Source organism: Quercus lobata, chromosome 10 (genome assembly GCF_001633185.2).
Source record: "Quercus lobata isolate SW786 chromosome 10, ValleyOak3.0 Primary Assembly, whole genome shotgun sequence".
Lineage (NCBI taxonomy): Eukaryota > Viridiplantae > Streptophyta > Magnoliopsida > Fagales > Fagaceae > Quercus > Quercus lobata.
In genome coordinates this window covers 11,146,500-11,218,588 of record NC_044913.1, presented here as the reverse complement: position 1 = coordinate 11,218,588, position 72,089 = coordinate 11,146,500, and the positions used below count along the sequence as shown (strand labels likewise).

Sequence of the window (72,089 nt, the reverse complement as noted above, 5' to 3'; positions counted from 1 at the left end):
GATTTTGGTCATTTTAGTGGTTTTTGAGCATATTTGGTGATTTTAAAGATATCGAGGGTATTTTGGTCATTTTAGAGCTTTCACGGATATTTTGTTCATTTTAGAGATTTTTGCAATATTTTGGTCATTTTATAGATTCTGGGGATAATTTTGGATTTTCAAGGGTATATTGGTAATTTTGGAAGTGTAGGAGTATTTGAGTCATTTTAGGTATTTAAAGGTATTCTGGTAATTTTGAAGGTCAGGAGGATACTCAAGTAGTTTTAGAGGTATTTAGGTCGTATTGGGTTAAACAGGTGGATTACCAATCATAAATGTAAAAACTAAAAAATAAAAAATAAAAGTTCTATTTTACACCCTTAAAATTTACTTTATCTATTTTACCATCCCATTTTACAACTCACCCAACATCCCAACTTTTATATTTACCTATAACTTATTAAAATAATACTAGCCCTTGAGCACATGTTTATGTGCGTACTTAGAGGCTCTTCTATTTTTTAGGTAAAGGTTAATAATTTGAAATTTTTTTTATATAGTAATAAATGTTTTATTGATTGGAAGATGATGCTATAATTAAGTATTAACCTTTAGAGGGAGGAAAAAAAAAAGATCCTCTGAATAAATCCTATAAATATGCATATATTGAAAATGGATAATAAAATTGTAACTATAATACTACTTAAAAATTAATCTTGTTAGTAATATGTGCAATTCTAATAAATTTTAGTAAAAGTGGAAGCATGTGCTATGTTAAAATTTATGGATATGACAAAATTGTACAACAATTTGTTATGAAAAAGTTTCATAGAATAATATTTTAACCTTATTTTTGAGTTGTGATGGCCTGACACTAAAAATACGTAAACACAATATTTTAGTCATAATATAATTTTTTTTTTTTAAGTAATAGCACAATTAGTTGAAATTTCCCTCCCCCAATTATTGAAGGGTATTAATTTTATTTTTTTATATAGAAAAGGCTTTCATGTTATTAATTTTTTTTCTTAATAATTTTTTTATGGGAGTTATATATATGAAGTTATTTATAATCTTAAAAGATAGTCACTTAGTAAAAAAAATTCAAAAAAATAACTAAAAAAATAATTAATAAATTTTGTATTAAATTATTTAAAACACCTTGAATATGGAAATGTTGGTAGCTTTTGAATACATTTGTGTAGTACCTTGGTTTTGGATATATACATTTGTGTATTTTTCATTGTGCATATGGTTTTTTGTTTGATTTCATTTGTATAGCAATTTATTTAATTATTACGTTGGATTAAAATTGATTGGTAGCTAATTTTGAGTGTAATATATAATTTTCAATGTCTTTCACACCCTCAAATTTAATTTTCACAAAGCTAGAAATAGGATTAAGGCTTAGTGGAAGTAAAAGAAAATTTAAAACACCAAGAATACCATTTGCTATGTCCACCTATTCTCTAAGTTTAATATCAAGCAATGTAAGTTTTTTTGGTGCATCTATTATTCTTTTGAACCTAAGCCCAAAAGTTTAATGAATGAAAATTATTCCTTTTGGATTGTGAACATTGTAATGACATAAAAATATATACTAGTCATAGAGTGTTAAAATTATCATTATTTTTATTAAAAAAAAAAAAATCCTAAAAGGCAGTCACAAAGTCCTGAAAGGTAGTTCATTATTGCACATCCATATCATGATACCTCTATGCTAGAGACTCTCACGTTGTAAAATCTGAAATTTTTTTAATTCAATTTTTTAAAATGGAAGTTATTTAATCCTAAAAGATAGGCACTTAGTACATATCCAAAACTAAAGTTTAAAATGCTCAATAATTTTCATCCATTATAATTTGAGAATACTACATTTTCCAATCACAAAAATACCTAGGGGTGTGATGAAACGATAAAAAATTATTTCATCCAAAATGCATTATTATATTACAGTTACTAAAATAGTAATATCGTCCTTTTAAAAATTGTTCTTATTAATAAAATTAAAATGTAAGGGTGTAAAAGGGATTCTTAAAAATAAATAAATAAAACAGATGTTAAGAGATGGAAGAGGAGGAATCTTTTCTTTCTTTATTTTTGAGAATCAAAAGAGGAGGAATCAGTTTAATTAATTTGTACTAATATTACAGTTACTAAATTCTAAACTAACTAAAAATTTTCTCGTCTATCTCCAACTCTTTCATCTATGTACTCCTTAATCCTTATCATTTCCCTTAAAATTAGGCACTTAACCAAACAATTTGGAATTTGGATAACTGCCTCCATATTCACCTCTTTATCTATCAGTACGTCATAGACCAAGATATAACAAAATTGCTACTTGTAGAGTTATCGAATTACATATTTACATTGATTTGGTTTAGTTTTGTTTGCAGGCTGACTTGGCTGCTTAGTGGATTGCTAACAATTTGTAAGGTTGAATTTATTCAACCATCTAATTGGCTTTATTCCATGCCAAATTTGCTTGAATTTCAGCATTTAGTAACCCTGTATTTAGGTGGGCTTGTTGTAAGGGTAGTGAGTGAGATAGAGTGAAGTTTGCTCAAGAGTGTGCAAGAAAACAGAGACTCGCGGCTTGGCCTCGTGGGTGACTCGCGGCTGCAAGCTGCCAGACGCAGCACACGTGCCAAGCATGCCGAAAGGTGAACAGTCATGCTAGCTGGAGCACTACAGGACAACTAGCCATACGGTTCTCTCGCGACTGGATCTCGCGACTTGGTCAAGTCGCGAGGTCAAGCCGCGAGCCACCCCTGTTTTGTAAATCCTGACGTTTCACATTCCTTTCCCACTCCAGTATAAATACCCCTTTTACCCACAAATGTAAGAGAGCTTCCAGAGTGATTTTTGACAGAGAAACCCTAAAGAAAAACAAGATTGATTCACCAACAATCTATACATTAGAGTCTATTCAAATTCCTCAACTCTCTTCCTCTCCATTGTCAAATCCTTGAGAGGCATTTTACCAAACCTTGTTCTCACCATTTTCATCACTGTGAGAGAGCTGTTTGGATTTCTGGGAAGCAGTTAGGAAGGAACCAATCTTCATTGGTTGATGCTACGATCTAGTAGCGGAATCCGGGAAGCTAGAAAAGAAAAAGGTTCGGCGCAACCTCGTTGGAGCAAGAAGCTTGGAGGGCTTAGGTGCACTGGGTAGATTAGGCTTGGAGGGTCTATTGCTGTCCATGTATCCCAACTATATTTTCTCGTGGATTGTTTACCGCTTGGAGGGCGGCGGAGAGGTTTTTCGCCGAGGGCTTCGGTTTCCTCTTCGATAACACATCGCGTGTTGTCTTTGTGTTTGCATCTTCCTTCCCTTTTATCTTTGCCTTTTATTAACTGTTGTGGGTTGTGTTTTTAATTTGGCTTAGATAGTTTTTCCAATTCCATATTATAGCTTATGTATAGTTTCCGCACACTAGTTGTTTGACATAATGCTTAAATTGGTTAAGTTGTAATTTGGGGGTCTAAACGTTCAAGGGTGTTTATACACATATTTGAACTTTCAATTGGTATCAGAGCGGGTACACTATTATTAGTTTCATTACCATTGTGTGATCCTTGACTCCCTTTTGAGATGGATCGGTCTCAATCCCTGAATGCACCTCCATATTTTGATGGTAATAATTATGCTTTTTAGAAGGTTCGCATAAGAGCTTTTCTGTATTCTATTGATGAATCTGTTTGGGATGCTGTCTAGATTGGTTGGACCAGACCTGAGGCAGCCAAATCCACATGGGATAAGGCAGCACTCGCTGTATCTAATGCTAACAGTAAAGCACTCAATGCTATTTTCTGTGGTGTGTCTCCAGATGAATTTCACAGGATCTCTCACATTACCGTTGCCAAAGAAGCATGGGAAATATTGGAAACCACCTACGAAGGCACGAAGAAAGTTAAAGACACCAAGTTGCAAATGCTGACCACTCGGTTTGAGGAGCTCAAAATGAGTGAGGATGAGTCCTTTGACTCTTTCTATGGGAAGCTAAATGAGGTGGTTGTCAGTAAGTTCAATTTGGGGGAGAAAACGGAGGATTCTAAAATTGTAAGGAAGATCCTTAGATCTTAGCCAGAAAGTTTTCGTGCTAAAGTGACAGCGATTGAAGAGAGTAAGGACCTTGATGACATCAAAGTCCAGGAGCTGGTTGGTTCTCTTCAGACCTATGAGATGTCGCTGCCCAATCAACGGAAGAGTAAATCTCTTGCTCTTAAGACCATTAATGAGAAGGTGGAAGATCAAGACTCATCGGGAGAAGATGTGGTTGACAAAGATGTTGCATACCTTGTTAAAAATTTCAGAAAATTCTTGAAATTCAAAAATAGTGGCAAATTTGTTGATAAAGGAAAATTCCAAAGTTCAGGAAGGGAGAAAAGGGAATTCAAAAAGAAAGATGGAAAAGAATCCCAACCTACACAAGGTGTCACTTGTTTCGAATGTAACGGGCATGGACACTTTAAGAAGAATGTCTGAATTACTTGAAATCGAAAGGCAAAGTGTATGCCACAACATTGAGTGACTCGGATTAATCTGACTCAGAATCTGAAGAAAGCTATAATGGAGAGGGGAACTACTTAACTTTTATGACTATTGCTCATGTTGAGTCTTCAGACGAGTTGAATCTGCTTGTACGAGACCTTGGAGAACATAGTGATGAAGAATCACTGGGAATTGTTGAAGAATCAGATGCTGAAGAAGATGAAAGCACAGCCAATCTTCAAGAGAATTATAACTCACTCCTAGAGAAGTCGGGTGAGTACACAAGGGTGGCCAAAACTGCTGTGAGAAAAATGAAGAAGGCAGAGGAGGATTACAAAAGTCTCCTAATCCGATATAGGGAGGCCAAATGTGAGATAGAAACACTGAATGGTGAGCTGTCCGAAACTTACACAAAAGTGAGATTTCTTGAGCAAGAGGTTGTGCAAGCAAATGCTAAAATAGAGAGGGTCACAACCAAGAAGCTAGATGATGTTATTTCATCTCAAAAGAGTTTTTCAGACAAATCCAGATTGGGATATACCGGAGGAAGTAGCTCATCTGGAACTGTCACTAAAGAAGTGAAGTTTGTAAAGACTAAAGATCCAGTTGTAGTTGACCTTACTGCTGAGAAGCTCAAGATGGAGGAGAAGAAGAATGTGGAGAACCAACGGTTGTTGAATCCCCGTAATCAATCTGGGGGCAGGTCTGAATCTCGTGCCAAGTCACGTCCACGATCACAAAGAGGTCCTAGAGCAACTTATGTGTGTCATCATTGCGGACTTCAAGGGCATACTCGACCAAATTGCCAAAAGTTGAGAGCAAAGAATAGTGCAACTCCTCAAAGGTCACGAGGACCTAGAAATGATAGAAGAAATTGGGCAGGTGAACAATCTAGAGATCAAAATGGTGATCCCGGAAAGATGAACGTGATGAAGATGATTGGTGCATTCACCAACTGCTTAGAAAGCTTCTCAAGAAGGTTTGAAAGCCCTAACTCCCGTACCCAATCCTATAAGGAAATCACCCCAAACGCAAGTGACGTGTGGGTGAAAAAGAGTACTCACGCATAAGCATTACAACATGTCCATGCATTAATACTTCCTATGCTTTGCGACGATGTTTGTTTGTTTGTTTGCTTGTTGTTTTTGCTGTTGGTTGTTTGTTTGTCTACGTGTGCATACTTTTAATTTTTTTTATTTTTGATCAATCTTTTTCTTCTAGTGTCAAAAATCCAAAAATCACATAAAAATTAGAAAATCAAAAAGTTTGATTGACATTGTTGAGCTTTTGTCTCAAAACCTGTTTTGCCTTGTACCTTTGTGCTAATGGCTTTGTGCATTATCGAGTATTGCTTGTTTCTTTGCACTCATATCACTGTGGGAAAAATCTTGAAATCTATGTGATTGTTGTAAATAGATCTTCAAACTTGTCATGAATGATCAGTGAATGGTTATGTTGATCTTGAGACATGCATAGACTTGTGTCTATATATCTTCCCACTATTTATTTTTGTTTTTGCTAAAAAAAAAAAAGAGCTCACCAAATGTAAATCTTCAAATGAAAAGAGATATTGAGCTGTAAAAGCCTGTCGCACATTCTAGTATTCGACTAGAAAAAAGGGTAAGCGACCTTATATTAAAGAGAATGTTTATTCAAAAAGCCAAAGGCTTGTTCATTAAAGTGAAATATCAAATATCACTCTCACAATGAGAGGTGATTGCCTCAAAAGATCAAAAGGATCAAATGGTATGATTGAAAGTGGAGTCAAATGTAAAGTTCCAAAATATGTTATCAAGTTTTGTGGGAGGTCATATATACATATTTCTATAATTGAGATGGATCACATGATCTAGTGCTAATTGTGTATGCCTTAGTTGAATTGATCATTGAAACTTCACATTAGACTAAGGACTATCTCATTGTTGATATCCACACACAACACACAAGTTTATGTTCAATAAATGCCATATTCATTTGTGTGATTGTACTTGATGAAATATGTTTTCACATGCTCAATCTTTGTTAATTCAAATACAAAAAGATTTTTGAGTGTTTTAGGTGTTTTTGGAAAGTATTTTGTTTAAAAAATCTGAAAATTTCAAAAATCCAGTTTTGCCCTGTTTTGGCGGCTCAGTCACGAGTAAGCCAAGTCGCGAGCCTCAGTCGCGTCTTCGCGAGTCATTTTTGGCAACTTGTTCGCGAGTGGAAGGTCCAGTCGCGAGGGTTACTCAGAGATTTTCGCGGCTCAGCTTGCGACTCACTCGCGGGTAGACCTTCCAATCACGAAAAACACTTAGAAAAATTTTTCTAACTTTTGTCTTTGAGTGTTTTGGTGGCTTGAACTGGCGACTTGTTGGCGACTCTCTTCAGTCACGAAAAACGCGTGTTTGGCGAAAATAGGGGCAGTTTTTAAATCTTTTTCAATTTTTCCCTCGAACTTTTGTGACTATTCATCTTCTCTCTCAACTATCTCCTTCCCAAACACTCCGTGCTCCCATTTCCAAACTCCATTGTTGCGTATTTTCTGCTCAAAATCTTCAAGTAACAGGTATGGGTTTTCATTCTTGAACTCCTTTCTACTTGATTTTGTGTTTTTCCCCCTTGATTTTTCGCATTTGTGTATGTTTTTGAGATGGGTTTGTGTTTTGGCTATTGCTCTATGTTCATGCTTAGCTTGTGGTTGCTGTTGCTTGAGTTTGAAATTATTTTAGTTGTTTCCTTTATGGTCTTCATCATGTGCTTAGCTAAGTGTTTCTTTTTTATTTTATCTGAACTTGTGCTGATGAGTTGATTCGAAATGTTCCTATTGTGGATGTGTAGTTTACTGTGCTGAATGTGCATGTTTTACTGTGTGAATCTATTGAGAGCATCTGTGTGTTTTACTATGCTATTTATGAGTCATGTCTTTCTCATCACATTGTCTTTAGGATATTTTCTATCTCTACTGCTTTAATTCCCCCTTGCATTCTCCCTGTTGTTCTTGTGTGTCCACTTTTTAAGCCTGTTCATCTGTGTGGTTGATTTCAGTAGCATGAGGTTTAATTGTTTTAGTTCATCTGAGTGGAGGCATTTTTGTCCTTGTCACTAACAAAGTTCTGTTTTGTTCTACACATGTTTTTGTACTATGTTGTTGTGGCCTCTTCTGATTGTTCACAGATGGCTCCCTCACCTCCAAAGAAGAAAACTCCTGCAAAGAAGGCTGACAAACAATTGAAAATGGATTCTAATCTGTTTAGGTCAGTTCAACACTTTGAGAGATACAAGGATTTCTTCTTGAAAGCAGGAATTATTCAAGAAAGATTTGTAGATTTGGAGGATTTAAGAAAATCCTTTATCCCCAGCTGTTTTGAAGGGAGAGGATGGGAAAAGCTTCTGAGTGATCTCCCTGTAGTGAGTGAACCCCTGATTAGGGAGTTTTACTCAAATGCTGTGATAAGGGAGAATGATTTAAGTTGCTGGGTTAGAGGTAAAGAATTCATTTTGGATGCACATGTCATTGATGATGTGCTAGGGCTTGAAGGATTAGAAGATCAGGAGTTTGTCAATTACAAAGATAGGATTATATCTATTGAAACTGTTCAACAAAGGATAGGTGGACAGAGAGAAGGGAAATGTCTGAATACCAAAGCTTTTCCAGTGGACATGAGGTGTCTAACAATAATCATGATGTTTAACCTCTATCCCATAAAGAAGTTGACTACAATCAACTATGCAAGAGCAATCTTTCTGATGGATCTCAAAGAAAAGACATTCATTGACATCAGTTCTCACATATATGACACTATTGTGGATGAGACTAGAACAACTTCTAGGCCAAAATTGATCTTTTCTAGTTTGCTAATGAGGATCTTTAGAAAGAAGGGTGTTCCAATCCCACAAGACATCAGTCCCATGTCCACACCCTCTGCAATTAACAAGCTTACCTGCAAAAGGATAAGTGTTAGGCTTCCAGGAGAAGAAGATGAAGGTGATGAAGGAGAGGGTGTCCCAATGGAGACTGAGGCAGAAGCAGCAGGGCGTGCATCAACCTCAACACCCAGGAGGAGTGGCAAAAGGACTAGAGCATCAACTTCTTCAGATACACCTCCAGATGCCTTCCAAATCATTCTGGAATGACTTGATGGGATCAGAGGAGTCCAGACTGAGCACTCTGAGAGGATGAGAGCCATGCAGGACCAGATTGATATTTTGTCTACAAAACTTGACAGCTTCACCACCCAGCATGGATAGTGACCCTTTGGCCATTCCGGTCAAAAAGGGGGAGATGTTTTTTTTCTGTTGTTGATGACATTGTTGATGAGAAGCAGAAAAGCAGCTCTTAAGGGGGAGTAATGTGTTGAGGGGGAGTTGTCAAAATCAGAGACTTTGTTTATACATGCTTATGTTTTGGGTATTTGATGTTTATATGGGTTTGATACACTGTGGTTTTGGTGTATATTTGTTTCCAACTCATAACTTATACTCTTGATTTAATCTTTTATATATTTTGTTGATGTTATTCAGGATATATTGTCTTTGTACCCATGTGCTTATGTAAGCTTTTAGGGTTAATGTTTTTATGCATATTCTGTAGGCTTTATGGTTTGTACCTTGCTTAATGCAGCCTTTTATGCTATGTTGAAATCAGTACTTCAATCTAAATGTCTTGCATTTTGATTTATGTACTGTCACTCTTGTGGCCTTGTAGGATTGTTCCTAGATGCATATACTTTGTGTATTATGCATTGGTTGAGTGTTGAGCATACAAGTATCTTGTCTTGTGTTTGTTAGCTTGTATGTCCTTGTGTTCATTCCAAGTGTGAATGAGCATTGTGGTCACTACCTTGTAGTGATTACTTGGTTGATCAAGCCATGGTTTGTTTCTTAACTCTATCTTTGCTTGATCACATATTGCCTGTTTCATATGCATTTCACGATTTTCTGCTTACAATGATCATGGTGTATTGTTGTGTTTCAGGAGTCTTATATTCATATGATTCAAGTGCTTCACAGCTTCTAGAGTTAGGTGTGAGTGAGTTTTGTTCAACTGTTCCCAACTCACATGTTAAGTCTAGAGTCTGTTTTAGGGTTTTGTCACAGAATAGCCAAAGGGGGAGATTGTAAGGTTGAATTTATTCAACCATCTAATTGGCTTTATTCCGTGCCAAATTTGCTTGTATTTCAGCATTTAGTAACCCTGTATTTAGGTGGGCTTGTTGTAAGGGTAGTGAGTGAGATAGAGTGAAGTTTGCTCAAGAGTGTGCAAGAAAACAGAGACTCACGGCTTGGCCTCGCGGGTGACTCGCGGCTGCAAGCCGCCAGACGCAGCACACGTGCTAAGCATGCCGGAAGGTGAACAGTCATGCTAGCTGGAGCACTACAGGACAACTGGCTATACGATTATCTCGCGACTGGATCTCGCGACTTGGTCAAGTCGCGAGGTCAAGCCGCGAGCCACCCCTGTTTTGTAAATCCTAACATTCCTCTCCCACTCCAGTATAAATACCCCTTTTACCCACAAATGTAAGAGAGCTTCCAGAGAGATTTTTGAGAGAGAAACCCTAAAGAAAAACAAGATTGATTCACTAACAATCTATACATTAGAGTCTCTTCAAATTCCTCAACTCTCTGCCTCTCCATTGTCAAATCCTTGAGAGGCATTTTACCAAACCTTGTTCTCACCATTTTCATCACTGTGAGAGAGCTGTTTGGATTTCTGGGAAGCAATTAGGAAGGAACCAATCTTCATTGGTTGATGCTACGATTTAGTAGCGGAATCCGTGAAGCTAGAAAAGAAAAAGGTTCGGCGCAACCTCGTTGGAGCAAGAAGCTTGGAGGGCTTAGGTGCACTGGGTAGATTAGGCTTGGAGGGTCTATTGCTGTCCATGTATCCCAACTATATTTTCTGGTGGATTGTTTACCGCTTGGAGGGCGGCGGAGAGGTTTTACGCCGAGGGCTTCGGTTTCCTCTTCGATAACACATCGCGTGTTGTCTTTGTGTTTGCATCTTCCTTCCCTTTTATCTTTGCCTTTTATTAACTGCTGTGGGTTGTGTTTTTAATTTGGCTTAGATAGTTTTTCCAATTCCATATTATAGCTTATGTTAAGTTTCCGCACACTAGTTGTTTGACATAATGCTTGAATTGGTTAAGTTGTAATTTGGGGGTCTAAACGTTCAAGGGTGTTTATACACATATTTGAACTTTCATAATTGTTTTCAGGATTGTTGCGTTTGTTTTATCTCGACATGGTATGTGTCTAAGTTTTTGTGACAATCTTGGTCCTTAGAGATAGTTGAATATATTTGCATATTCACATAATAATCACATGTTTAATATTCTTTTGGTTTCCTCAGATACTAATGCTGAAAAGGTAGTGCTATTTAGCAAAAAAAAAAAGACGTAGTGCTAGAGGGAAAAAAGGTTAATAATTTGCATGCATAATAATTTGAAATTACTAAATTTTCCAATTGTAAAATAAAAAAATTATTAAAAAAAAAAAAAAAAACCTAGTGATGAAAAGTTATTTCATGATCCTACATTCCTAATACTCACCACCTATAACCTGCACACATAATACTCACCACCTATGGGAAACCATTGACACAGGCAAGTTGAACCCATCAACCAAACTCACATCATAGTAATGTAAGTTTGATTTAGAGGTTCCAAATGTCATTTCAACAATTGTGACCGGAGGGACTCCACCAATGCGTTGGCAATGGAAAAGGCCAACACAATTACCAGTTTTGCATGAACCTTTGCCAATTTCTTCATCAAAGCAACAACCTTGTCTGCCCCATACTTTTCCAGACCATCTTTCCGGAACTTCAAACACTACTTCTTCACCACTATAGAGATGAAAGCCACCATCTTTTGGGGGCCTACAGTGGCAAGAAGTCCAAGCCTTGTCCCATCTACAAAACAAAGTTAACAAGAAGCAACGATGTATGTTTTTCAACTATACTATACATATTTGAAGGGTTTTAAAGACTGCCATGTTGTGAGAGAAAAGAGTGTATCTGTGAAGGAAAGGGAGTAGAGAATGTAGAAGAAGAAATTAACTAAGGAAGTTGGCATTTTGTTCTTAATTTGTTTTAGATAAGAACTGATTGCTTGCACTTTTGTGTTTTTAGAAAGTAATAGGGAGAGTGAGTGGTGAAATGGGTTCCTTCTTTTTCGCCACAATGAAATGATACATCCGTAGAAAAATTAAACTGCATGATGTTTTAAAATTTCTCTCTTTTTTTTAATTCATTTTCATTTTCGTTATGCTAATGCAATGCAAGAGGTCTCGAAAATCAGGTTGTCTATGATGATAACGGCTTTTTTTTTTTTCATAAAAAGTAAAAACTAATTAAAGGTGTAAAAAAATGATTTTTTTTTCTGGGAAAACGTAAGTTTAGGTAGCTAGAGCATTTCAAATAGCCTAAAAGTATTCTTATTTTGTAAGGAGACATGTATTTAGTGTTGGGAGTATTTTGGAACAAAAAACAATTCAATCTATACAAGGAGAGCCACTTTTTTTTTTTTTTTTTGAGAAACAAACACACACACACACACACACAAGGGAGAGCCACTTAAATGATAGCATAGATACCATCTCATTTTACAACTCACTTAGCATCTCAGTTTCTATTTTTAGATAGAACTCATTAAAATAATCTAAATTTTATTCTTTCTCTCTCTTCCTTTCTATCTTTTTTTTTTTTTTTCCAATTTGCTACTGTCTACCAGACAATCTTCCTCTCCTCTCAGTGCTCCCAGCGACAACTCCATACCACAAGCCTAACAACCAAATCCATCGCTTCTAGAATCCAAAAAATCTATCTATACCAAAATCAACCAGAATTGAGACCTAAAACAAACATAGCAAAATCCCAACAAACCCATTCCAAAATCACCCAAAACCAACAAAAAAATTACAACAAATCACCCAAAACCACAAAACCCACCGTTGCCGCACCACCACAACAAACCCAGCGCTAGTAACAACCACCTACAACTGAAACTCAACCACCACCAAAACTCCAAAATCAACCAACAAAACCAATTGCCGATCCCCACCACCGAAACACAAAACCAACCAAAAACCACACCATCAAAACCCAAGCCAAAATATCCAATCTCCACACTGATTCAACCCAAGCCACCACATCGACGCCTGCAGCAACCCACAACCACTGAGAAAGCCACTTATTTAAACCCACTGAAATTGTTGCCAACCCATGCCACCTGATTCAAACCCACTGATTTCAACCCAAGCCACCATACCCATGCCGCCCACCAACGATTCAAGTCCCAACCCCGAAATCAAAGCCCAACGCTGCCAAAACCACTGAGAGAAACCCAAGCCCTAGCCACTGATTCAAAACCCAGACACCGATTCAAATTTTAGCCACCGAAATCTATGCCCAGTACCACCAAATCCACCGAGAGAGAGAAAAAGAAACAAAGAAGAGAGAGTGAGTCAAACATAAGAGAGAGAGGGAGTAGATGTTTTAAATAAAATAACATTTTTTTGCGATAGAGGTTTGAAATCTGTAGCGATGGGAGGTTTGAAATTGATAGGGAAAAAATGTATTGACCCCTTGGCAAATTAATAAATTACCCAAGTTAATTACTTAGTCAAATTACATGCAATAGCGTGGTAGCACAAACAAATCACCAAATAACTAAATGCAACGGAAATTAAATTTGACACAAGTGATTTGTTTACGAATAGGGAAAACCACCGAGGCAAAACCCCACTAGGTGATTTTAAGGTCACCACTCTTGAGAATCCACTATTATCAATCACAAGCGGTTACGAGCATAAAGAATCTTACCAAACCCTTTGGCCTATACCGAAATACCAACCTACAGTTAAACCCTTATCCCAATACCCAATTGAACTTGTATTGAAGCGGCAATCTCCCTATTCAATGCATGAATCCCAGTATGTGACTAACCAATGATACACGGATCTCAGTACGTGACTAATTCAACAACTTAAAGAAGGTGTTGGCTGCAAAGTTCTTCAGTTCATCAACAATGAAGATCAAGAAACTCGATCACAAAACCCTTGATGTAAAGACACAGTAACTTCTACAGAGAGAATATTGAACTAGGCCACTTTTTGCATCCAATCACACAATGCATGCGTGACGACCTTTAAAATAATCCTTATATATGTCTAGGTTTGTGAGAAAAGAAACCCTACACAAATACATAGGAATATACGTGTAATCAAATCTGAAAATTTGATTTCGTAATTCTCAACAGATACAGCTTGTGTTGCATGCGTGACGGCCTTTAAAATAATCCTTATATATGTCTAGGTTTGTGAGAAAAGAAACCCTACACAAATACATAGGAATATAAGTGTAATTAAATCTGAAAATCTGATTTCGTAATTCTCGACAGATACAGCTTCTATTGAGCTTCAACATTCATTCTCGATAGAAATAATTCTATCGAGTTTTAATGAATAGAACTTTCTTCACTTGTTTCTTGTTCAGATTTGCATGACTTCAATACTTAACTTGAACACTTATTTCTTGAAGTACTAAACCCATCCTAGATCTACCCAATTACAAATAAAGTGCATTTTGTCAAAAGATTAGCCAATTACAACAAATATGACCCTAACAGAAATCTAGAAATTTAAATTAATGAGAGCAAGTGGGCGGCAATGAAATCTATGACTATGAGAGAAATTAATTAGATTTGCAATCTGTGAGAGAGAATGAGAGAAATTATGGCCTGTTTGGAAGTTTAGAGAGGGAGGAGAGTAGAGGGGAGGAGAGTAGTGGAGAGGAGAGTAGAGGGGAATGGTTCCCCTTTACCTTGTTTGGATGTTTTTAAAATTAGTAAGAGGGAAGGGAGTAATTAGCCCTTCCTCTTGTTTGGATGTTTTAAAAATTAGGATGGAAATGAGAGGAAATGATTTAAATAGAAAAATTTACCCCTATTTGAAAATGGACTTGCAACATTGGTCTATGATTAATTTATCAGTTTTGTAAAGTCTTGAACCTGATTATCATTCGTCCAAATCTTAGAATATGTTAATGAATTTTTTTTTTTTTGGGAGAAGCATAAATAAAATTTAAAAAAAAATAAAACAAAATAAAGTATATACCTAAACTAAAAAAAAAAAAAAAAAAAAAAAAAAAAGAATAAAAATCCTCATCTAGACCCATAAATTTTAATTACCAAAAAAAAATTCAGAGAGAGTTTAAACTGACCAATGAGGATCGTCAAGCCTAGTGGCACACTAATGAAAGGCTATGACAGCACGGACCTTCAAACCGCACCATTTCGCTAAGGCAACAAGGTCCAAATACCCTTGCCAATTGTAAACCCTAGGTTTGTCTCTCTCCACTAGTCCCCACCAGACCTTGACGACGACGCCTTCGACACCGGCAATTGATAGAGCTTTAAATGATTATGCCATGGCCTTGCGACACTGGATTTGGCCACCGGTACTAACGAAATCAATGGGGAGAGTGATGAACATCGGCGATCCTAGGCTCCAGCATTGTGGCGAGGAGAATTTGTGGAAGAGCTCATACTGCATGTGTTCACTTTCGCCTCCGTTGTCTGGAGAGATAAAGCCACTGGCGCTGGAGGGTTTGGAGGAGTTGAAGCTGAGAAAGCTAAACAACAATGAGATTCAAAAAAAAAAAAAATTTTCATTCACCTTAAATTTTCTCAGGAAACAAACAATGATTATTTATATAATTGGTTTGTACTTTTGTTAATTTAGAAAGGATAAATTGGGGAATTCAATTGGTCAATAATTTATCTACTTTACTCTCTCTCCAAATCTCTCCAATTTGGGGGAATTAAAAATGAGGGGTTAGAACTAGTTGAAACCCCTCCAAATCCCTCCCCCTCCTTCCTTAAAAAAATTCCAAATAAGGTAATTTAATTACTCCCCCTCCCTTTACTCTACTCCCCCTCCTTTTTTAAATCATCCAAACAGGCCATTAGTAGATCTGGGAGTAAGTGGGCAGCTGGGTTGCAATTGTTGATGGCTATACTTTACAATTTATATGGGGCACTTTTTTTTTTTTTTTTTTGGCTTTTCCTTTTAAAGAGGATTATTTTTGTTAATTATGAAATAATTTAAAATTTACTAAACTTTTCTTTAAAATGAATTCATAAAAACAAACTACTATTTTCTTATATTAATAATTTTTTTTCTTATTTTAATAATTTCATAATATAATTAATGAGATCAACAACTAAAATTTTTTTGTTTTTTTTTTATTTTTATAATCAGCAATTACAATTTATGTCATAAAAGAAAATAAAGACTTTTTTTTTTTTTGAGAAACTAGAAAATAAAGACTTCTATACAACCTTTTAAGATGGATAGTTGAGTCCAACTTTATTATAATGATGGCCATCTATGCCACTGATTGTTTTGTTTTAAGGATGATATTGTAATGTTAATATGATTAGTTACATTTTGTTTTCTTAATATAAAAGATGAAAACTCACTTAAATTTTTTTAATAAAAATTTTGTTATATATTATAACAAGATATATTATTAGTCATAAACTTAATATATACTAGCATCTAAGCTCGCGCTCATATGCGTGCTCAGAACCTCTTTCTATTTTTAGGGTAAATGTTAATAATTTATATCTATTATAATTAATAAATATTTTTTTATTTTTCAAAAAAAAAATGATAAATTTTAGAAATAAGTAGTAACTATAATTTTTTTTTTTTTTTTTTGAAAGTGAAGGGAAAAAATCCTAAATTTTAAGAATTCTCTTTTTTGAATTTAAAAAGAAATTTTTTATTTGATATTTATGACCCTATTTCTAAATGAAGTTACCCTTCATTAATGTTAGGACATATGTAAATCATTATTAGGAACATACGTCAATATAGAATTGGCTAATCCTTTGACAAAACGCACTTTACTTGTAATTGGGTAGATCTAGGATGTGTTTAATGCTTCAAGAAATAAGGTTTCAAATTCAAGTGTTAAAGCCATGCAAGCCTGTCCAAGAATCAAGTGAAGAAGTGCTGGATTTTAAAACTCAACAGCTAATATCTATTGAGGTTTAAAATGCTATTTAAGCCCGATACTTGCAGCTACTCGATAGATAGGTTATCTGTCGAGATTTATGAAAATCAGTTTTATAGAGCTTATTTCACTCAAATCTGTGAATAGATGTTTGGGTTTTCTTTTCTCACAGCCTTAAACATATATAAGGATTGTTTTAAGGGCCATCATAGCTGATGCAACTCAATGCAAAAGTTTTTCACAAGCATATTGTGAACTGGAGACATATACCTTAATTCATCTTTATATTCAAGAAGTTGTTGTGTTTGTACACCGTAAGGTTTTATAACCAAGGAGCTTCATGATCTTCATCGTGTTGATGAACTGAAAAACTTTGCAGCCACCATCTTTCTCAAGTTGGTAAGTAAGCCACGTATTGGGATCTGCGCATCGAATTGGTTAGTCACGTACTGGAAGCCGTGCATTAAAAGGAGAAATTGTCATTACAAAACAAGTCCAATTAGGTATTGGTGTAAGGGTTCAACTGTAGGTTGGTATAAGGTACTAGGATTCCTTTACTTGTAACCGCTTGTTGTGATAATAGTGAATTCTCGGGAGTGGTGACTTTAAAATCACCTGGTGGGGTTTTTGTCGTGTAGGTTTTCCCCATTCGTAAACAAATCATCGTGTCAATTTGTTTTCCACTACATTTTAACTTAGTTGGTGATTTGTTTGTGCTACCATGCTTATTGCATGCTAATTAAATTAATTAATTAACTTGGCTAAGTAATTGGTTAATTCATCACAAGGAGTCAATACATTCTTGGCCTATCAAGTGGTATCAGAGCAAGCACACTCTAATTAGGTTATAATCTTTACTGTGCGATCCATTGACCCCTGTTTGTCATGGATACAGGACAGTCTCTCATTATACCTCCTTTATTTGATGGCACTAACTATGCATACTGAAAAGTACACATGAGAGCTTTCTTGCAGTCATTAGATGAAAAAGTGTGGCAAGCTGTAGAGATAGGCTGGACTAAGCCGAAGGAAGTGCCGGCCGATTGGGATGATGTTAAGATCAAGGTGGCTAACTTCAACAGTAGGGCAGCAATCATGAACGAGGAGTTCAAGAAGATATCCTCTACTGAAATTGCTAAGGAAGTATGGACTATCCTCTAGACAGCCTATGAAGGAGCCAAGGCTATCAAAGATTCAAAGTTTCAGAGGCTTACCACGAGCTTTGAAGAGATTAAGATGGAGAAGGATGAGTCATTTAATGAGTTCTATGCTAAGCCCAAGGACATAGTGAACTCGGCCTTTAATCTTAGGAAAACCATTCTCGAACTCGAGATTGCTAGAAAGGTGCTCAGATCTCTACCTGAGAGATTTCATGCCAAGATCACCGCGATTAAGGAATCGAAGAATATTGACAAAATTCCTTTGACAGAGTTGGTTATCAGCAGACCTATGAGTTGGGTTTGACAAGGATAGTGAAATCTAGTAAAGGAAAGAGCATGGCACTGAAGGCCAAGAGCAGTGACACAGATGACTATTCAGACAATGAAGATTTTAAGATGAAATCCTATATCATGAGGCAGTTCAAAAAGTTTATAAAGAATGTCAATGCTAAAGGATTTGATAAAGACTGCAAGCAGTCTAGTTCGTCTCAATTCAAGAACCAAGACAAAGGAAAGAATGATGTTAGGGATGGTGGTCAGTACAATGTTCCCTCAAGACCAAAGTGCTTTGGGTGTTAAGGCTTTAATCACATGAAACAAGAGTGCCCTACATATCTCAAGACCATCGGAAAAAGCAAGGCACTTACAACTACCTTAAGCGGCACCGAGCCTGAGGATGACTCCAATAATGAGAATGATGGAATCCTAAATGCCTTCACTACCACTATAAATCCTACTGAGGGGATTGTTGAAGATGTGGATGAAGAAGAGGACTTGGTGGAGTCTAAATTTGAGAAGATGGATGAATAAGATCAAATCCACACAGCCTATGCAAAATTATATAAGGTCTCGAAAAAACATGAGAAGTTGTATAGGTTGGCCACCAAGAAGCTCAATGAAGTGGAGCTTGAACAAGAAGAAATCTCCATGAAATTTGATGAAGCCAATTAGACCATTGAAGCATTGAGATTTGAGAATAATTTATTGGCTAAGAAGACCAAGAAGCTTGAGGTAGAATTGTTCCAAGTCAGAGCTCAACTGGAGAGGACTTCAAGTGCAAAGCTTGACGAGATGCTTAGTCTTCAAAAATCTGCTTCCGATCGAATCGGTTTAGGGTATGATTTCTCTTCTCCTAGTATTGCTTCTTCTAGTACTACTGTTTTTGTCTCTCCTACTAATAATGTTGAATCTAAGAACAATGATGTGAAAAATGTGTTGGCTAGTGAAAACGTAGATAAGGGTAAATCTATATTAGAAGCACCCCCTAAGCTTGATAAGAAAGAGATTAAGAACCCTAGGGATAAGAAGGGAAACACTCAAAAGCCTAAACAAAAGAAGCAGCATCTCTTTCATCACTATAGAGTAGCTAGACATACTCAACCTAATTGCTATAAGTTGTTAGCCACTCAACAAAGCAACAGCATGATCTTATTGGGAAACCAGAACCAGTTTCCATCCTCTTTTGCTCCTCTTGGAGATCTACTTAAAGCCCTCATGTTCCTTTTGAACTTGAACGGTTTCAATTCTTCCCCCTCACCGCGGGATCAAGGGTTTGCTAAACGGAAAGGTTCTTCCAAGGTGTGAAAAGAAAAAGACTCCAAATGATTTAGTCAATTTTTCTCTCTCTCCCCTTCTTGTTTTGTTTTTGCATTACCTGTGTGTTTTGCTTTCTTGTTTTGAGTCAGTCTAGTTTTATGCATTGCTTTGTTTAACATGTTTTTGTTTGTTTATTTTTAGTTTTGATTTATTTTGTTTTTCATAAAAATAAAAATAAAAATAAAAATTGAAAAATCAAAAAAATACAAAAAAAAGTGTGTGTTTGTGTATATTGGGTCCTAACCATCAAGTCAAAACATAAGAAAGAAAGAAAAAAGCGACAAAAGAGCTACAAGGTCTAGGCCTAAGCACATAAACATGGCGTGGAGCGCAAAAACACATGGAAGATAGTATAAAACATGTAGAGAACATAGATCCAAGCACGCAAACATGTGAAAACATAGATCTAGACATATAGGCATAGAAACATGCATGTAAACATATAGATCTAAGCAAAGCAAGGCCAAAAATGTGATATCAAGCATGTGAGCATGTAACCCTAACATCAACATAGAGCAAAAAGAGAAACAAAGCATAGGAAAACATGGCATAAAGCATAAAGCATGTAGGAAAGACAAATAGACATGTAAACAAGCATAGAAACATGTGGATCTAGCCAAACAACACATGGGAAAGATAGATCTAGGCAAAAACACATGGTATGAGACATGGGAGCGTGTGGATATAAACATCAAAATATAGGAAATAGAAGATTTGAGCATAGAAAGCATGACATAAAGCATAAAGTATGTAGATCTAAACATATAACCATGTAGGGATGTAGATCTAAGCATAAAACATGGCATAAGGCATAAAAAGCAAGGAGATTTAAGCTAGAAGCACAAATAAAGCAAGAAACATGCCAAAAAAAGTAATAAATCATGTTATTCAAGCAAAAAGAAAGAATAAAAAGCTTGATGAAGTTTTAAAGAAAAAGGGGCATGGATAGTAGCTAAAAAGCTACATCCATACTCCTTAAACCTCAAATCCAAGGTATGGAACCAAGGAGAGGAACATGGAGGGTATGAACACTACCTTATATTTTTGGGGAAGAGAGAAGAATCAAGAAACTTTGATGTGTTTTTTGGAGAGAAATATGGAGAGGAGAAAAATGCCCAAAAACGCCCAAAACAGCTCCTAAAAACCCCTCTTTTTTTTTTTACGTTCTAATCCAATCTGGGGTGCTAAGGGCTATTTATAGCCCTTGGCATGCTTCTCGAAGCACAATGGCTCATCAAGGGCCATCAGGTCGGGTCGGAGGCCATTCAAGGGCCGCCGCTAATGTCATCGTGACATTAGCAAATTCATCTTGTAGTGATTTTTCAGTTTTGACTTCGGATGCGCATTTGGAGGCCTTCTTGGACTCAAATTGAGATGATCTTGGTGTTCTTAGAAATATCTAGATGTCTAGTTTTCATAAAGCTAAAGAAATTAAAAATCCAACAGTTGGATCAAAAGTTATGACCTCGGGAAGCATGCTGACGCGCTTTTCACAGTTTTCTCAATATCTCAACCGTTTTAACTCCTATTTCGACCCTTAAATAGTCGTTGGAATGACAATTTGATTATATTCACAATTGCATTATTTTCAACTCATTCTAATGGCCAGATCAAAATTAGGGTTTCTAGGGCCTACAAGGAGTCAACTCTGGGTCAAACTTGGTCAAAGTTACTAAAAATCTCCAAGGAGCTCAGGTTTGATATAAAACCATGAAAAATGTTGTTTCGTGGGGATTTGGACCTTGTTTGGCCTTTAGTCAACCCAAGGCTGACCAGGGGCATTTTGGTTATTTTGGCTAAAAAAGGTACTTTGAGCGCTCCGATGTCTGAATGGGTTGCGCCACGCCATTATATATGTTCTCGTGACCCCATGGAAAGAAAATGATATTTTTGGGTTTTTCAGGGTCTGGCATGCAAATCAAGGGCGAACGAAATATGATATCAACAGGTACTGTCTCCTTACCGGTCGTAGTTGGCTCTTATCCACTGTAGATCAATAAGGAAGTGAATTTCCTTGTTGTGGATTGCTCATCCTCGTATAATACTATCATTGGACGACAAACTTTGAACAATTGGAGGGCTGCAACATCCACCTACCACTTTTCTGTCGAGTTTCTAATAGAATACGGCATTAAGGAAGTACAAAGAGATTAATTAGCTGCTACATAGTTTTCAGAACCGAACTGGACCGGGAGGTCGGACCGTGAAAACCAAGAACCGGGATGAAAACCGGTTTTTTAAGCATAAAGAATCGGATTTTCTGTTAATTCCGTGAACCGCTAAAACTGGGGTTGGACTGTACGAACCGGTGAGAACCGTACGGTCCGACCCCTTAGCAATTTTTTTTTTTTTTCAATTTTATTCTATTTAATTAAATTATCCATCTCTTACAAGGAATAAAAAAAAATTATAATTAAAATCCTTCAAAGATATTCAACTTTAATTCAAAAATTAATCATAAATTTTAATGTTTTCATGGTTATTATTTTATTTTATTAACTTTCTTATTTAATTATTAAATATATGCTTCAAAATCATTAAATTTCCCTCACATATATAGACATATTGTCAATTTTGCTAGTTTTATAAATTTAATATCTATATTTAGGCTTAATTAATTATGACGTCATCACAGTTCGACCCCAGTTCGACCTCGATTTGACCTCAAAAACCTTAAACCCCCCCTTTAACGGTTCAATGAACAATCCGGGTCTGAAAACCTTGAGCTGCTAGAGAATGCTACTTGGCGATGTTGGCCATGGGCAAACAGATGCAAACAATGAACATTGAAGAAGGAAAAACGTTGGCCGAACCGACTAAAGTATTGGAAAATTTACCCTTGGACAAGTCCAACCCCGATAAGTTTACCAGGATTGGGACAAGCATGGAAGAGAGCACGGATATTTTTGCTTGGAGCCATGAAGACATGCCTAGGATTGACCCAAGTGTGATTACTCATTGACTAAACATGTCTCCATCATACAAGCTCGTCCATCAAAAGAAGAAAGTATTTTCCCCAAAACAAGATAATGCCATTAAAAAAGAAGTTCAAAAGTTGGTAACTGTAGAGTTTGTTTGTGAAGTCTACAACCCTGATTGGCTAGCTAATGTGGTGATGATCAAAAAAACCAATGACAAATGGAGGATATGCGTGGACTTCACAGATTTAAACAAGGCATGCCCCAAGGATAGCTATCCCCTTCCACGCATTGACCAGCTAGTGGACTCAAAAGCTAAACATCAACTGCTGTGTTTCATGGATGCATTCTCAGGATACAACTAGATTAAGATGGACGAGGCAGATCAGGAGAAAACATCCTTCATTACAAGCCAAGGTTGGTTTTGTTACAAAGTAATGTCATTTGGTCTAAAAAATGTAGAACCTTCCTATAAGAGACTAGTTAATCACATGTTTCGTCCACAAATCAGGTGGAATGTTGAAGTGTACATGGACGATATGTTAGTCAAGAGTGCAAGGGAGACTTAACATATGGACAACGCTCAAGAAACTTTTGGCACACTTAGACAATATAAGATGAAGTTGAATCCAAGAAAATGTGCCTTTGGAGTTGCATCAAGGAAATTCCTCAGTTTTATGGTTTCACAGAGTGAAATTGAAGCAAACCCAGATAAAATCCAAGCGATTTTGAACATGAAGCCCCCGAAGAATATCAAGGATGTCCAGAGCCTCTCTGGACGAGTAGCTACCCTGAATAGGTTTGTTTCAAAAGCTACTGACAAGTGTTTACCATTTTTCAGAGTATTAAGGAAGGCATTTGAATGAACGGATGAATGCCAACAAGCATTTGAATTCTTGAAGGCTTATCTCGCTTCAACTCCGCTATTAAGCCCCTCCAAACCAGGAGAAGAGTTGTATCTCTACCTAGCGGCGTCCACTTATGTAATAAGTTCGGCTTTGATCAGAGAAGAAGGAAAGGTACAGAAGCTTGTCTATAACAATAGCAAAGCTTTAAGGGGAGCTGAAGGATGATATCCGCTAATGGAAAAGTTAGCATTTTCATTGGTGATAGCAACAAGAAAGCTCAAGCCTTATTTTCAAGCTCATGTAATCAACGTCCCAACAGATCATCTGCTAAAAAGGGCCATGATCGAGTTGGAGGCCGCTGGATGATTGATCTAGTAGGTAATGGAACTTAGTGATTTTGACGTGCAGTACAAGCCAAGCAAAGCAATAAAAGCTCAAGTCCTAGCTGACTTCATTGCTGAATTCACTCCTACCAGTAGTTAGCAAAATGAAGACTAGAGGGCAAAGCAGTTGGTTATCCATGTGGATGGTTTGTCCACATAGCATTTAGGAGGAATTAGGATAGTTTTACAGTCACTAGAAGGGGATCATCTAGAATATGTTGCCTGTCTACAATTCCAAGCAACCAATAATGAAGCAGAATATGAAGCCCTATTTCAGGGCTTGGAGTTAGCTAAATCACTTAGAGTAGATTCAGTCCTCGTCCAAGGAAACTCACAATTGGTGATAAGCCAAGTGAATGGAACGTGTGAAGCTAAGGAGGAACAAATGAAGACGTACTTAAACAAAGTTAGACAATGTATTAAAGGTTTCACAACGACCCAATTTCAATAGAGAGCAAAGGAGCAAAATGCAGAAGGTAACACTTTTGCCAAGACGACATCTGCAAACGAGATAGCAAGAGATCAAATTAAAGTCCAGTACATCCCAAGTATTGACTTTTCAGAGGTGAATCAAATAAATGGAATATCCAACTGGACCACTCCAATCGTGTCTTATCTCAAAGATGAGCTCCTCCCGGGGGATAAAGAAGCAAGGAAGCTAATGGGGAGGGCAGGGAAGTTTGTCCTTATGGACGAGGTGTTGCATAAAAGGGATTTCTCTTAGCCCTATTTGAGGTGTTTGACTCCAGATGAGTCCCATTACATCTTCAACGACGTCCATGAAGGAGCCTGTGAAAATCATTCAAGGGCTAGATCCCTCGTCCACAAGATAGTCCATGCAAGATACTACTGGTCATCCATGCAAGCAAATGTCAAGGCTTACGTCAAAGTATGTGACAAGTGTCAATGCTACAATAACATACCCAAATGACCATCAGAGTACTTCACCCCAATGATGGCCCTTTGCTCTGTAGGGGTTGGGCATCCTTGGTCCTTTTCCTATAGGGACGAGACAAATGAAGTTCTTGGTAGTAGGGATTGATTATTTTACCAAATTGGTAGAAGCAAAGCCATTGGCAAAAATAACCGAGTGGAATGTCAGAAGCTTTGTCTAGAAAAACATTATTTGCTGCTTCAGAATCCCTAGGGTCATCCCAAACAACGGATACCAGTTTGACAATACACCCTTTAGGGAGTTTTGCGAGCAGTTAAGGATCAGGAATCACTACTCCTCACCCTCCCACCCACAGACTAACAAACAAGCTGAAGTTGCAAACCAATCCTTACTAAAGATCATCAAGACTCGACTTGAGGGGGCAAAAGGGATATGGCTAGATGAATTACCTAGTGTTCTTTGGGCATATAGGACGACCATAAGGACTCCATCTAGAGACACTCCTTTAAAGTTAACACATAGAAGTGATGTAGTGATACCCGCGAGGGTTGGTCTAACTAGCTACAAGGTGGCCCACTATAACAATGACAAGAATGAGAAACAGTTTTGTCTAAATCTTGACCTTATTAACTAGGTAAGGATGGATGCAGAGCAAAGGGTGGCGCATTACAAGAACCTGATGACTAAGCACCACGATGCATTGGTGAAACCAAGGCAATTTAACGTTGGAGATCTCGTCCTAAAAAGGGTGTCCCTGGCTACTAAGGACCCTGTTCATGGAAAGTTGGGACCTAACTGGGAAGGACCATACAAAGTTATCAATTTTAAAAGGCGAGATTCGTACTACTTGGAAGCCTTGGATGGATGAAAGCTGGAGCACCCGTAGAATGTGGTGCACTTAAGAAAGTATTACCGGTGAAGAAGAATCATCAGGAAGGTCAGCATGGACGAGATTAGAGATTACTAGTAACCACTAATAGTTTATTTATGTTATCTTTCAGCACTCATGTTTTTCAGCAGTATTTTATGTTTTCTAGCATTTGAATTCCCTAAAAAGCACTAGTTACTAGCGTGTGCTATGGACGATGTTATGAACAAAGTCCTTTTGTATATAAAGTAATTTAAATTCCCTAAAAAGGACTAAGTACTAGCATGAATGATGTCTTTGGACGAGGCTATGTACTAAGTTCTATTGTGTTTATGAACGATGTTATGTACAGTTTCATCATATATAAAGAAGCTTGGATTCTCTAATTTAAGTGTTGATGATTTTGTGAAATTAATGTCCATATGAAATTAAAGATGACTAAAGCTCTGGACGCAGAGATGCATCGTCGTAAGCCATCCTTAAACAAGGAAAGGGCTAATCAAAAAACCTTAAGGTAACAATACAAGTACAAAGGGAAGGAACATACACCTCCCAGTACACTCATACAGAAACAATGGACAAAGAAAGGCATGCATGTAAAACACTACTAAGTAATCCAAACTATGGACGAAAGGAAAAACAACTAAAAATTCCAAAAAAGTCCAAGATAAGGACGAGGAAAATACTTAGCCATTCTAAGATAGTTCAAACCATGGACGAGAAAATACTTGGATATAAAAATTGGCGATAAAATCAAACGTTCAAACATGGACAAAAATATGTTCATAAATAAGAGGATAAACGACCATCGTCCAAAAACCCTTAAATGTGTCAGACCTAAAAAATGCAATTGTATAAATGCTCGTCCTTAAACTTGGACGAGCTAATGTACTTGCATAAATCTAAATGGTCCAAAACAACGGACCCCTTAAAAATAAATAAATAAATAAATAACAAGGAAAGTAAATAAAGATGATTACAAATTCTTCTTTTATAAACCACTAGGGGTAGTATCCCCAGACTTTGGGTCGTCCTTGGCAGGCTAGGTGGAGGCATCGTCTTCAACATTTATATCTTCAGAACTCATCTGGACAAGAGAACTCTCAACAGTGACTGAAAGTTTGATAAGGCTGAAATCCACTCTCAAAGTTTGATAAGGCTGAAATCCACTCCAGGGAAGTGTTCAATCGCATCCATATGGAAGTCCTCAAACCTAGCAGCATAGTTTCTATCCAAAAGGTTAGTGAACTCGTTGGACGCCTTGAACTCCCTGGTAACTGCTTCTCTAGTTTCTCCTAGAAGAGCGCAGAGCTCGTCACTTCTCTTTTGGAAATGGTCAAGACGAGTGTCCTTCTCGACGGCATCTGCTTTTAACTATTTGACGAGGTTCTTCAGCTCCTTTACCTCATCCTCCAACTTAGCCCTCACTTCAACTCGATAACTGGATTCTTTCTCCATCTTGCGAACCTTCGCCTCAAGCCTAGCCCTTTGCTTCTCCAATTTATAAGCTTGCTTGAACACTGCCATAAACTTAGTCATAGCCTGTATAAAAAGATATGGACATGAGATAAGTGGATGAATATTTTAATTATGAATGATTAAAGACAAGAAAAAGTACCTTGAAGAGGTCATGAACTGTATAACGCTCAAACTCCTTCATAGACATGTCATAGAAGATGGCAACGTCCTCCTCAAACACAGCTTGCTGAAACCTCTTCCAAGCAAGGCCCTCACTCCTAAGAAAGGTCATAGGGCTGCCACTTAGAGGTTTGGACGGGGTGGCTTCGAGAGGATTAGATGAATCCAAGTCAAGGATCTATACTATGGATGGCTGTTTGACAGGAGCAGGAGGGACGACAAAGCTAGTCTTGACAACCCCAGATTTGGACAACCCATGCCTTGCTTTCTTATAGCCTCAGCGACTAGGAAGACTCCCCATGTCTATAATCTAGGAAAGAGCCTTCCTTTTCTCCATGCCAGTTGGACGAGGTTGGGAATGGCCTTCTTGTTCCTAGGTAGCTTCTTCGTCTGCCAAACCCTTCCCTTTGTTCTACTTCACGGTTGCATTCCTACAAGAAGAAAGATGTGTTAGAGTTTAGATGAAGTAAATAATTAGGATTCAATGTAAGCAACTCACATCTACATGTGGTGAGCTCGTGAGCAAGTGCCTCCTCAATTGGTTCAGGTCCAAGCCTCCAAGTAGCTAGACAACATAGAGTTGCTAAAGAATGATAGGCCCTATCTGTGAACAAGCGTGCCTGTTGGACGCAATCAAGATAGAACTTAATCAAGGAAGGTTGTCTTACAATTGTGATGCAGATTGGTTAAGGAAGAATAAAATATTTTAATATTTTATGTTGTTTTCTTTTTTCCTAGTTAAATTAGGATTTTAATTTTTTTCTTCTCCTAGTTAAATTGCTTTTCCTTTCTCAAATAGAAGTAGGTTTATTATTTCTTTTCCTAAAAGGAGTAGGAGAAATTCTATTCCTATAAATACTCTTTATAAAGAGGAGTAGGAGAAATTATATTCCTATAAATACTCTTTATAAAGAGGTTGATTGATGTTATGCATTGATTAATAAAAGTTTGTTAGAGATGTTTTCTCTATTATTTTGCCTACTAGCCTAGTGTTCTTGTAGAACTTAGGTTTCATGGAAGAATTGTAGTAATTGTGTGTTACAGATTCTGCTTCTACACGCCTACGCTGCATCAGTTGGTATCAGAGCAAGGCTAGGTTCCTACCATGGCACAAAGAAGAGCATGTGGGGGAAGACTTGTTGCCATAGATGACGTGTATGAACGCAATGAGGTTGCACGTGATGCACAATTAGAGGCGTTCTTTCAACGAATAGAGGAGTGGTTTGATGCGCTTTCAAAGCAGCTCACTGCCTTAACCGTTGAAAATCGACCTCAAAACTGCCATCCAAATCCATGTTATGTGGAGGAGGAGGAGTATTTTGACGTCGAGGAGGACTACAATATCAAAAAGGAGAATGAATACATTGAAAGAGTCTGTATAGTAAATTGGGATTCTCCACCAATTTATGATGACTATCCTGAAGATTTTAGTCAAGGAGAAAAGATTAAGCTTGATAAAAATAAAGTCATATACATACGAGATGAGCCCATAACTCACATCGTTGATGAGACTTTCGATATTCAAAAACAAAAGGTTATTGATCCCTTCTGGGAGGATTTTATTGAACAAGAATTGATAGAGGTCAACAAGAGGCGTGAACGAGTGATTTTAAGTAATCTTTGTAGAGGAGGAAATATGAAGTTTTTGGATGTGTGCATGGATTCTTTTTTAGTACTTGCATCATATATCCCGCCGAGGCAAAAGAAGTCAAGAATAAAAATCCGTACATCAAGATTTATTATGAGTGAGAAAAGATTGATAAATAGCATACTGATTCGTCTTGTCTTGCATAGAAGAACAGGATGGAGAGGATTATTCGGGGTTCCAATTGATCGTGGAAGATTGCCACAAAACTCAAGGACGAGTTTTCCCCAACCCCGAGAGAATGATGCAGATTGGTTAAGGAAGAATAAAATATTTTAATATTTTATATTGTTTTCTTTTTTCCTAGTTAAATTAGGATTTTAATTTTTTTTCTTTTCCTAGTTAAATTGCTTTTCCTTTCTCAAATAGAAGTAGGTTTATTATTTCTTTTCCTAAAAGGAGTAGGAGAAATTCTATTCATATAAATACTCTTTATAAAGAGGTTGATTGATGTTATGCATTGATTAATAAAAGTTTGTTAGAGATGTTTTCTCTATTATTTTGCCTACTAGCCTAGTGTTCTTGTAGAACTTAGGTTTCGTGGAAGAATTGTAGTAATTGTGTGTTACAGATTCTGCTTCTACACGCCTACGCTGCATCAAATTGTAAAAAAGAAAGCAAATAGAGTTAGATAGATATAACAAAAGAAATAAAAACAAGTAGTGAAAAGTAACATACCCTCTAGACGAAGATTCCCCGTCTCACCTGTGTATGGAGGAAATGGGTCCCTGCCTACCTCAATAGGCTTTCCAGCCCAGAACCTTGAGACAAAGAAAAACTTGGTCTTCCATCTCCTATCAGACATAGGGAGGGACTTGACTAACCTACAGATTGAACCCCTAGCAGAAAACTGGTAAAAGCCTATGGATTGACTAATTTCTGAGGGTTTGTAACAATATAGGAACTCGTCCACAATAAGAGGACAGTTCCCATCAAAAACTTCCCTCCACAATGCCTATGCCTAAACTATGGAGTATTTCCCTAGCAAAGGCATTAAGAGGCAACCTAAACCCCTCTAGAAGATAAGCCTCATATTTTCCTACTCCAAAATGAGGATTACAGCACCATTCACCACGGACGGCTAAACGAGAGTTAAGGTCGCCAGGGATCTGGTTCCAACTTTTAAGGGAATTAAGTTTTTTCTCATCCGTTCTAGAAGAGATGCCTACAACACAATAATATAAAGTCTCCTCTTCACTTGAAGAGGCAGACAAGGGGGCATTGGTGGATGTACCGATAAATGACCCAAAGGCCATTCTTGTTCTCATCTCCTGTTGAAGGACTTCTAAGGGAACTCCAAGAACCCCAAACAAGTATTGCTCATTTGTGGTGTTCCCCCCACTACTACTGCTACTATCACTACTACTACTACCACTAGAGCTACTCTCGTGGTGATACTCATCTATCTTCCTCTCGTCACTATCACCAAACGAAGACATTATAATCTCAGACACTTTGAAAAAGCTCTAAAGAAAAACCTAAAGACGAGAAGAAGAGGATACCTAGCTCTAAATGAGGATGACTAAGGACGGAAGAAAACTACTAGACAAGGCGCTGGACAACGGAGGTCAAAGGAGAAAATATGAGAAATGTGAGAGGGTAGGAGAGGAATTCCTTTATTTATAGGCGACAGACCTAGGTACTAAAATGACATAAACCAATCAAAACATTCCACGTGGCATTTTTCTTGAAGAACGAAGCAACATGACAAACAAGCCCCGAGATCACACCACGTGTCAACATCAGGAACATTCAATTTCAAATTACCCCCAACCAATGAAAAACCACCACAGGTCAAGCCAACAGTAGCATGGACGACACAAAGACAAGGGGGCAGTTAATGGGGGCTCAAGTTTACAAGATTCATTCATAGTGGTCATCTAGACAATTAAACCACGTCCATAGCCTGATTGCATCCAAAAAACCTTAAGAGGAGAGAAGCCCAACAGTGCCATCATGTATATGACCGATACTCGTCCATTAATAACAAAACCATTCATAAGCGCATGGACGACCAGAAGATACTTGGTGAATTCTACAAGAAAACCTCTCATAAGGCTCCATGTAATCAGACCATGATGCACTACCCCTAAAACGTGGAGAGAATTCCCCATAATCTACTCCACGTTTCCCATTTCCTCCATTAACCACCCACATCACCCATGATTGTGGTGGATCTGAACAAGTAGACCCACTTCTAATTCTCTATAAAAGGAACAAGTCCTATTCACCCACGGTAAGTTCGACTATTCATAGTTTTCCCATCCTTGTGCTCTAGAAAGAAAACTGACTTAACCGTCAAAGGATCCTTGGTCGGGTTACACCAGTCACCCTTGACAGTTCTTTCTTTCTTTTTAGGACTTACAGCCATTACTATAGCCCGAAGTATTTCAACCCACTGATTTTCGTGCATCATCACTAGTCATAAACTTAATATATACTAGCCTCTGAGCATGCACTCACGCACGTGCTCGTGAGTGCGTGCTTAGAACCTCTTTCTATTTTTTGGGTAAATGTTAATAATTTGTATATATTATAATTAAGAAATATTTTTTTATTTTTCAATCAAATAAAAATGATAAATTTTAGAGATAAGCCGTATCTGTAATTTCTTTTTTGAACGTGAAGGGAAAAAATCCTAAATTTTAGGAATTCTCTTTTTGAATTTAAAATGAAATTTGTTATTTGAAATTCATGACACTATTTCTAAATAAAGTTACTCTTCATTAATGATGGTATTTTTGAACCATATAAAAGTTCAGTTGAAAGAGGAAAATTCTCTTATATGTAGTATAGATTTATATAATTTTAAAATTATTGATTAATTATTTATGACGTTACCACTTCAACCATCGGTCAGACCAAAAAACTGGTAACCACTTTATTATTTAGCTATTTGACCATACCAATTTTTAAAGTCATGACTAGATGGGTCGTGGGTAAAACATAAAACGAAAAAATCAAAAGAAAAAATAAAAAGAGAAGACGTCAAAGAAGAAAAACTGATATAGATATTCATGGTTTTTTTCATCATTTTGTTCACTGGCCTTTTCCCCTCTAATTTTTTCCAGGGAAAAAAGATTTTTGGAGAACCCAAGGAAAAAATACTTACAAATTTTCCTTCCACCTAACCAACCAAAACCCTAATAAATTTTTTATCTCTTTTTTTCGTCCCTTATCTCTTTTTTTCGTCCCTTAAATTGCATCCAGAATATAATTTAGATTGAGTTTTTTGAGCTTTTCATAATAATATGTTCTTCTTTTCTCATAGCTGATAAGTTCCACCAACTGTGAGAGAAGAAAAACATATACCCTGATTCCACCAACTGTGAGGTGAGACAGGATGAACAAAAGATGAAAAGAGTAACTTGCTTTTAATAAAAGAATAGAGAACACCCTTTCCAAATAACCTTACTATGCTAACAATTTCGTTAGTTGCGCGGTTTTGAAAGAATATGTGAAACTAACATCTCGAGTTTCTAAAACTCGAGATCCAATTAGAACTCGAGTTTTTAAAACTCGTTTTTGGGGTTTTTTCATATAATGACATGGAAAAATTTTTCCACGTGGATATCGAGTTTATAAAACTCACTTTACAAACTTGAGTTTCTAAAACTCGATTTCTATTTAACGTTTTTTATTAAACTCCCTTCTAAAATCAGTTTTAGAAACACGTTTTTGACCATTTAAAACCTAAAATCTGCACTCTCAGACACTCCACACTCTCACTCTCAGACACTCCACCCTCTCAAACTCAGTGACTCACTCACTCTGAAACTTTCAAAATCACTCACCGTGCTGAATGTACTGCTCCCATTGACACTCAACCACTCAAACTCAGTACTGCTCCCATTGAACCACCGTGCCGAAGGTACTCTCTCTCTCTCTCTCTTTCTCCAATTTTATATTTTGGAATTCCATGATGTTACCTATTTCATTTTTCAATTTCAGATCTTTTTGGGTTTTGGTGATTCATGTTTGGTGATTCATGTCATTTTAGTGAATGCATGTATATTATTCTGTTTGGTTGTTTGGAAAATGAGTAAATAAAAAATGATTTTTTTTAACAAATTGAGCATTCGAATTGTTGGATAGTGTAAAAAGTGTTGATATCTAGATTACATTGATATTTAATCTAGTTTCTTTGGGTTTCATTTTATTTGTTTGTGGGTTTTGTTTGATTTGTTTGTGTATCTTGTTTCATGGTATTTTCAATGATTTGTTTTGGGTTTGTTTTTATTTTGTATTTTCGTTTATGGGTTTGTAATGCAAATTATGTGTTTGATGAAATGCTTCTATGAATAGTTTGAGTTGTGAAGTAATAAGTGAGAGAATATTCATTGAAAAAAAATGAGAACTTACCATAACATTTGTATTTGAGCATGGACATGGTTTTGGGGTTGTGCGAAATTTGGTTCAGCCATGGGAATAAGGAATTACTCATGGTTTGGTGGTGGAGTTGAAAGGTTTTGTTGTGGTAGATGTACTGATTCAGCTATCATGAACTGGGCTGAGCCCTAGTTTGATGGGGGTAGTGGTGATGGTGTGTTTGGTTGTACCAAAGATGATTCGACTATGGAGGAGACTTGATCTTTTTGGTTCAGCTAGTGGTTGGAACACTGGTCATCCAGTGGTATAGATGCATTTGGTATAATAGAAGTTGAACTAGCCATTAATTAATTTCAAAGAGAGAGAGAGGACCTACATACACAGTGACCATGCATAGTCCGTGGAGATTGGGCTTCATGACTGTGCAGACATACCACTTGCATGACTCATCCACGCATTTTGCACAAAGTTATTTTGCAAAAAGTTTTTTCTTCGTCGACCTACTGATCATAAAATGTTTGTTTTCCTTAAGGGCACAAATTGTTAATACACGCTTCACCTCCACTGTATTGGCAAAAGTCAACCTTTTGCACAAATTCATCCCCTCTCTCTAAGTAGACACAAATGGTATCTCAATATGTGAAGGATCAACCATATTTACCAAAGTATTTGTAGAAAATGACAAGGCAAGAGGTGCATAGACAGGGATTGTGTCCGTAATGTTTTGGACACAAATAACATTATCTACATCAAGTTCACTACCGTCCAATGTCTCAACGTCCCCAAAGTCCCCTCGTTCAATCCTCTCTTCAAAACCCATCTTTATCGACAAAATCTTCACCGTTAATGGCAGTAGTCTCATCAACATAGTTGTCATCATCACTCTCATCGTCATCATCATCATCATCGACATGAACATCATCATCCTCTACATATGTAGAATACTCATAGTGAGCATCCGGAACTGTAATCTGTAAACTTGTGGTTGTTTGCTGGATTTCCTCGATACCAACTTCTGCACACGGCTCCAACTATATGTACAACTCAATACCGTTTACTACAAGTATTCTCTCCAACTTGTCAAACATGATCTTTACATGTTTGTCTGTTTCTATCGCCATATACTTGTAATTAATCCGGTGCTACAGGATTTCATGTGGCATATGATAAGTAATTTGTATGTTGTGTATAGCAGGATTCGCACACAATTCTTCCATAACGATCATCTTCAATTCATCAAGGGTCTTCAACCTACGATCAATTTGGGTATAATAGGTCTTTATACCCGGCCCTTCAAATGGCAATCCCTTGTTCGCATTGGCATTCTTAAGCGAACCACCATGGTATAGGATTATATCAATTTCTCAAGTTACTATGTTAGTTAAAAAAACATTTTATCTAGTCAAACTACACAAAGTACAAATTCCAATTCATTCAATGGGTATGAATTTCATTACACATTCGTTACACATTTCATACCCAAATCCTTTTTCCATCATGCTAAGACTACCCATTTCATACCCAATACCCAAAAAAAAAAAAAAAAAAATAGCCAAATGTAAAAGTATACAACATTTTATCTAATTACATACCCATAACATTTACATACCCATTTCATACCCAATACAAAAAAAGCCATTTCATTACACATTCAAAGGGCATGAATTACATACCCATTTCATTACAATTCATTTTATATCCATAAGTCACTCATTTCATTACATACCCATTTCATACCCATTCAAAGGGCATTATTACATACCCATTCATTACAATTCATTCACTACCCATTTTGTACCCAAAACAATGATGAATAAAGTCAAGAAACTTGTAAGATCATGATAAAAATAAGAGCCTAGAAATGATGAATAAATTTTTTATAAATAAAACCATGCAAATAGATACTCAAAAAATTAACACTAACAAAACAAAGTTCTATATTCACAATATTGGTATCTTAACTAAGTAATGTTAACTATCTACAAAATAAATAGGCAAACTCTTTAACCCACACCCAACTACAATGACAATCAAATCAAAAAACCGTTACCTGAGATATGAATTTATTGAGAGAGAAGAGCAGTGAGAGAGGCAATGTGGTGAGTGAGAGTGAGAGATCATGTGGTATGAGAGTTATGGGTGAGTGAGAGTGAGAGGCAATGTGGTGTGAGAGTTATGGGTGAGTGAGGCAGTGAGGCTGAGTGTTCTGGGTGAAAGAGTGAGGGCTGATTATTTTTTATCTATGAAGACTGATCTATGATAATTTTGTAGACTGATGCGTGTTATAAATTTTTTTCCAGTGGAACTCAAGTCTATGCAAATTTTAATTAGATATCGAGTTTCTAATACTCGTTATCTATGTGTATAAAATGGTTTTTTCTGTAGAAAATCAAGTCTCTAAAACTCGATTTTTATTTTGTTGAAATCGAGTCTTAAACACTCAAGATCTATGTGGCATTTAGTCCAGATCAGCAACTGTAACACGAGTGTTGAACAATTGAGATTTAAACAGTATCTCGAGTTTCTAAAACTCGAGATGCTATTTTCTTTAATCTTTCCAACCCCCGACCATCAGGACACAAAGGTACTTGGGTGCCAATAAGCAACTGAGGCCAATGGCTTAACTTACTACATTATTATTTTTTTTTTTTTTTTGAAAAGAACTTACTACATTATTAACCCTTACGCAACTAGTTTGTAAATATCCCCAAAGAATAGATGATAATAACGTGCTGTCACAGCATCTTATCATCATCTAGTCTTCTCCTTTTCTTTTGATAACATGCTGTCAATTCATCATGTTGCCTTTTTCTTTTTTTCTTTTTTGGGCATAGATGATGATATGACAGCATGTTATCAAAGGAAAATGAGAATACTATTGATTGGATTTTTATGAACAGTTGGGATTTATAGTTATAAAAGCAATTTTTAATCTTAATTATAAATTGAAAAAAAGTAAAAATAAATATTATAAAATAGATATATAAATAAATATAAAAATTAAAAATTAAAAATTATAACATAAATATAAAAAAGTAAAAAATAAAAATAAAAAAAATGTTGCGAGAGAGAATTGGGTAAATTGCACCCGGTATAATACACCGGCTCCTAATCCCTCTTTATTGAATCAAATCCTGAATAAAAAGTCAAAAACCAGAAATCAAAGTTTTATTCTTATCTTTTTTTTTTTTTTTTTTTTTTTGGTAAATAGACGTTGTATTAAACAAACTAAACACTTACAGCAGAAACAGGACACATCCTATTACAATAAACACCATTCAAGTCATCCTCAAAGGTATTGCAAATGTCCACAGGTGGACTTACAAAGGAAATAAAATCAAGTTCCTGAGCAGCACCCATTTTAGCAAGCAAATCCGCACAACGGTTAACTTGACGATAACAATGATTAAACTGAATCTGATGAAACCGAGCTGCCAAGAGTCTACAGTCATCCAAGATGGGAGAAACAACATTATTTTCATAGGCACTGTTCTTCAATACATCCACCACAGCTTGAGCATCCAATATCCGCACTATATTCCAAAAGTTTTGTCCCTAAACAAAAGGACAAAACCTCTAATGTCACAATGTCACACTTATAATAAAAAAATTTAAAAGAAACCTCTAATGTCACCATCAAAGGGTATGGGCACGGAATACGATAAAACGGGTTCTACAAAATTACGGATTTGATTAGTATCATTCATTTAGAGCCCGTTTGGATACAGTTGAAAACTAAAAACGGAAAACACTGTAGTAAAATAATTTTTAAATATGTGAATAGTACTGTGGGACCTATTTTTAATATAAAAAAAGTTACTAAAAATTGAAGTTTGTGGATCCGTGAACAATGTACGGATCCACTAATGTGCACTGTTCATGAGAAAAGTCAACAATCACAATTTTTTTTTTAAAAAAAAAAACGCAAATGCAGAGGTGGGAAGCACAAAATGTGATTCTCAAACACACACTTAGTAATATTGTTTAAATATTATGAAAATTTGTATAGGTAAAAAAAGTATTATAAAAATATGTGTTGTAGTATTTAAATCACGAAACTTATTATTTAAACAATACAATCAAATAGGCCTTACATAACAAAACCATGATACAAAATTCCCACCATCTCTTTTTCTTGTCTAAATAATGGAAATAGATGAAAAAAAAATGAGTTTATATAAATTTACTCACATACTCTCTTAAAAATTAATACCCAATTAAAACAAAACAAAAAGTAACAAACAAAAAAAAATACCCAAATTTATTAAAAATAAAAATTATGTCAAGAAAAAAAAAAATCACAACTAGTTAAACCAAACAAAAAAAAAAAAAAACAAAGCAAAACAAATCACTGTCACCCCATGCCCCCAGGAAATCAGAAGAAAAAACAAGAGGAAAATGTCCCAGGAAAGTAAAAGAAAGAAAAAAGAGCTAACGTTTGCCAAAAAATAAAAATAAAAAGACAATGTTGCCCAAAAAAAAAAAAAAAAAGCGGAACTGTCCCGGGAAAGCAAAGATTAAAAATAAAAAAAAAAATAAAAAAAAAACAACATTATAGAGGAAAAACAATTGGGGGGTATTTTTGTCAATATATCAAATTCCACACCCTTTTTCAGTTTTCTCTCCCTATTGGAGAAAATATATCCAGGGGAGTTCTTATGTCAAAACCAATTCTTGGATCATAAACCAAGCTCGGAGATTCTAGCCTTTTACCCCTATTTTTAAAATATTTGGCAATATGCCCCTGTTTTGAAACTATATATGTTCGTGCCCCTGTTTCGAAACTCGATTTTAATAAAATCGAGTTTCAATCAAAAAACTCGATTGGTACAAAATCAAGTATGGTGCAATAAAAAAAATAAAAAAATAAAAAAATAAAAAAAGCGTGGAACTCGAGTTCCATACCTATAGCAGCATTCAAGAAGACCTATAGTGGCGTTTTAAAGCCCTATAGAAGCGTTTTCATGAAATTTTTTGTTTTTATAAGTTTGATCGTCCCATACCAAGTTCAGAGAGCCCTATAGTGGCATTTTCATGCAATTTTTTGTTTTTATAAGTTTGATCACCCATTCCAGGTTCAGGGAGCCCTATAGTGGCGTTTTAAAGCCCTATAGTGGCGTTTTAAATCCCTATAGCGGCATTTTCATGCAATTTTTTTGTTTCTATAAGTTTCATGCAATTTAAATGGAACTCGAGTTCCATGCAAATTTTTTTTTTTTTTTTTTTTAGTTTGATCGGGCATAACTCGATTTTCTTAAAATCGAGTTTCAAAACAGGAGCACGAACCTATATAGTTTTAAAACAGGGGCATATTGCCAAATATTTTTAAAAATAGGGGTAAAAGGCTAGAATCCCCAACTAAGCTCTATCGTTACCCCAACCTTACTTATTTTTCTCCTCTCCATCAACATCTGTCAAAACCACAAGTCCACACTCGAGATAGTTTGATGCGGCAGGGGCGGAGGTGGCCTAACTATTCATGGAGGATTTGGTTTTGGCTATTGCAACTGTTTGGGAAGGAGAGAAGAGCAGAGAGATTAGGGGAAATTGAGTTTATAAACCAATATCTGGAATTCCAGAAGTTGGACTTCGGCACTACTTGATAAGTGCAAAGTTGGGAATTATTTTGCTAAATTTTTTTTAAAGGGCTAGGTTGTCTGATTTGGGTTGGTTGAACTTAAAAAATTTTTTTTTGTTTAGTTTTGCTGTTGAGAATTTTGGGCTTATATATTTTCTTTTTGATTTAAAATTTATAAATTTTTTTATGACCTTTAAAAAGAGAAAAAAATATATATAAATAATGGGCCAAATACACACTATTAAGAATTTGGTATCTTAAGACTTTGTAAAAATACTAAAAAAATGTTTGTAATTATAGTAATATTTTTATAAATAAAAAAATCAATGAAATTGTTAAGGGGACAAAGTGTGTTTTTATAAAACAAAATTATTAAAATTAATACACATATATATACACTAATATTAAAAAAAAAAAAAAAAAAAAGGGAGGGTTGTTGTAACACCCTAGTCTAATTGCATAATTAATTTTATGAGTATATATGCTTGTTATTATCTTAATTACTTTAAGTGCATAAAGCTTTAATATTGTGATATTATAAAAGATATATGCTCTTTTAATGACATAGAAAGAATTTTTATAAAGGTAAGGATATATATATATATATGTAAAGTTATATTGCTTTTTGGGCCTTTCTAGAACATATAAGTTTTATAGGGGGTGGTGAGTAAATTTTGAAAAGCTAAAAGTGGTAATGTGAGTCATCAACTCATTATTCCCCTTAGCTTACACATGCCCTACCCCAAAGTCCATTTCTCTTGTTTTCTTTGCTACACCAGAAGCTTCTTGGTTCATCTTTCTTTGTTTCTTTGTTTTCTTCTCTCTTTGCTCTTACACGGCAACACCTCTCTCTCACTATCTCACCAAAACTATAAATCTCACTCTAAAGAAGAAATTAAATGATTAGCTCTAAGGTTTCAACTTCAAAGTTTGTGGGTAAGTAAATAAAACCTCATCTGATTTTGGGTATTTTGATGGTGTGATTGTTTTGTTTATTTTCTCTGCTTTATTCTCTAATTTGATGGTAGAAGCTGAGATTGTAATTCTGTTTTAGTAATTTAAAAGATTGATGATATTATGGTTTATTGGATGCTTAATAACGTATTTTAATATGTATAGTATTGGTATATAATACCAAATGAAATGAATACCAATTGCATTTAGTTGATGATTTTGTAAGAACATATGCTGTCACTGTGACAGATTTGAGGTTTACAACAAGAAAAATCTATTTTAAATCATGTTCTGTGAATTAGGATGCTTGGAATAGTTTTTATGAATTCTAAGACACATATGGTTGCGATGGAAGTGGTCTCACAGCATTTGGATTGATATAAAAGTAATAGTTTAATTTCTAAGTTGCATGAAATTCGGTCAAGATAGATTTGAGCATGTTGTCTTGTATGATTTTTAATAAATCATAGTTTTATTCTTTGACTCTGAAATTGATATGGTACTTACTAGACATCCAGAGGAGTGGCTCTGTAAAATTTCATGAAAATTTGATATGTTTAGATAGCCCATTTGTATTTTACAAATGAGGCATGCTGCTGAAATGAGCAGTGAACACTAAATGAGAATTCTGACTTTGTGAATTTAATCTAAAGTTAGGGTGAATGTTTTAAGCTATAATTTAATATGCTTATCTTTTGGTATGTCTAGATCATAGATGGATTTTTATGCCTTGGTTTTTCTATGTTTGGTACAAAATGTGTTTGATGAATGTATCTTGTCTTTGGGGAAACTTTATGTGATGGGGATTAAGATTTTATTGAGTTTGAAAGTTAGGTTGTGTTTGAGGTATAAGTTTATATATTTAGGAAGAGTTGTTAGTAATAAGTTTTGGTCTTTCATTTAGGTGACGAGAACGAGAACGTGGACACTTGAGCTCCTCTTATTCAAATCTCTCGTGTCTTCTGTTTTCAGGTAAGGGATACGTGACATGTGCATTTGATAAGTATAAGGACTATTTAGAAAATTATTATGTATCAAAACCTTTTAATTAGAGATATTACATATAAGCATGATTTAAGTACAGATTTATGTTTGTGATTTTTTGTATCCTATATATATGATAATTTTAGCATATTGGTGCTATTACTTATATCACGAATGTAACATTTAAAGAATGAAATGGATATGCTACTGTTGTGAAATATTTATGTAAAAGCATAGTTATCTGAAAAATATAATTTTCGATTATTCCATTGTTATGATCTAAACTCAACCAGTAGAGGTTATAGTACTGGTATTTCCATGAAGACTCTGATTGGTCATTATAAGTGATGAGGACTCTGCTGTACCCGCCCTCTTTGGGAACGGCCAACTTGTGGAGGATGCCAACCAACCCCCATGGTTGATGATATGATCACACCGAAAGGGATGATACTCTCTAATATGATCCTAGGATTACCTAGCATTGTGGGGAATGCTGGATGTCTAGCACTATGTGCTGGAAGCCTCCCAAAGTTGTGACAAACTTACAATTGGACTGACCAATATGTATTATAAATGAGCTATTATGCTATTTGGAAGTTATAAGAAAAGTATGTTGAATGTGTTATAAGTCTAATGGAAAGTTTATGATAAAGTAATTTATAGTCTATTTAAGGATAAGGTTATTGAATTATGTTTAAGTTCCTTATTATGTCCTTTTATTATTATATGAAAGAAAAATGAAGTATTTTCATCAGAAAGTTCATAAGTATATTAAGAATAGTATGAATAGTATGAAGACTATTTATCAAAGCTGACATATCCATAAATTATTTGATTTACATGCATTCTTATTAAATGCTCATGGAGCTTAAAACCTTACTGGGCTTTGCAGCTCATCCTATTATATTTCATTGCACAAGTTCTTCCCTGGAAGTAGCGAGAGTATTAAAGGTGGCAAGGATTCTGTGATTCTCATTTGTTAGAATGTATAGTTTTTGTCGTATAGTAGTCTAGCTCTTTTGTTGTATAGTAGTTTAGCTCTTTTGTTGTATAGGAGGAATCGAGATATACTTTATCCTTTTGAGCACTGATGTAATACAAAACCTTAGTTTGTTTCGAACCCCAGTTTTATGTATTGGGGTTAGGTTTGTAAATAATAGTTTTGCTAAAAGTTTAGTTATGTAATAATTACTGAATACTTTAAGTTTCAGCCAAGTTGTAATTTGGCAAGTTCGAAATGAAATGAAGTTTCAAAGTTTTGATAGTTGTGGTTTATATTGGCTTTTATACAAGAAAATAAACAGGAATACAAGAAACGATTTTTGATAAGCACCTTAAGTTTAAGTTGATTCGTGTTAGTATTGAGGTAAACTTGATATTAACATGCCAGTCATGCTCTAAATCCTGAAGTATAGGTTTAGGTCGTGACAATCGTTGCCCCAAAATCCAAGCTTAGCTCATTGTTGTTACTAATGGATTATGGCTAGGAGATTTATCTTGGAGAGTAGTTGTTACTTGCATTAGGGCTGTCCATGACCCGCTTGGACCTAAAGACCCGCCCAAAACCAGATTCTCTTCACCCGAAACTGCCCGATCAAAACAGCGTTTCAATCGGACGCAGGTCACTGACGCAAGAACCCGAGACCATCGATTCAAGTTGCAGGTTGTTTGTCTGAGAAACTGACAAACCCGACCCACCCAATGAGTTGTTCTTCACCTGTCGGAAATCACGAGTTTCAGCCAAAAACCGATAAGTCCAAACTCTTAGTCCGACGATATAGGGAGATTTCGACCAAATCTAGGCAAATCCATCAAGATCTCGGCCCGATCTTTATAGATTCAGAGGAAATATTGGCCAAATCTCATTAGATCCAACCAAATCTGACGAGACTCGGCAATATTTCGGCCAAAATTTGGCCAGATTTCGCTCCACTATAGCAAACCCGAAACCGATTGATATGAACCCGAAATCGATACGACCTGAACCAACAAATTTGAAACTCAATTCGGATCGGTTTCAAGTTAAATTTTTCCCCACCCGATGCATTCGGGTCGAGTCCGAGTTGGGCACAAACCCGACCCGACCCGACCCATGGACAGCCTTAACTTACATGGTTATTAGGGGCCATTTGGTAATGTTGTTTGTATTTTTGGAAATATGTATGGGTGAAAAAATGTGCAAAAATATATATAATATTGTTTAAATATTAAAAACTGTTACTCAACATATCTTACCAAACAGCCCTAAAAATTGGAACAAACATGGTTTCTTTGGGCTTGAATGGTTTTAAAAATCGAACTGGTCAAAGAATCGGAAAAATTACCGGATCTAGAATATGATTATTGGAGGAAGTGAGAAAAAGAGGAAGAGAAAAAAAAGAAACAAAATTTTTTAAATTATTTGATTGTATAGTTTATATTATTTGATTGAGTTTTTATGTAAAAATAAAAATAAAAATGTTGAGTGTATTGTTAAGGGTTAGTAAAATAAATAAAATAATATTTAATGATGTAAAATATATATATATATATATATATATATATAATTTTTAACATCCCCCCGATGTGAATTACTATCAAATCTATTCAAAATTTGAAATTCTTTTTATTTTCCTAGTTTTCTTTCCTCCACAATCCAGACTCAAAGAGACATCTCCTCTTTCTCTCTCTAAACAAGTTCATCATCAACATCTAATTCCAGTCAAACTGCTTAAAGCATAGATTTCTCATATTATCTCCTTTTTTTTTCTTTTTTTAGTTACTAGAACCGGTTTAACTGCACCAGTTTTCAGTTTTCTGGTTATCCCGATGGTTTCTGGCTTTTCTTACTTTTTATCTAATTTTCGATTTTTTAATGATATTCTATATGAGAGAACAGGAGAGTTTCTATGATAGAGTAGAGAGAGTATATCGGGTAAAAAATGTTTGGTGACAAATGAGAGCTGGTAGGACCCAAAAAAAAAAGTGAGAGGGAGACCTGCCATGACAAAAGGAAAAATAAGAGAAGAATAAAATGAAGGCGTAAATGCACTTTTAGTTCGTACATTTTGGCTTTTTTTCATTTTAGTCCCTATATTTTAATTTTACCATTCTTAGTCCCTAAATCAATTAATGCGATCCATTTTGGTCATTTCCGTTAGCCCACCAACAAAAATTGCTTAGGTAGCAAACTGATGCTAATGTGACCAATTAAAAAATTAAAAAATAATTAATTAGCATTAAAAAAAAATGCCACGTCAGCTTCTAAATATAAAAAAATTTATTAATCAATTTTAACGAAATTAGAAATGAAAATACAAAATTAAAAACAATAGAATACATCAATTCAGATCTAATTCATTTTAAACAAGAATACACAAGAACACAATCACAAATTTAAACATCAACACAAAAACATAAAGCATAAACCCAGAACCAAACACAAAAAACACAAACTCAAATTTAAACATTAACACAAGGTCACAAACACAAAGAACACAATAACAAACACAAATCGGGAAGATATTTAGGCACTTTCATCACCAAACTGTTGTGGGCAGTTTTGCTTTGACCGGTGTTGATCAAGAGCACCTAAGGTCGGTTTTCCAGCATATACGGTGGCCCTTTTTGTCAAAATTTTTGTCGGTGCTCCAATCTTCGATAGGAAAAAGAGAAAACTAGCTACAAAAATTGGAACAAACGAAGATCTTAGCATTATGAACCAAATCAAAGCCAACACAAACCAAATCTGGGTTCAAAATCATTAGATCTGAGTTCGAATTGAAGCCAACTTAAAGCAGATCTAGGTTCGAAGGCTTTAGATCTGGGTTCAAATAAATTGAATCGGAGCCATTTCCAATATGGGGTGGTTTTACAGTGGGGTTGGTTATGGCTTCTGGTACTCACCCACCAAGTAGTGCAGCAACCATCAGAGGAACCACCTTTCATCAGCGCCACTCATCATTCGCTCCACCGTTGTCGTCACCACTCATCATTAGCTCCACCATTGTTAGCACCACCACTAGTTCTCTTCTCAAATTCATGACCCAAATGCCAATTCAACCCAAACACAAATGCCACCCACCTCTCCCACCCTCTCACGCTAACAAGTTCTGATTTCCGATCTAGATTCGTGGGTTTTTTTTTTTGGCTATCTGATCTAAAATTTTGGGTGCCTGGTGATGGTTTGGTTGTTATTTGGGTGGTTGATGGTGGTTCTAGGTTGGCTGGTGGTGATTTCTGTCAGGGTTTATGGGTGGGCTGGTGGTGATTTCAGAGTGGATTTGTCGGAGGTTGGTGGGGATTTCAAACTAGGGTTTGTGGGTGGTTGTTGTGGCTGTTTTTCTTCCCAATCTACATTTTTGGGTGATCAGTGGTGGTTTGTGCAACTATACTTGCATTTCATGTGTCTTGAGAACTAGGAAATTTTTTTCATTTTACAAGAAACAAACATTGAAAAATGAGTTCCACTGCATTTTCAAGTACACGACCATTGTAAAATGAAGATGTTTTACTGAAAATGTTTCTCATTTTGGGTTGGCTGGGAGATTTATGTTTGTTATTGTGTTCTTTGTGTTTGTGATCTTGTGTTAATGTTTAAATTTGAGTTTGTGTTTTTTGTCTTTGGTTCTGGATTTGTGCTTTATGTTCTTATGTTGATGTTTAAATTTGTGATTGTGTTCTTGTGTGTTATTGTTCAAAATGAATTAGATCTAAATTGATGTATTTTATTATTTTTAATTTTGTTTTTTCATTTTTAATTTTGTTAAAATTGATTAATATTTTTTTTATATTTAAAAGCTGACATGGTTTTTTTTAAATGCTAATTAAAATTTTTTATTATTTTTTAATTGGCCATGTTAGCATCAGATTGCCATCTAAGCACTTTCCGTTGGTGGGCTAACAGAAAAGACCAAAATGAAATGCGTTAATTGATATAGGGACTAAAAGTGGTAAAATTAAAATGTAGTGACTAAAATGGAAAAAAGCCAAAATGTAGGGACTAAAAGTGCATTTACGCCTAAAATGAAATAATGAAAGTGAGAGGGAGAATCTGCAATGAAAAAAGAAAAAACAAGAAAAGAATAAAATGAAATAATAGATTAGAAAAATAAAAAATAAAGCAAATACTTTTTTCTTTTTCTTTTTTGGAAATGTTAACGGTAAATATATATTATATGAAAATCTAATAAGAAATTGGTATAAATTGATGAAATGACTGAAAATATGACCGAAATGATATGTGAAATTTAAAAAGTTAAATTTATTGGTTTTATATCCTACAAAATTGGCCAAAATTTTAACAAAAAAAAAATTAAATTATGTGACATAAAATTATTTCTTAACCGTCCCCCTAAAACTATCATTTAAAAAAAAAAAAAAATTTGGGGGGACGACAACCATTGTTTTTTTGGTGTTGAGAAACGCGTAAAGCAAATACTTGATACGTGCGACTATGGTAAGAGTGTGGCCTCCCAAATCCACTTTCTATGTATTCTGCTTTTTTATATTTGGGGTAATTACACTAAACTTACCTATGGTTTGGTCCGAAATCACTTTGCCTATCCACGGTTTAAAAAGTGTCACTTTACCCACCTAAGGTATGTTCTGTTTGTTTTCTGTAACCCACCTCTGTTAAAATCAGGGGTAAGTATGTATTTTTGCTCAAATTTTATGTCTCTCTCTCCTCTCAAAACAAAAAATAGCACAAAAATGCAAAAGAAACAAGATCAAAAAGTGGTATTTGTCTCTCTCTTCATTCACACAAATTTTGAACATGAAAAACATACCCAAAAAAGTAAAACCTTGATCATGAAGAACATACCCAAAAAATTTGTCACTTAGGCCAACCCTTGAAAATTACAGGCCATTGTATCCTGATTCTGTATCTGGAAATACATATTAAGTGCATACGAGGCATTCCCATTAGCATCCAAATTATTACAAGAGGACCCATATCCAAGTGTGGTGCAATTTACGAAGGTGCAAGCAAAATTTATGTTGTTTACTAGTTTGCTCAGATCTTTGGCATTTGGATTGAATACACACCATTTGTTGGGAAGATATTCCATATTCTATTCAAGCTATACAAATTTATTTTGACTCTGACCAGAAACATCTGTCGCATATTTTGAATGCCTATCATATCTATAAATTCCCCAATGACATTCAAAATTTCCTGGAGCAACACTCTTTGCATCCTCATCTATAATACCAAACAAGTGTATTCTAAAAGGGCTTAATCATATTCATAGATGTGGGTATGTACACTGTGATATCAAGCCTGAGAATGTTCTGCTTGTGAATGTGAGTGCTAGTACTACTGTTGCTGCTCATTTTGTGGCCAAGATTGCTGATCTTGGGTTGGCCAAGAGGTCAAAGTAGAGGAAGAAGATGAGGATGGACTTGAGAGGCACTGCTTTGTATATGGCACCTGAATGTTTGATTGAGTGTGTGCAAGAGCCTCCCTCTGATATTTGGGCTTTAGGTTGCGTTGTTTGTAAAATGTTAACTGGGAAATCTCCTTGGGATAGGGGAAAAGAGTTTAACAAACGAGATCTGTTCAATCTTATTGCTGACAAGTGCGAATTGCCTGAAATTCCAGGTGGGATTTCAAGTCAAGCCAAAGATTTTCTGAAAGCGTGCCTTGTGAAGAAATATATGTATAGGTTTACTGCTGAGATGTTGATGGATCACCCATTTCTTGACAGACTTGGTGATGAAGAACTACCGGCTGTTACCTGTGTTTCTGAGATTGATGAGGCCGATTATGAGGTTTTTTGTTTCTCAGAAGATTATGAGTTTAGATGTTCTTCTGGCGATTTGAGCTTGCTGCTTGATGATGATATCAATTTGGGTTTACTTGTCATTACCATAAAGACTTAGGAAAGGGTAAATGTTAACTGTGAAAGTTGCATTATTCTTGCTCAGAAACGAGACAATCTGAGTCATTAAGTCAATGATCTTATGTAGGTTGATCTGGGTTTTTATTTTTGGTATGTTCTTTATGTTCAAGATTTGTGTGAATGGAGAGAGATAAATACCACTTTTTGATCTTCTTTCTCTTGCATTTTTGTGCTATTTTTTGTTTCGGGAGGAGAAAGACATAAAATTTGGGCAAAAATACCTATTTACCCTTAATTTTAACAGAGGTGGGTTACGGAAAACAAATGGAACATACCTCAGATAGGTAAAGTGGCATTTTTTTAACCACAGGTAGACAAAGTGATTTCGGGCCAAACTACAGGTGAGTTTAGTGTAATTACCCCTCTATATTTTACTAGTCAGGGTACACGTGCTAGCCATGGGAAAAAAAAAAGTAGTGATTAGGATCAATTTTAGATTTTATTTGTATCACAAAATAAAAATATAAATCATTTGATTTTTAAAATACATAGAGATTTACATTAATCAAAAGAGATATTAATTTTAAGAATTTTGATAATTATGTCATAAAAAGTTAATCTCATTTGTATAAGACCGTGACAAATCCCAATCCAATATTTTATTATTTTATTTTGACTTATAACTTACACCTCAATAGTTGTGAATATATTGTAATAACAACGAAATGTCACGACATTTTTAGTTGTGCTAGATCTCGGTATAATATTTTATTATTTTATTTTGATCGATAAGAAATTGACACATGGTCACAACATTTTCATAATATCTTTATGTATACATTGTACTTAATTACAATGTAAATTTATATTGTAGACACACAAAAAATTGGCAAATTTTGTACACATTTACAAAATTTGTACAATATTTACCATTTTTTGTGCAAATGTGTATAATATTAACCACTTTTGTATATTTGCAATGCAAACTTGCATTGCAAGTACAAAGTAAACATATAAAGATCTTAAAAAAAAAAAAAAACAAAAACAAAAACAAAGCTCAAACCAACTGGCATACTTGAAGGGGGAAAAAAAGTGCACCTCACTGATGGAATAAACCAAAAAAAAAAAACTATTCATGAGCCTTTGGCTCTTTTTATATAGTTAATAGATATGCCAGCTTACATAAATATTTAAAAGAAAAAAAAAAAAAAAAAAAAAAAAACTTTAGGCACTATAGAAATTAATGTTAAAATGTTGTGGACTTAGCATTTTTTTATTTGATTTATAAAAAACTGAGATCTCAACAATTATGAAAATATTGTGATAACAATAAGTATTGTAACATTTTCTCAAAACATTTATTTTTAGTTGTGGTTGATCACAGTCTCATATTTTATTATTTTATTTCGACTTGTAAGAAATTGACAAGTCAATAATTGTGAAAATATTGTGAAATTTTTTGTGTCAGAATAACAATATATATGCCAACTTACACAAATATTTAAAAGGAAAAAAAAACACTTTAGGCACTGTAGCTACCGTGCCTGTTGAATAAACCAAAAACACTACACAATAAGTGTTGTAACATTTTCTCAAAACATTTATTTTTAGCTGTGGTTGGTCACAATCTCATATTTTATTATTTTATTTCGGCTTGTAAGAAATTGACACGTCAATAATTGTGAAATTTGTTGTGTCAGTATAACAATATATATACCAGCTTACATAAAAATTTTAAAGAAAAAAAAAAACTTTAGGCACTGTAGCTACCGTGCCAATTGAATAAACCAAAAACATTGCACAATAAGTGTTGTAACATTTTCTCAAAACATTTATTTTTAGTTGTGGTTGGTCACAGTCTTATATTTTACTATTTTGTTTCGACTTGTAAGAAATTTACACATCAATAATTGTAAAAATATTGTGAAAGTTGTTACGTCAGTATAAAAATATATATACCAACTTACATAAAGACTTAAAAGAAAAAAAAAAAAAAACAAAACAAAAACAAAAACAAAAACCTTTAGGAACTGTAGCTACCGTACCAGTTGAATAAACCAAAAGCATTACACAATAAATATTGTAATATTTTCTCAAAACATTTATTTTTAGTTATGGTTAGTCACAATCTCATATTTTATTATTTTATTTTGACTTGTAAGAAATTGACATGTCAATAATTATAAAAATATTGTGAAATTTATTGTGTCAGTATAACAATATATATACCAGTTTACATAAATATTTAAAAGAAAAAAAAAACACAAACCGATTACTGAAAAAAAAAAAAATAAAAAAAATAAAAAAAACACTTCTTTCGACACTGTAGCTACCGTGCCAGTTAAATAAACCAAAAGCATTGCATAATAAGTGTTGTAACATTTTCTCAAAACATTTATTTTTAGTTGTGGTTGGTCATAGTCTCATATTTTATTATTTTATTTCGACTTGTAAGAAATTGACACGTCAATAATTGTGAAATTTGTTGTATCAGTATAACAATATTATACCAGCTTACATAAATATTTAAAAACAAACAAACAAACAAACAAACAAACCAATTACTAAAAAAAAAAAAAAAAACTTTAAACACTGTAGCTACCGTGCCAGTTGAATAAATCAAAAGTACTGCACAATAAGTGTTATAACATTTTCTCAAAACATTTATTTTTAGTTGTGATTGGTCACAGTCTCATATTTTATTATTTTATTTCGACTTGTAAGAAATTGACACGTCAATAATTGTTAAAATATTATGAAATTGGTTGTGTCAATATAACAATATATATACCAACTTACATAAATATTTAAATAAAAAAATAAAAATAAAAACACAAACACAAACTGATTACTAAAAAAAAATATATAAAATAAAATAAAATGTAGCTACAGTGCCACTTGGCACTGTAGTTGTTGTTCAAAACTCTAGAAAAAAAAAAAAAAAAAAAAAAAAAAAAAAGTGGCTCATGAAACCAAAGCCCTGTACCTACAGTACATTCGTGCACGTCAATAATTGTGAAATTTTGTGAAATTTTTTTTGTTAGTATAACAATATATATACCTGCTTACATAAATATTTAAAAGGAAAAAAAAAGAAAAACTGTTGCTATTGTAGCTACAGTGCCAAGGTAGTTACTGTTCAAAACGTAGAAAAAAAAAAAGAGAAAAAAAAAAAAGGAATCACGAAACCAAAGCACTATAGCTATATTGATTTAGCGCATTCGTTTTTGTTGTGTCAGTATAACAATATATATACCAGCTTACATAAATATTTAAAAGAAAAAAAAAAAAAACTTTAGGCACTGTAGGTACCGTGCCAGTTGAATAAACCAAAAGCACTGTACAATAAGTGTTGTAACATTTTTTCAAAAAATTTATTTTTATTTGTGATTGGTCACAGTCTCATGTTTTATTATTTTATTTCGACTTGTAAGAAATTGACACGTCAATAATTGTGAAATTTGTTGTGTCAGTATAACAATATATATATATACTAGCTTACATAAATATTTTTTTTTTTTTTAAAAAAAAACACTATAGCTACAGTGATTTAGCGTATTCATGCTTTTATATATACTAGTTAGGGTAGCACGTGCTAGTCATGAAAAAAACTTGCACGTGCTAGGCATGAAAAAAAAAAAAGTAGTGATTAAGATCAATTCTAGATTTTATTTGTATCACAAAAAAAAAGTTATAAATAATTTGATTTTTAAAATACATAGAGATTTATATTAATCAAAAGAAATATTAATTATAAGAATTTTGATAATTATGTCATAAAAAGTTAATATCATTCGTATAAGAATTTTGATCAACCACAAAATTAGGCGAGCTTTTTAACATTTAAATATCTATTTCACTATAATAATTTTTTAGTACTTATTAGCTATAGTCAATATATCCACTCACTAAAAACTTCTAAGAATTAAAACGAATATCATCATCTTCCAACAATAAACAACTGAGTTTTGCTAAGAAGATAAAAAATAAAAATTAAAAAAAAAATAACAAAAGGCATTTGTTATCGAATTTTCCATTAGATAAATTTTAAGTTATAAAAATTTAAACCTAGAAAATCAATGTTCTTTAGATAACAAATTAAAAACCTTATATCATCATTCTAACTTTCCAAGAATTATTACCATCTAAAACTCAAAATACTAGAAGAAAATTTTTGGGATGTTAAAATTTAGTGGGAGTATTTTAGAAATTACACAATAAAATATGTTAAAAATCATAAGCTTTCATTAGGGTTTAACTAAGAGAATAATAACATGACATATTTGCTCTTTTCCAAAATATCAAAGAAAAATTGCTTGATTTTAAAGTTTAAGAAGGAGGAATTGTAAACTAACCCAAACATAAATGATGAAAAGTGTTTTTTTCCTAAGTTTTTGTTTTTGTTTTTGTGTGTAAAACTATGTGGTTTTACTTAAAACGGTGCGCAAAGAAAAAAAAATACAAAAAGTCAAACCAAGAAAATTGTATGTCAAATAGTGAATTTTGGCTCAACAAATCTGACTAAACCCATAAAAACACAACAGAATGGTATAACATTTTCATAATTCCTTTATAATTTTGTTATATTTTATTTTGACTTGTAAAGAATTGATAGCTCAACATCTTTGAAAATATTGTGAAGACAACAAGATGTTTTAACCTTTTTTTTAAAAAAATGCTATGTCTACGATATTTTCATAACAAATCATAAGTAGTAGGTTGTTACATGTTGTTATTGGTGGATTAAAAAGTAATTTCATTAGTAAGTTAAAATTAGAACCAAAAACAAATTACTACCTATAATTTGATATGAAAGTATTGTAAAAAATATTGTGAATGTACACATCTTTTTTCACATTACTTTTATTTTTAGTTGTGGTTGTTCCTAGTATGATATTTTATTATTTTATTTCGAATTATAAGAAATTAACATCTTAAAAATTGTGAAAATATTGTGCTAATTTATTGTGTTAATATTTTATTATAATGTAAAACAGTGTGAATTGGACAAATAAAAAATAACATAGCAAATCTATTGCAACGTTACACATTCACACACACACAAAAAAAAAAAAAAAAAAAAAAAAAAAAGGACTGCAAAACAGTGAAAATTGAACAAGTCAAAACTATTGTAACGAAGCTATGATAGCTTTTCCCGTTTACTCTTTTTATATATAGATTACTAAATTTGACTAAACCAACAAAAAAAAAGTCTATGAATACAACAAAATATTACAACATTTTCACAATACCTCTATTTTCAACCATGACAGATCCTAGTCCTATATTTTATTATCTTATTTTAACCTATAACTTACACCTCAATAGTTGTGAATATATTATAATAACAACAAAATGTCACGACATTTTAGTTGTGCTAGATCTCAATATGATATTTTATTATTTTATTTTAACCCATAAGGAATTGACACATGCGTCACAACATTTTCACAATATCTCTATGTATACATTGTACTTACAATGTAAATTTATATTATAGACACAAAAAATTGGCAAATTTTGTACACATTTACAAAGTTTGTACAATATTTACCATTTTTTTGTGCAAATGTGTATAATATTAACCACTTTTGTGTATTTACAATGAAAACTTGCATTGCAACTATAAAGTAAACATACAAAGATCTTAAAAAAACAAAAACAAAAACAAAAAACAAAAAACAAAAACAAAATAAAAAACAAAAACAAAAAACAAAAACAAAAACAAAGCTCAAATCAATTGGATTACTTGAAGGGAAAAAAAGAAAAAAAAAAGTGCACCTCACTAAAAAAAAAAAAAAAAAAACACACACACACACACACACACACAAACAGATTACTAAAGAAAAAAAAAAAACTTTAGGCACTATAGAAATTAATTTTAAAATGTTGTGGAGTTAGAATTTTTTTTATTTGATCTATAAGAAACTGAGATCTCAACAATTATGAAAATATTGTGATAATGATAAGTGTTGTAACATTTTCTCAAAACATTTATTTTTAGTTGTGGTTGGTCACACTCTTATATTTTATTATTTTATTTCGACTTGTAAGAAATTGACACGTCAATAATTGTGAATATATTATGAAATTTATTGTGTCAATATAACAATATATATATCAGCTTACATAAATATTTAAAAGAAAAAAAAAAACACAAACCAATTACTAGAGGGAAAAAATAAAAAAAAAAATAAAAAACTTTAGGCATTGTAGCTATAGTGCAGTGGCTCACAAAACCAAAATCACAGTAGCTATAGTGACAACATTTTCTCAAAACATTTATTTTTAGTTATGGTTGGTCACACTCTCATATTTTATTATTTTATTTCGACTTGTAAGAAATTAATACGTCAATAATTGTGAAATTTATTGTGTCAGTATAACAATATTGTAGGGTCACGTTTTCCTGGCCAGGCCCAAGATGCATGGGACCTTAGACCAGTGAGCCCGATACAATGAATTTGTAGAGAGTGTGCCAAAGAGCTAGGTTTCAGTATATGGACAGCAGACCCCCCCCCAACACACCAGAGGCACCAGAAAAAGCTCCTCGGATCATGCCGAGGACCAATTCTCTCTGGAAAACTCGGTCTTTGAAGAACACCATAATTACCGTTGTCCATATACTGAAGTCTAGCTCTTTGGCCCACTCTCTACAAATTCATTGTACCGGGCTCACTGGTCTAAAGTCTCATGCATCTTGGGCCTAGCCAGGAAAACGTGACCCTAAAAATATATATACCAGCTTACATAATTATTTAAAAGGGGAAAAAAAAAAAAAAAACACAAATTGATTACTGAAAAAAAAAAAAAAAAAAAAAAAAAAAAAAAAAGCACTGTAGCTATAGTGTAGTGGCTCACAAAACCAAAATCACTGTAGCTACAGTGATTTTATATTCAGCCAAAATGCATTGTTTGGCATTCCACAAATGGACAAGATAGAGGGACTCACCAAAATTGCACTGTAGATGAACAGTGTTTTAACACTGAATGCACAGTGCCAAATCACTGTAGCGGCATTGCCGCTTTTATATATAAGACTAGACTAAAAACACAAAGCTGATTCTTAGCAACCCAAGTAATGATTCAGGACTGCAACAGAGTGTATTACATAGATATACATGAACTTTAATACCAACTCAAACTTTTCATGCAGAGATGATTCTTAACGACCCAAGTAATGATACAGGACAGGAGCAGAGTGTATTACATAGATTTAGCAATAGTTTTTTCTGTCCTTTAGATTAAACAAAGTTCTTCCTTTAGAGTGCTGCATAAGTGAAAAGACAATCCAGCCAAATCCTAACACATGCAATAATAGGACAATATGGTTTGAAGTCTAAAAAGTACCATTATTGGCTAAGAAAATAACAATTTTCAAGAACAAAAAAAATTTTGTAACAACAATGCATTTAAACCTTAGATAAAATTGTGAATAGTTCTTAAGTTTTGTCTAAATACAAAACCCAATCTCAAACCCAACCAACAAAGCAAGCTACAATCAGAGATACAAAACCCAATTCCTTCTCTCAAACCACCAAAAATTTGAACTTTGACCAATGTCCCTATCAAAACGCAGCCAAACCATCCCAAAATTCAACTCTTTTGTATCATCATAACCTTCTCAATCTTCTATAGTTGAGTGACGTAATATTCTTAGCACAATCAACTTTCAAGTCAGGATGAAAAAAAAAAATATATATATATATATATATATATAACATGACTATGTAAGGAATTAAAACATATCAGATAGAAAGAAAGTAATAATCCACATTTTCTTATCTTTCTGTCCAAAAAAAAAAGAAAGATGAACCAATTATGAAGAAGCTAAACATGTTTTCTAGCATTATAGAAGTCATTTAACCTAATCATGTCATCATTTTTTTGCTGAATTTTTCTTAGAGATTATTGATTTCGGAGAGTTGTTAGTGAGTAGTCCATGCAAGGTTTGTTGCTTGAGTCTAGGGAAATTGTCTGATATGTGACTTGTGTGTGATAGTTTTCCGCTGTTTGTGTAGGCCTTGTAAATAGCTTTTTGGAACTATTACCGTGTACTATTAGTGTTAACTGTATAGTTGTTCCAAGTAGCTTGATGTTGGTTTTATTGACTCGAGTTGGGTTGTGGCTTAATTTGTTGATTTGATTTTTGAAAAATGAAAAATTCTATTTAAATAACCAAACTAGCTGTAGTGCTGTGTTTTGTTACTTTGGTCCTAGATATAATGTTTATTTTTTGTTTTCTTGACCAAAGGTTTTGTTGTGGATTATTGATATGTGGATTGCAATAGTTTTAGGATGCATTAAGAAAGAGTTTGGTGGAATTGTTAACTAAGAGGGGTAAAAAGAACAACCTTAAATTGAGTTCATGTTTTGGAGTTTTAAATCATTGGTTTTTACCTTATTTTATAAATTTGATATTGCCCTCATGTTGGACTTTCGGTTGGTTAAGTTTTTGTTATACCATCATAAAACTAACTATGATTATGATCGTTGTGTTCATTTCAGGTGGCATGACAATATCACTTGGTAAGATAAGAGATTTATGGTGGTGACAAGTTTTCTTCTGAACTTCAAGATCAAACATTCAAAATTAATCTCTTTAAGAAGAAAAGATTGGATCAACTTTTGTGTGCAAAGACAACCTGGAGAGAACTATAGTGCTTTACTGTTATGGTGCTACTGCAACAACAGAAATAGAGATATTCATTGTAGCTCTTAGAAAAGCTCTTGGGGAAGGGTTTTTTTTTTTTTTTTTTTAATTTTTTATACTTTTGGAAGTTTTTGGAAAGTGATTAATGATTAGGTTATACTTTTACATTGTATAGCTCTAAAAAGATAACTTAATTATACAGATAAATCTATATCTTATATGTAATTATTCTAATCATGTAGAAAATTTTGTTAAGATTAAGAAATTAGTATTATCTATGCATTTTTTAGTACGAAAATTTCATTGTAGATGAACAGTGAAAACCACTGAATGAACAATGGCAAATCACTATAGCGGCATTGCCGCTTTTATATATAAGAAATTTGTTGTGTCAATATAACAATATATATACTAGCTTACATAAATATTTAAAAGAAAAAAAAAAAGACAAAGTGGCTCACCAAAATGACACTGTAGATAAACAATGCAAAAACACTGAATGAACATTACTAAAATACTGTAGTGGCATTGCCGCTTTTCACAAAACATTTATTTTTAGTTGTGGTTGGTCACGTTTCATATTTTATTATTTTATTTTGACTTATAAGAAATTGACAATTCAATAATTATGAAAATATTGTGAAATTCGTTGTGTTAGTAAAAAAAAAAAAAAAAAAGACAAGTGCCTCAAGAAAATTTCACTGTAAATAAACAGTGAAAACCACTAAATGAACAGTGGCAAATCACTGTAGCGGCATAGCCGCTTTTTATATAAAGACTAGTTAGGGCAGCACGTACTTGCCGTGGAAAAAAAGTACTATAGTAATTAAGGTCAATTCTAAATTTTATTTGTATTATAAAACAAAGATATGAATCATTTGGTTTTTAAAGTACATAGTGATTTACATTAATCAAAAGAGACATTAATTTTAAGAATTTTGATAATTATGTTGAAAAAAGTTAATCTCATTCGTTTAAGAATTTTGATCAACCACAAAGTTAGGGTAGTTATTTAATATATAAATATTTATTTAACTATAATAGTTTTTTAGTACCTACTTGCTAAAGACAATATATCTATTCTCTAAAAACTTCTAAGAATGATAACGAATATCATCATCTTCCAACTATAAACAACTGAGTTTTGCTAAGAAATTTATTTTAAAAAAAAAAAAAAAAAAAAGAATAAGATAACAAAAGGCTTGTGTCATTGAATATCATCATTCTATCTTTTTAAGAATTTTTATCATTTCAAAATCAAAATATGTAAAGAAAATTTTTAGGATGTTAAAATTTAGCATGAGTAATTTAGACATTACACAATAAAATATTTTAAGAATCATAAGCTTTCATTAGAATTTAACTGAGAGAATAACAATATGATATATTTGCTCTTTTCCAAAATATTAAGGGAAAAATTGCATGATTTTAAAGTTTAAGGAAGAATTGTAAACTGTCCCAAAACTAAAGGATGAAAAATGTTTTTTTCCTAAATTTTTGTTTTTGTGTGCAAAACTATGTGTTTTTACTTAAAATAGTGTGTAAAGAAAAAAATATACAAAAAGGCAACCCAAAAAAATTGTATGTGGAATAATGAATTTTGGCTTAACAAAGTTGAGTAAACCAACTTGGTACTGTAGCTACTGTCCAAAACTTAAAAAATAAAAAAATAAAAAAATAAAAAGGATAAAGTGGCTCAACAAAATGGCACTGTAGATGTACAGCGCAAAAACACTGGTTGTATAATGATATATATAAAAGAAAAAAAAAGTAAAAACAGAAGACTAAAAGAAAAAAGAAAAAAAAAAAAGCTACAATGCCGCTTGGTACTGTACCTACTATTCAAAGCTTTAAAAAAAAAAAAGAAAGACAAAATGGTTAACCAAAATGGAACCGTAGATGAACAGTGAAAAACGATGTATGAACAGTGCAAAAATAATGTAGAAAAAAGACCGCAAATTGATGATAGGGAAAAAATAAAAATAAAAAATAAAAGTGATGAACAGTACATATTGAACAAACCAAAAGTATTGTAATTTTTAGGGGTGTGTAGAAAACCCACCGACCCGCCAAACCCGACCCAACCCAACCCGGCCCACCGGGTTGGGTCGGTTTTTAAGGCTTGGTGGGTTGGGTTGGGTTACAAAAAAAAATTTTATGGCGGGTTGGGTTGGGTTTGGGTCATAAAATTACAAACCCGCCAAACCCAACCCGACCCACCCATATTTAATATATATTTAAAATATATTTTTATATTTAATAATTTTTTTTAAATCAATTGTAGGACACTTATATATATATATATATATATATTATATTTAATAATTAAAAAAAAAACAGTTGTAGAGCAGCATTTCCTTAGTTTCTCCTACTAATACTAATTTAATATATATATAAAAAATATATTATATAATTAATAAATTTTTTTAAATAGCCAGTTCTTCCTATCCTATATAAAAGCCAATTAGTTCACACAAATCTTAATAAATTACTATTGTTGTTTAGTCATTAATATTGTTTGCGTTTAAGGAGTTACATTGATACTAATCTTTAGATTTTTTTAATATTTTAATTTTTTTTTCTATTCAATTTAATAATAATAAAAAAAAATTTCAAACCCATGGGTTCAACCCGACCCATGTGGGTTGGGTTGGACTTATGTGATGGGTTGGGTTGGGTTGGGTTGGGTTTTTTTTTTACCCACCATGGTGGGTTGGGTCAAAAACTCCCCTCAACCCGACCTATGCACACCCCTAGTAATTTTTACACATTCACCCAACAAGTGTCACAACATTTTCACAAAATATTTATTTTCAGTTGTAGTTGGTCAAAGTTTCATATTTTATTATTGTATTATTTTATTTTGATTTATAAGAAATTAGCACCTCAATAATTGTGAAAATATTGTGAAATTTGTTGTGTCAGTATAACAATATATATATATATATATATATGCGAGTTCTTATAAATATTTAAACAAAAAAAAAAGTACAAACGGAAGACTGAAGAAAAAAAAAAAAAAAAACTCTCTAGCTACTGTAACTACAGTGCCACTTGAACAAACCAAAAGTACTGTAACTTTTACATATTTACCTAACAAGTGTCACAATTTTCACAAAACATTTATTTTCAGTTGTGATTGGTCACAGTTTCATATTTTATTATTTTATTTTAACTTATAAGAAATTGACACCTCAATAATTGTAAAAATATTGTGAAATTTGTTGTGTCAGTAAAACAATATATAAAAAAGAACAAAAAAGGTACAAACGGAAGGCAAAAAAAAAAAAAGAACAAAAAAGGTACAAACGGAAGGCAAAAAAAAAAAAAAAAAACTATAACCACTGTGCTACTGTTCGAAACTTAAAAAAAAAATAAAAAAAAAAAGAAGCAAAGTGCTCACCAAATTTCCACTGTAGATGTACAGTGATATGAACAGTACAAATACACTGAATGAACAGTATCGAAGCACTGTAGTAGTATTGCCGCTTTTTATATATTGTGAAATTTGTTGTGTTAGTAAAACAATATATATAAAAGAAAAAAAGTACAAACGTAAGGCAAAAAAAAAAAAATTTGTAACTACTGTGCTACTATTCGAAACTAAAAAAAAAAAAAAAAAAAAAAAAACTGCTCACCAAATTTCCATTGTAGATGTACAATGATATGAACAGTACAAATACATTGAATAAACAATACCGAAGTACTGTAGCGGCATAGCCGCTTCTTATATATACTAGCATTGGTTGCACGTGTAAGGCACGTGCTGCCTCCAGTAGTGAGAAAATTAATATAGATTTTGTGTGTGAAATCGTGAATTTTGGATCACCTAATTTGATTATATTAAAAAAAAAAATCTTAGAATACAACAAAATATCATAATATTTTCACAATATCTTCATTTTTAGGATCCGAATAGATATTTTTTTTTATTTTATTTGAGAGAAATGCTACATTCATAACATTTTTAAAACAAATTCTAAATGACAAGTTATTATTGGTTTTAAACTGATAACATTGTTATTGTTATTCTCAAAACATTTATTTTCAGTTGTGATTGGTCACAGTCTCATATTTTATTATTTTATTTCGACTTGTGAGAAATTGATACTTCAATATTTGTAAAAATATTGTAAAATTTGTTGTGTTTGTATAACAATATATATGACAGCTTACATAAATATTTAAAAAAGAAAAAAAAGAAAAAAAAAAAAAAAAAAAAAAAAAAAAAAAAAAAACAGTAAACCGATTAACTATGGGAAAAAAAAAAAAAAACTTTAGGCACGGTAGAAATTAATTTTAAAATGTTGTGTGTAAGGACTCAATTCGTAACAACTCCAAAATGATATTGGGTTAGCATGTTAGGGGCCCAAACAATACAATTTGTAGAGCGTGAGTGTTCAAGAACTAGATTAACCTTTCTAGAAGTAAAAAGATTCAACCTCACGTTTATAGATGGATCAGAGCCGCTATAACAATCGGTTTTTCTTTGAAACCAATACAATTCTTTTCTTTCTAAGTTTTCTTCCTCAGTCTTCTCTCTGTTTCTCTCTATGTTCCGATCCCTTTTCTGCATGCTCTCCTTTCATGTTATATACCGCCCTCTTTATTCCATCTTCACCACACACATGTAGGTTGGGTTCAAGGGATCTCTTTCTGTCTCATCTAACACCTTCTGGAACCTCTTTCTAGTAGCTGTAAGGCTGCTTCATCACTGTTCAGGCATCATTTCCACATTAATGCGGCCAGAGAGTTGATTGAGAGGCAATTAATGCGGAGGCAACTGTTACCATAAATATTTGTTTGCCTTCTCTCTCTCCCACCTTTGGCCCCTTATCCCACCTTGAGTGATAACGTAGCTCCGAGGTATGTTTGTAACCAGATGGCGTCCTGATCGTCCTCGGACTCGTATTGCCAAGAAGGGTTTTGTCCTCGGACGAATACTGAACTCACCTTTCGTGATATTCCCTCTTCCCTTCGTTTGATTACCCCTTCAATCTGATATGGGCCTCCTCGGGCAGGTTTGCCTCCTCGGATGGGCCACAGGCCCAATTAACTTGACTTGAATAACTTTAGTGACTGACCGGCCCCCACATTGTGGACTTAGCATTTTTTTATTTGATCTATAAGAAACTAAAATCTCAACAATTGTGAAAATATTGTGATAATAATAAATGTTGTAACACTTTCTCAAAACATTTATTTTCAGTTATGGTTAGTCACGGTCTCATATTTTATTATTTTATTTCGACTTGTAAGAAATTGGCACGTTAATAATTGTGAAAATATTGTAAAATTTGTAGTGTCAGTATAACAATATATATGTCAGCTTACATAAATATTTCAAAGAAAAAAAAAACACAAACCGATTACTGAAAATAAATAAATTAGGCACTGTAGTTGAATAAACCAAAAGCATTGTAGCTCCAGTGCTATCCATCAATAATAGCTTACCTTTGATTTGTTGTGAAATTTATGTGAAAATATTGTGGATTTAGCATTTTTTTATTTGATATATAAGAAACTGAGATTTCAACAATTGTGAAAATATTGTGATAACAATAAGTGTTGTAACATTTTTTTAAAACATTTATTTTCAGTTGTAGTTGGCTACAGTCTCATATTTTATTATTTTATTTCGACTTGTAAGAAATTGACACGTCAATAATTGTGAAAATATTGTGAAATTTGTTATGTCAACTTTCATCAATATTTTAAAGAAAAAAAAAAAAAAAAAAAAAAAAAAACTTTAGGCATTGTGGCTACAGTGCCAGTTGAATAAACAAAGGGGTTGAACAAATGGGAAAAAAGAAAACGAAAAAAGGGCTCACGAAATCAAAGCACTGTTGCAGTTACAGTGTTGCACAATGCCAACACTCTAGATGCACAGTGCCGAAGTATTGCAGTGGCACAGTCACTTTTATTATAAAACATTTATTTTCAGTTGTGGTTGGTTACAGGCTCATATTTTATTATTTTATTTTGACTTGTAAGAAATTTACATGTCAATAATTGTGAAAATATTGTGAAATTTATTGTGTCAATATAACAATATAAATGTCAGCTTACATCAATATTTAAAAGAAAAAAAAAAAAAAAAAATGAATACTGAAAAAACAAAAAAAAAAAAAGAAAAAAAAAACAAACAAACTTTAGGCACTATAGCTACAATGCCAGTTGAATAAACAAAGAGTTGAAAAAAAAAAAATGACTCACGAAACCAAAGCACTGTTGCAGCTATAGTGCGCGCACAGTGCAAAAACATTGGATGTACTGTGATATATATAAAAGGGAAAAAAAGTACAAACAGAATACTAAAAAAAAAAAGTATCTACTGTAGCTACAGTGCCACTTGGTATTGTAGCTACTGTTCAAAAAAAAAAAAGACAAAGTGGCTAACCAAAATGAAATTGTATATGAACAGTGCAAAAATACCGTAGAAAAAAGAGCACAAATCGATGACTGGGAAAAAATTAAAAAAAAAAAAAAAAAGCGATGAACAGTACATATTGAACAAACCAAAAGTACTATGGATTTTACACATTCACCTAACAAGTGTCACAACATTTTCATAAAACATTTATTTTCAGTTGTGATTGGTCACAGTTTCATATTTTATTATTTTATTTTGACTTATAAAAAATTGGCACCTCAATAATTGTAAAAATATTGTCAAATTTGTTGTGTAGTTAAACAATATATATAAAAGGGAAAAATAAAGTACAAAAAGAAAAAAAAAAAACTGTAGCTACTGTTCGAAACTAAAAAAAAAAAAAAAAAAAAAAGTGCCTCACCAAAGCACTGTTACTGCTACAGTGCTTGCACAGTGCAAACACACTGAGTGCACAGTACCGAAGCACTGTAGCGGGCACTGGCGCTTTTTATATATAAGAAAATATTTAAAAGAAAAAAAAGTACAAACAGAAGACTGAAGAAAAAATAATAAAAAATAAAAACTCTATAGCTACTATAGCTACAATGCTACTTGAACAAACCAAAAGTACGATAGTTTTTACACATTTACTTAACAAGTGTCACAACATTTTCACAAAACATTTATTTTCAGTTGTGATTGGTCACAGTTTCATATTTTATTATTTTATTTTGACTTATAAGAAATTGACACCTCAATAATTATTAAAATATTGTGAAATTTGTTGTGTAGTAAAACAATATATTAAAAGGGAAAAAAAAAGTACAAACGGAAGAAAAAAAACTGTAGCTACTGTTCGAAACCGGAAAAAAAAAATGCCTCACCAAAGCATTGTTACCACTACAGTATTTGCACAGTGAACACACTAAAAGCATTGTGCCAAAGCACCGTAGCGGGTATTAGTGCTTTTTATATATAAAAGATATAAATAGATGTATTAGACTTTAGTGGTTGACAGCTCATCCCAACTAACCCCAATTGCGATATGAAAGGGCAAAAGATTGTCATTATAGTGTGGGGCATCGGATTCTTTGAAAAGAATTGATTTCCAACGCTTGATTGAAACAAGAGAAAAGAAAAAGGAGGAGATGCACTGATTCAATTTATGTGGGGCCACTATTTTGGTGTCCGCCCAAATTTTAAACAGAAACTTATTATTAACTTAATAATTTTAAGTAAATGGTAATCTTTAAATGAAATGATAAATAAATAATGAGATCTATTAGAAGACCGTATAATTTCTATTAATGAAAATATATTTGATTTGTAAATAAAATAACATTTGTTTGCGATGGAGGTTTGAAATCTAGAAATTTAAATTAATGAGAGCAAGTGGGCGGCAATGAAATCTGTGACTGTGCGAGAAATTAATTAGATTTGCAATCTGTGAGAGAGAGAAATTTAGTAAATCTGGGAGTAAGTGGGCGGCTGGGTTGCAATTGTTGATGGCTATACTTTACAATTTATATGGGGCACATTTTTTTTTGGCTTTTCCTTTTAAAGAGGATTATTTTTGTTAATTAAATGAAATAACTTAGAATTTACTAAACTTTTCTTTAAAATGAATTCATAAAAACAAACTACTATTTTCTTATATTGATAATTTTATTTTCTTATATTAATAATTTCATAATATAATTTATGAGATCAACAACTAAACTTTTTTTGTTTTTATTTTTTATTTTTATAACCAACAATTACAATTTATATCATAAAATAAAATAAATACTTTTTTTTTTAGAAACTAGAAAAAAAAAGACTTTTATACAACCTTTTAGGGTTTGTTTGATTGAAGTGAAAACATAGAGGATGGAAAATAGGGAGAGAAAAATAGGGTGAAAAATGATATTTTTCATTGTTTCGTTGAGAGGGAGAGGGGGAGAGAAAAGTGGTGGGGTCCACAAGTTTTCTCTCCTCCCCCTTCAAAATACAATCTCTCCAAATTTGAGAGAAAATTGGAGTGAAAAGTACGAAAAATATTTGGACAAAATTACCCCCACCTCTTTTAACGTTTTTTGGCTCTTTTTTTCTTTTGACTTTTCCTTTGTAACGCTGGCTTTTTGTTTTCTTTTTCTTTTTCTCTTTCTTTCTTTGATTTTGTCAGGTGGTGGGTTATTCTTCTTTTCCTTCTTCTTTTTTTCTTAATTTTTATTTTTATTATTAATTTAAGAAAACACTTTTGGATGATTTCTTAGAGCATCCACATTAGTTGGTAGATACTCTTCTATAATACAAAAACTCTTTCATTTTACATATTTTGGCCAAAAAAACTCCCATATCAGCTCATGTAAAACTGGGTAAAGTCTTCTAAAAATTTCCATGAGTTACAATAACCATGCATATATACACGGTTACTGTAACTCGTTTATACATTATTTTAATCATTTCTAATTTCGCTCCTTTTTTTCTCTCTTTTCTCTATCTGCACAACCAACGCCCTCATCATCTGCTTATTCCTCTAATACACACACTCTCACAGAAAAAATCAAAAATCAACCACAAAATCAACAACAAAATCACCCATAGACACCACAAAACCAAACACACCCACATACGGACACACCAACAGAGACAGAGAGGAGTGGATCAACGCTTGTGGCGGATCGGAGTGCTTGGATCGGCGTTCTTCTCGTCGTGCTTGGATCGGAGTTTCAAATCGGCACCGTGCTTGGATTGGAGTTTCAGATGGAAATTTCAGATTGGAGTTTGAATTTCATATGAAAATTTCAGCTTGGATCGGAGTTTCAGATCGGCACCATGCTCCCTACTTGGATTGAAATTTCAAAGTTTGGAATAGAGAGGAGTGAAAATGTTTGAATAGAGAGGAGTTTCAGAGAAGACTCTAGAACAGAGTCTCGTAAGTGAAGAGAGAGGTTTAAGATAAAATAATAATAAGAAAAGTAAGAAAATGATTATATAAATAAAACAGATGATAGAATAGATAAACTGATATGTGTGTTTTGTAAAAATAGGTGTGTAAAATAGAAAAAATAGGTTTTTAGTGTCAAAATAGGTGTGTATAATACACGAATTGATGTGGTTGCTCTTATGCTATTTTTTGAAATATCTACTTTCATCTGTACACAATTTTTTTAAAAAGTATAACATACTACTTTTTGTTTTATTTAAGAGGGACATGACGGTAAATTTACACAAACTTTATTTTCAACCAAACTAAAAAGTTTTCAATCCCTCCACTTTTCCACCCTATCAACCAAACAAAAATGAAGAAAACTAAAAACTTTTCTATCCTCCCACTTTTCCATTCTCCCTCCATATTTTATCCTCTCACTTTTCCATATTCCCACCAAACAAACCCTTAGAGCATTAGCATTCAAAAATGCAAAAAAATTCTATTTTACAACCTCAAAATCTACTTTATTTATTTTACCATCTTATTTTATAACGCAACATCTTAATTTTTATTTTTACGTACAATTTATTGAAATAATATAAACTATACCAATAAATAATATAAAAAATTTAGGGAGTATTTGGATGAGAAGTATCTCAAACCTCAAAACTCTGAACTCAAAACACGTGACTCAGAAACATAACTAAATTCTCAAAACTCTATCTCACTCAAAACCTAAAATTGAAAAAAGTTGTTTGGCTCCAATATTTCATATTTCAAAACCGGGATTCACATCAGGTGCAATACCCTAGGTATTGTACCAGCACCTGGTGCAATACCTAATCAATAGTTGAGATTGAAAGATTGAAAAAGCATCTTTCAATCTCAACCATTAAATAAAATATATTTAAAAAGAGTAAAAAGATTAAAATTAAAAAGTTAAAAAAATTGTGAGGGAAGTGGAGGTATTGCACCAGGTGCAATACCTGATTCTAAGGTATTGCACCTGATGTGAATCCTGCCTCACACCTAATTTTCCAATTTTTTCACTTTTTGGTGGAGCCCACAGCCTGCAATAGCTTTTGTCTTTTTCGGTTATAGGTGCTGTTAGTTGAACCATACACTGCCACCGGGTCCCACATAGATGAGATAATAACCAAAATGCCATCAAACCCAGTTTTTGAAAACTGAAAACACCATAAGTTCTCTAACTTCTCTTCCATCTCTCTTTCCTCTCAACTTTTTCGTCTCTCTCTCCGGCAAGCACAGACAGCACCTTCCACCAAACTCAGCCACAAACACCAATTCTGTCACCATCAAAATTACCCACAAAAAAGTATGTCACCACCAACCACCGAACCAACTGCCATCACTGAAAATCCTTACCACCACCAAAACACCCACAGACCCACACACAACTCAAACAGACCTAAACTCTGACCAATCGCCACCCAAATCCGTAGCCACCTTCGTAAACCCACAGTGAACCCATCCTCACCACCACCACAGCAACCCCACACCACCACCACCATAAACCTGCAGATGCACCAATACCCATAACAAAAAACCAAAGCAAAACCAAAACCCAAACCCACAATCTGAAAGAGAGAATCAGAGGGAGAGAAAGAGAGAGAATCAGAGTGAAAGAAAGAGAGAAGAGAGACAATCGGTGTGAGTGAGGAGGAGGCCTCTGTACACAACCACACATCGGCATGTCGTCGATGCCGTCCTCCAGCCCATGCCGTCCCCCACCGTGTCGATCTGAAAGAGACGAAATAGAGAAAGACCAAAACAGAAAAAGAGGGGAGAGACAAAGAAAGATGAAAAATGAAAGTGAGTAGAGCACCACTAAAAGAGAGAATGAGGAGATATTTTAATAAAATAATGTTTTTTTGTTTACAACCTCAGCTACAGTAGGTTCTAAAAATAAGAACCAACTATTCATTGGTGCTAAAAATATTTAGAAACCCATACTCGGATGCTAGTGATTTTTTGGTTGTTGGTTGCTAAAATAGCAACTGGGGGGTGTACACCCCAATGCTAGTGCTCTTAAGAAGATGGGTAGTTGAGTCCAACTTCATTATAATGTTGGCCATCTATGCCACTGATTGTTTTGTTTTAAGGATTATATTGTAATGTTAATATGATTAGTTACATTTTTTTTCTTAATATAAAAAATGAAAACTCACTTAATTTTTTTTTATAAAAAATTTGTTATATGTTATAACAAGACATATTATTAATTATAAACTTAATATATACTGGCTTCTGAGCATGCGCTCATGTGCGTGCTCAAAACTTCTTTCTATTTTTTGGATAAATGTTAATAATTTATATTTATTATAATTAAGATTTTTTTTTTCAAACAAATAACAATGATAAATTTTAGAGATAAAAAGTAATTGTAATTTTGAACGTAAAGGGAAAAAATCCTAAATTTTAGGAATTCTCCTTTTTGAATTTAAAATGAAATTTGTTATTTGACATTTATGATCATATTTCTAAGGAGAAATTACACTTTACCATCCTAAACTATACCTTAGATTACACATTGCACCCTAAACTATTCGAATGCACAGTTTGCACCCTAAACTATGATACTTGTTACACTTTGCACCTTGATGTTAGTTTACTATTATCTTAGATGGAACTCTCATGCATATGACACGCACATATATTTTGTTTAAGTGGAACAAAGTTAAAAGACAAAAAAATCCCTCTTCAAAAAAAACCCCTCTCACACGTACAAGTACAACTATCTCCCCAAATCAAAACCCTCTAACCCTAAATCCCCAAATCAGAAATATTTTTTTCCAGATCTCTGACACGTAAATTGTTCTTCCTGTTGTTTTTGTTTCTATTTAAGCATGCGTTAGTCTCCTGGTAAACAATTTCACTGAGAGCAAAGGCATGCATAAATATGAACTGAATTTAAAGCTCATTGAAACACAAATGGTAAGATAAATTTTATCAAAACATACACTAACAGCAACTTTCTCTGGAAACTATCCTCAACTTTCATTTTCTCTAATTGAACATGCCGTTCAACATGTATTATCTAATTCAAAGGAGGACATAATACGTGGTCTAATCAAATTCTTTAACATTCACTGTAACAGCTCCAGAGTGTTCTTGAGATAAGACTACAAAGTTGGAAAAAATTCTTTAAGGTTACAGAGGGCAGTACGGCTATACCTGCAAGTGTGAGAGAGAGCTGGAAAAATAATTGGAAAGAAGTTTTTGTTTTAATTGATTGTGAAGAGGAGTATTTTTGTCTTTTAACTTTGTTCCACCTAAGCAAAATACATGTGCATGTCATGTGCATAAAAGTTCCGTCTAAGATAACAGTAGAACTAACATGGAGATGCAAAGTGTAATAAGTATTATAGTTTAGGGTGCAAATTGTGCATTTGAATAGTTTATGGTGCAAAGTGTAATCTAGGGTATAGTTTAGGGTGGTAAAATGTAATTTCTCCTATTTCTAAATGAAGTTACTCTTCATTAATAATGTTATTTTTGAACCACATAAAAGTTCAGTTGAAAAGGGGGAATTCTCTTATATTATAACAAGATATATTATTAGTCATAAACTTAATATATACTAGCCTCTGGTCGAACTACTTCAACCTACGGTCGAACCAAAAAACTAGTAACCACTCTATTGTTCAGTTATTTGACCATACCAGTTTTTTAAGTCATGACTAGATGGGTCGTGGGTAAAACATAAAACGAAAAAATCAAAAGAAAAAATAAAAAAGAGAAGATGTCAAAGAAGAAAAACTAAAATAGATGTTCATAGTTTTTCATCATTTTATTCACTAGCCTTTTCCTCTCTAATTTTTTCCATGGAAAAAGATTTTTGAGGAACCCAAGGAAAAAATACTTACAAATTTTCTTTCCACCAATCCACTTGACCAACCAAACATACCTAATAAATTTTTAATCTCTTTTTTTCCATCCCATAAATTGCATCTAGACTATAACGTAGATTGAGTTTTTTGAGCTTTGCATAATGATATGCTCCTCTTCTCTCATAGCTGGTGGGTCCCACTAATTGTGAGAGAAGAAAAGCATATACTCTGATTCCACCAGCTATGAGGTGAGAGAGGATAAAATATTAAAAGATGAAAATCATATTTCCACTTTGGTCAAAAGGAGCAGAAACCGAATCTCGGCTATTAAGAACAATGTAGGAGAGTGGCTTCATGAAGAGAGAGATATTATGGAGCATATCAGAGGGGGATTTAAGGGCCTGTTCTACTCTTCCCTAGCCTTATTGGAGAGAAATCCACCATCCTTATTCCAAGGGCAGGCCTCTCTCTTGAAGGACGAATGTGAATCCTTTAGCATTGAGATCACAAAGGAGGAAATAAAGACAGCTCTTTGGTCGATCAAGCCTTTTAAAGCGCTCGGGCCAGATGAGCTTCATGAAGGTTTTTATCAACGATTCTGGTCATTGGTTAGGAAGTCTTTGGTTGAGGGAATTAAAGAAATTTTTTCCAAGAAGAAAATCCCAGAATATCTCAATAAAACCCTTATTACCCTTATTCCTAAGATTCAAGGCCCTACAACCATAGGAAACTATCGTCCTATCAGCCTTTGTAACACTGTTTATAAAGCCATCACGAAAATCATAGTAGCTCGAATTAGACCTTTTTTGGATAAGCTCATCTCCCCTCTGCAAATTGCTTTAGTTTCAGGTAATAAGGGTATTGATAATGCGATTATCATTTTGGAACTTGTACACTCCATTAGTAAGGCCAAAGGTAAGGAGGGTTTCATGGCTATTAAGATCGATCTCGAAAAACCTTATGACAAGCTGGAGTAGGGCTTTATTAGGGAGAGGCTTCTTAGTTTCAATTTTCTTGTGGACCTGGTGGAGATCATCATGAGTTGTATTTCCACAATCCTATTTTGTTCAATGGGGGGAATGTTGGAGCCTATTCAACCATCTAAAGGTATCAAACAAGGAGACCCGTTGTCGCCTTACATATTCATCTTGTGTATGGAATTTCTGGGTCAGTTTATTGAGGAGAAATGCAGTGAGAAGTTGTGGTATCCTGTTAAAGCTTCCAAGAGTGGTTCGAGTTTCTCCAATCTTTTCTTCGCAGACGACTCGATGCTTTTTGCAAAAGCTAATCTAGGAAATTGCATTGCCATCCATGAGGTACTTGATACCTTCTATGAAAAATCTGGCCAGACTGTAAGTGAGTCCAAGTCAAGGGTGTACTTCTTGCCTAATGTTGATTTGGAGAGCAGGGAGTACATGTGTTGTGTTCAAGTTCAGATCGACTTCTTCTATTGGGAAATATTTGAGAATTCCCATTAAGCATCAAGGGCAGTCGAATCAAGATTTTAATTTTATTTTGGATAGAATGAAGCAAAAACTCTCGGGGTGAAGGCAAATCTCTTGTTTATGGCGGGCAGAACAATTCTTATCTAGGCTTCATTGGCTACTATTCTTAATTATACCATGCAGTGGCTAATATTCTCAAAGTGTTGGATGGCATAGACAAGATTAGTAAGGATTTTTTATAGGGCTCAACAGATGCCACTAAAAAGATGCATTGGGCGAGTTGGCAAAAGGTAACAAGGACCAAGTAGGAGGGTGGTTTGGAATTACAATCTTCAAAAGGGAGAAACACTTCCTTGTTGGCTAAGCTCAATTGGAGGTTCCATTCAGAAAGAGAAACTTTGTGGGCTAGAGTTCTTAGGAACAAATACTGCACTCACAGGAGAATAAGCTCAGTTAATAACGACAAACTACCTTGTTCTCAAGTGTGGAAAGGAATGAGAGAAGGCCAAGATGTTTTTAATGCTGGAACGAAATGGGTCATTGGAAGAGATAGCAATCTTAGGTTTTGGATGGATAATTGGTCCTTTCAAGGACCAATTAGAAACTTAGTCCAAGGTCCTTTGACCAAGGATGAAGGTGACTTGAAAGTGAAGGAAGTGATATCAGCTAATGGCTGGAATTGATCGAAAATTTCTTTTGATCTTCCCTCAAGTATTAATCTAAAAATTCAGGCTACTCCTTATGCTTTAGCTGCTAGGAGCGAGGATAGAATGTCTTGGGCAACTAATTCCCATGGGAATTTTGATCTAAAGAGTGCGTATTAATTGACAACAACAAGAAATGACAATTATGAGTTTAGGGGGCATTGGATATGGAAAATAAAAATCCTTCCAAGGATTTAGTTCTTTGTTTGGAAATGTTTACATAAAGGATTGCTTAGTAACAAGAGGGGTCAACTTTAATCCTATTTGTCCTCAGTGTAGAGAAGACCCAAAATCCATTGTCCAATTGCTACGAGATTGTTGGAGTAGCAAAGAGCTTTGGAAGCAACTAAGCATCTCTGAGGCAGATAGGAACTTTTTCATAAGTGATCTACATACCTAGCTGTCCTCTAATGCAATGAATGATCAAGCTATTTGTCATAGCCAACCTTCATGGAATATAGTGTTCCTTTTTGCCATTTGGATGATATTGAAACAAAGGAACAAATTAATTTTCCAAAATAGTAACCCCAACCCAAATTTGGCAATTCATATAATCAGTCAAGCTGGTGACTTTTATTGGTGTGCTGCGGATTAGAAGAAAACCAACAATTTTACAATGAATGTATTAGATGGGAGAGGCCTAGGAGCGATTGGAGGAAGCTAAACATGGATGGGTCCTTTGTAGGCAACCTGGGACTACTTAGTGGAGGAGGTGTGATAAGAGATGAGACCGGTAATTGGGTGGTAGGCTTTTCAAGAAATATCGGTGTACTTCGAGCTTTGAAGCAGAGTTATGGGCTTTAAGGGATGGCCTAACCATCTGTGTGGACAAAAACTTTCAAGCCATTGAAGTTGAGATGGATGCAAAAGCCATTATAGATATTCTGCAAAAAGTCAATCAGACTAATCCCATCATCTCCCCCCTCCTGGATGATTGCAAACAGCTGGCTTCTCAAATCCCGCGAATTCAATTTAGCCATGGCTACTGTGAGTCTAATAGATGTGCTAACTTTCTTGCAAGAAAGGGTGCAACACAGAATGTAGATTT

At 34.0% G+C, this 72,089-nt stretch overlaps 1 protein-coding gene across 1 annotated transcript; it reads left to right on the top strand.

Moving 5' to 3' along the window:
- Window positions 1–44,144: 44,144 nt before the first annotated feature.
- LOC115964336 (mitogen-activated protein kinase kinase kinase 18-like) lies at window positions 44,145–47,141 on the top strand. Its single transcript, XM_031083670.1, has 4 exons — window positions 44,145–44,280; window positions 44,478–44,548; window positions 46,479–46,630; window positions 46,790–47,141. Exons 1-4 carry the CDS (start codon window positions 44,145–44,147, stop codon window positions 47,139–47,141), a joined length of 711 nt encoding a protein of 236 aa, XP_030939530.1.
- The last annotated feature ends 24,948 nt before the right edge of the window (window positions 47,142–72,089 follow it).

Coding starts and splice junctions, on each gene's coding strand:
- LOC115964336 (XM_031083670.1), top strand. CDS start 44,145: ATGGCTTCTGGTACTCACCCACCAAGTAGTGCAGCAACCATCAGAGGA. Junction 44,549..46,478: donor TCAGAGTGGATTTGTCGGAG/GTTGGTGGGGAT, acceptor ATACCAAACAAG/TGTATTCTAAAAGGGCTTAA. Junction 46,631..46,789: donor GATCTTGGGTTGGCCAAGAG/GTCAAAGTAGAG, acceptor TCCTTGGGATAG/GGGAAAAGAGTTTAACAAAC.